At 46.7% G+C, this 71943-nt stretch overlaps 3 protein-coding genes across 5 annotated transcripts in view; 1 reads left to right on the forward strand and 2 right to left on the reverse strand.

Annotated features, from left to right (window-relative positions):
- Positions 1 to 1517, reverse strand: part of LOC123146195 (serine/threonine-protein kinase PCRK1) — a 6541-nt gene extending 5024 nt beyond the window's left edge. For 2 of the 3 annotated variants that reach the window (XM_044565806.1, XM_044565805.1), the window contains exons 1-2: positions 1028 to 1516; positions 1 to 383 (exon numbers count right to left, since the gene is read on the reverse strand). The exon at positions 1 to 383 is cut by the window's left edge and continues 33 nt beyond it. In XM_044565806.1, the coding sequence (XP_044421741.1) occupies positions 1 to 369 (369 nt within the window). In that variant the 5' untranslated portion in view covers positions 370 to 383; positions 1028 to 1516. Of the gene's footprint in view, positions 384 to 1027 lie in introns of all 3 variants that reach the window. The other variant, XM_044565807.1, reaches the window with a different exon arrangement.
- A 28695-nt stretch (positions 1518 to 30212) lies between these two features.
- LOC123146198 (ABC transporter G family member 28) lies at positions 30213 to 35906 on the forward strand. The gene is made up of 14 exons (XM_044565809.1): positions 30213 to 31053; positions 31158 to 31234; positions 31378 to 31659; positions 31893 to 31956; positions 32030 to 32176; positions 32343 to 32377; positions 32498 to 32571; positions 32678 to 33540; positions 33619 to 33915; positions 34010 to 34483; positions 34567 to 34715; positions 34821 to 35110; positions 35230 to 35351; positions 35449 to 35906. Exons 1-14 carry the CDS (start codon positions 30485 to 30487, stop codon positions 35603 to 35605), a joined length of 3600 nt encoding a protein of 1199 aa, XP_044421744.1. The 5' UTR covers positions 30213 to 30484; the 3' UTR covers positions 35606 to 35906.
- A 43-nt stretch (positions 35907 to 35949) lies between these two features.
- On the reverse strand, positions 35950 to 37664 carry LOC123146199 (DNL-type zinc finger protein). Its single transcript, XM_044565810.1, has 2 exons — positions 37461 to 37664; positions 35950 to 36760 (listed from the first exon to the last, which is right to left on the reverse strand). The coding sequence occupies exons 1-2, from the start codon at positions 37540 to 37542 to the stop codon at positions 36267 to 36269; spliced, it is 576 nt and encodes a 191-aa protein (XP_044421745.1). The 5' UTR covers positions 37543 to 37664; the 3' UTR covers positions 35950 to 36266.
- Positions 37665 to 71943: the final 34279 nt, after the last annotated feature.

The following is a 71943-nucleotide window of genomic DNA, read 5'->3' on the forward strand; positions in this document are numbered from 1 at the left end:
GATCTCGACGCGCTCGGTGGGGTCGTCGGAGCCCTTGATGACGCCCCTGTAGACGCAGCCGAAGCCGCCCTCGCCGACCATGAGGGAGCGGCTGAAGTTGCGGGTGGCGGCCTTGAGCTCGGGGAAGGTGAAGACCCGGAGGTTGGCGGGGCGGTCGGTGAAGCTGGGGTACTGCGTCCGGCGGATGGACTCGGCGCTCATGTCGGAGACGTTGATGGAGTTGAGGTCGGAGCCGGAGCGCGGGTCGCCGCGCTCCGTGGACTCCTCGGTGCTGAAGGAGCGCACCGAGGCCGACATGCCGGCGCTGGGGCCCGTGCGCCGGTCGTCGTCCTTGGCGTCCCCGCCGTGCAGGAACGGCAGGCACCTCATCGCTGCTGCTGCTGCTGCAATGGAATGCGGTGGGGATTCGGTCAGTCAGTCATGGGAACATTTGGGAGCGAGTGATGATCTGAGCTTCGTCGAAGCATGACAAAAATAAATCTGAAGATTGGACCGAGTGAAAATTCAGGTTTGGCAAGCAAAGTTGTGATGTCAGGCAAGAAGGGGTGCAGAATTCTGAACTGCAAATGCTCGTTTTTCTTCAGGCAGTGTTTCTTTCAGATTCAGTATAAGGATTCAGTAAGGATACGCGGAATTTGCACAGCAATGTCAGCGTGGCCTGTGCAGATTCAGCAAAGGAAACCATAGATGAATGCCAATTACTAGAACAAATCTGAATTCTTGGCATGGGACAAGAACTCTGTGCTGCTGTCCAGAGCGGACTCATCACGCAATCCAATCCTAGAGGCTAAAACCTTGGTTGGCTTCACATCGAATTGAACTACACACGCCAGGCAAGAAAGAAGCAGGCATGAGAATGGAATTTGCAGACGGGCGAGCAGCCATAATTACCCAACTACTCAAACGTACTTATTTATGGTAGGTACTAATCCCCACACGAGGGGCGCGAGGCCCGCGGCCGATGTCAGGCCATGGAAGGACGGCATAGCAGATGCGAGGGTAAAGAGGATGAGTTGCGGCGACGAACCTTGGGTGCGGTGCGGCGCGGTTGCCGGCGACGAGGGGAGATCCCAGCAGGAGCAGAGCAGTGGTCCTGGGAGGCGGAGGTGGGGTCCGATCCGGGCAGGGAGGGAAGGGACGGGGAAAGGGGGGGAGGAGGGCGATGATAGGCGCACGCACGCGCGCGGAAGCAGCGGAGCGGAGGGGATAGTTGGCCCGAAGTGCTGACGGCGGAAGGAAAGGGGCGGGCCGGTCCAGTCAAAGCTGGGTTGGGAGGGATGGAGGTCCCGACGGCGACGGCGACGGGACGGCTGGTCTCTGGCTCACACCTCTCTCACCTACTCATGACAGAGGAGAAGAGAAGGGGTGGTGGATGCCCCTGGCCTGGCCGCGCAAGTGGGGAGGAAGAAGAAGACGAGGAGGGACGAAGAATTCTCTCTGGAGTCTTGTGTTCTTGGTCGTCGCCGCCGTTGTCTGGCTTGTGAACGTGTGGGGCAAAAACAGCGAGGCTGGCTGGCTGACGGTGTCTCGGGTCAGGAGGAGCACGAGGGGGAGGGGATGCCGCCAGCATAATTATTCAATTTTGTGTACTATTATTACTACTTCAAGATATGGATAATTATGGAGTACTAGCGAGCAGTGATGGCCCGTATCTTCAATGTTGGCCTGCAAATTTGCTCCAGTATCCGTCCATCATGAAAGGAGACCAGTTCACCAACACTGATACCGAAGGCCGCCCTCCAATGCTAGCCGCATATGTCCGTTTACATTTCAAACAGTGTTTCAGCTAACAGGACAAAATTCATGTAAACTAAGGCGGATTTCATCAAATTCCGGATAGAAAATAGCACTAATAATTTTCATACATAGCATGCAGATAGGTTTAGTATAATAATAGCTCAAATTTAACGAGATTAACCAGATGTTCGACAAGTTTTTCATGCACGGATCCTGCCGTCCCCCACATACTGCCGCCCCCTTCAGGTTCATCCAACAATGCATGTGCATAAATGACCGTCCTCTATCCTGTGGCACATCACGACAACGCATGCAGGCTACACAGTGCGAATAGCAACATTGAATGGATGAAGAATCAATCAACAAGTTGAGCAGGAAGAAGCAAAACTTATGATCTCCTCCCCTGCCGCGCGCAATGGCCACCTTGCCTCCAACATATCAACCACGCTACAAAACTTGGTGACGGAGGTTTGGATGGCGTACCATCGATACGACGGCGACAGGGGGGCGGACTGTACTTGCCTACGGATGTGTCCTGGGTAGACGACGCCATCGTAAAAGACGAGCGGGTGCATTGGTGCTGGTTGCAGAGGTCCGGAGTGCCTGTGTGTCGGCCAAAGAGATATAACGGCGCCGTCGAAGAAGAAGGATGCGGAAGCAAAGCAAGGGGGAGAAGGGGCGGAATGAAAGAAAATGGGACTGAGAGGGGGAATTTAGTGGGCCCGGGGTGTCAGAGTCCTACGTGGTTGTTGTCCGAACTCCCGCAAAGCCCGCAACTTTGTCTCGGTTTTCTGGGAAAAAGTGCGGCCGGACCGCTCGACAGAACGATACATGCCCTCGTTGGATGACACAACACGTCCGGACAGCGCGATCCGAATTTATGCGGATGGTTGAGGGTCCGCGTCGAAGATGTTAGCCGCAGATAGTTGTTGTTCACGGCACATAGGATGGGAGATGGGAAGGCCTCGAGAGAATATACAGCCGGGCACCTCAAACAGCCCTGAAACACCCGGGCGGACGGCCTGGTGAGTGACTGGTCAAAAAAAGCTATGGACGCGTTAAACCGGTCTCAAACGCCCGGGCTGATTGACACCACCCATATGCAGCCCGGATCTGGGGTGGATATGGGGAGGCCCGGGCGCGTCCTCCACGTTGGAGTAGGCCCATGTTGGCCCAACGCAACCCCACATATAATCATCCCATCCGTTGACTGGACCAAACCCTAACCACTCCACTCCAGTCCACTCTGCCACCTAAGCTCCTGCTCGTCGATCACCGGCCTTCTCCGGCATGACGGGCAACAGACCCGAGTCCTCCGTCAGCCGATCTGCGAACTAGACCCTCATCCCTGTCGGGCCCGAGGAGAAGATGGTTGTCCGCATTGTCCGTCGTGCCCGCGAGGAGATTGTCCAACAGCGGTCGGACTCGATCCGCCGCGAATCCATCGCCTCCGCCTGAATGGCGCGAGACAGGTTGTCCCTGCCTCGTTGGAGGCGGTGCGCTCCGTCTGGCGTCCGAACGTCGTGGTGGACGCTCATCCCCTTCGTTGGCGCGCCGACGACGAGGCCATTTGTGGCCCGTCCACTGAGTGTATGGCGCGGCGTGCCCGCCGTGCGAGGCAGAAGGGGCGGGAGGCCGCGGCAGACGTCGGCGAGGTGGAGTAGCACTCTCCGGCGCCTCAACGAATGGCCTGCTACCCCAGGCACCGTAGCCGCGTCATCATTGACGTGGCCTCCGACCACGACGGACCCGTCGTCGACCTCACATCGACATGCACCGTCAAGGCTCCAGAGTCCGACAAGTAAGAGTAGGGCATGGGAGACGGCGGCGCCTCGAGCCTCGTGAGCTGGTGCGTGCCCCATGTCTTACTCTACGTCGCCGGTGATCGGAGCAACACTTTGAGGGATGCAGCCGGCCGCCGGACATGAGCACGGCGGAGCCGAGCGAGCTCTACTTATATTAGGTTTCACGCTGCATGTGATTGTATATATTTGAGGTTTTTTAAATAAGATATCCGGTATTAGAAGAGATTATCTAAGGCGTGTCTGTCATTGTCCGCAACCCCGCGGACGTTTGAGGGATTCGGATTCGGATTCGGTGTATCCTAGACGCTCCGATCACGCGATATACGTACTAGTGCAAACTTGTACCGTCAGCGTAGCATTCACACGATAAACGAAACTTTCTTGACCAAATTAACCAGTCTTGTGATGTTTAATAATATAAAACTAGTAATTATGAATCTAGTATAAGATGATTGGCAGTAAAAGTAGCACTCGCGTCCCATCGCGTCCCGTGTGTACTCGCCTCCTTTTTGTTCCTTCCGGGTTACACTTGTACTAGTACGACTGTGGTGTTGGTTGGTGGGAGGGGAGGGGAGGGGAGGGGAGGGGGAAATTCGGCTCGCCGATCAACTACCCCAACTAGTGCAGCCTTTGCTCTTTGTGCATACACACACTCCGCATTCCTCTTCTTACCTCTTCACATTCATCTTCGTTCCAGCGCTTGGATCTTCTCAGCGAAAAAGAAGACCAAGATCACAGGTTGGAGTGGTCTAGCGCCACGTACATGCACAGCTGTGTGCATGTACGTGGCGACCAGCCCAGCAGCTGGACAGCGATATCTAGTGGCCAGTAGCTCCATCGATGGATCCACTTTGCTGCCTGACACAGTGACACGGCGACACCTCATCGGCCGGCCATGAAGGTTGTCACGGGCGGGCTCCATGCATCCAGCGACTCGCTTTAATCCGTCCATACGTGTGCCTTTTTGTTCCGCGGTCTGGCGCAAAAAAAAACAGAATCTAACCCTTTTTAGTTGGGGTCAATGGCCGGTCGCATGATGAGATCCAGTCACGTGCACGATCCACGGAGATCCGTGAATCTTGGAGGCCTTGCTGACCTCGCCGGAAAAGTCGCGCCTTCATTCGCACGGACGAGACTTGCCTGCTCCCTTCCATGCTCCCATCCGTGCTCCCGCATACGTGGCTTGATTTGATTGGAAGAAAATAAGGCCCGGCCCCATCCCCTGAAAATCAGGGAAGGAGATGATTAGATTAGAAAAGAAAAAGGAAAAAGAACAGCCGTAGGATGAAGTGGGAGCACGGATGGAAGCATGGAGAGGGAGCAGGCAAGCCGGATCCCATTCGCACCAGGGAAGGGAAAGGGAGGCGATGGTGGAGTGGACTGACGGCTGATAGATATTTTCTCCTCCTCTCCTCTTGTCCCTCGTCTACTGGCCAAGGAAAGAGAGAGGAGAGCAGCCGCCACACAAGTGGGAAGAGGAGGAGGAGGAAGAAGAAATTCTCGCGAGTCTTGGTCGTCGTCGGTGCTGGTGAACAGGGCCGGTGAAACCACGGGGAGCACGAGCTGGAGTGGTTACCCAAGCCAAGTTGGGTTGGATTAGCGCTAGGTGAGCCCGTGCGTGGCAACCGCTCCAACTCAGCCGGGCAGCATACGTGCGTGCTGCCAGCCTGCCATGCCACCTCATCGCTCAGCCATGAAAGATGTGAGAGGCTCCATGGACTCACTTTTCCACTTGTCCCTCAAATCATGATCCTATCTTTCTTTTCTTTATCCATCGGCTGTTGGCAGTCACGTGCATGCACGACGGAGTAGCAAAAGTACCAACACGTACTCCTTGTTCATCCTCGTTTTCATTGGCCTTGTCTTGTGATGATGAGCTTTGGAGTACGCGGAGAGCTCGCTCGCATGCACGCTGGACCGTCCTTCTCCAGGGCATTTTCAGCTAAATAGCCCGTGACTAACAGACACGTGGGGCCTAGGTTGAAATATTAGACAAGTCCATGATTAATTCCAGTAAATAATTCATAATAAAAAACCAAAACTAGCATCCAACAATCTAGCAACACAACAACCAGCCCTTGTCGGTCTTGTGAACGCGCGGGGGCAACACAACAACCAGCGAGGCTGGCTGGTTCATGGGATCTCATGAGGGGGAGGGGATGCCGCCAGCATAATAGTTATTCAATTTTTGCGTCATTATTTTTTGAGTCTAAACATACTTTACTTTATTAAGTAATCAAGTTCCAGGGGTACAATGTACTCTCTCCGCCCCGTAATATGATATTTTTTAATACTACATTATTGCTGGAAAACGTCTTATATTATGAGACGGAGAAAGAACATCGTACTACTTCAAGATAGGGATAATCATGGAGTATCCAACGAGCAGTGATGGCACGTTATCAGCCAGATATAGGTGTTGGTCACATCACGTCCACGTCGCATGGGAGATGGGAGATGGAGGGCCTTGAGAGCATCTACAGACTGAACGCCTCAAACCATTCGCGACGGTTTGACCAATGGCCGGTCAAAAATATACGATTCAGACGAACACTTTAAACTGGTCTAAAAAATTCAGGTTGTCCGGCATTATTATATTAAGCCCAAATTTGGGGCGTATATGAGGAGGCCTGTGCGCGTCCGTCACATCGGAGCAGGCCTATATTGGCACACCTAAAATCCACATATAATCGTCATCATCCGCTCCTCGAACCAAATCCTAGCCACTCCGGTCCACTCCCCTCCACTCCACTCCACCATCTAAGATCTGGGTTGTTGATCTCCGGTCTTCTCCGGCATGGCGGACAGTGAATCCGAGTGCTCCGTCAGCCGATCCGCGAACTGGAACCTCATTCTAGTCGGGCCCGAGGAGGAGATTGATGTCCGCATTGCGCTCTGGCGCGCCCGTGAGGAGAATGCCCGACAGCGGTCGGACTCGATCCGCCGCAAATTCATCGCCTCCGCCTCAGTGGCATGTGGATCCGGCGCGAGGAAGGTCGTCCTTGTCTTGCCAGAGGTGGTGCGCTTTGTCTGGCGTTCGAACGCCATGGCGGACGCTCGTCCCCTTCTTTGGTGCGCCGACGACAAGGCCATTTGTGGTCCCCACCTAGTGAGTGCATGGTCGCGTCAGACCTGGCAACAGACGTCGGCAAGGCGGAGTCGCACTCTCCGGTGCCTCAATGGATGGCCTGCTACCCCGGGTGCCGCATCCTCGTCGTCGTGGATGTGGCCTCCGACCATGACGGATCCGTCGTCGACCTCAAACCATGTCCTACTCTATCTTGCCGACGACCGGAGGAACACTTCGAGAGGCGCAGCCGGCCGCCGGACATGGTCACGGCGGAGCCAGACGAGTTCCGCTTAGATTAGGTTTCACGTTGTAATTTGAGGATTCTTAATTGAGACATCTGACTGTGGAAGTGATTATTTGAGGCGCCCGCGGGTGTTGTATGGGTCAGATTTGGTGCGTCCGGCTATAGATGCTATGATCATGCGATATACAAACTTGGACTGTCAGCGTAGCATTCACGCGAATAAAATGAAACTTTCTTGACTTGGGATGTTTATTAATACTCCTACCAAGTACTACGTAGCATTAGTGAGATACTTGGCAGTAGTAAAAGTAGCACTCGCGTCGCGTCCCGTGTGTACTCACCTCCTTTTTGTTCCAGGTTACACCTGTACGACCGTGGTGTTGGTTGGTGGGAGGGTGGAAATTCGGCTCACCCGCCGTCAACCACCCCAACTACTAGCAGCACTAGCTGCCTGTTCTGTATAGACACACACTCCGCATTCATCGTCTACCTCTTCACATCCATCGTTCCAACGCCCGAAAGCCGCGTGCAGTAGCGTCGTACGATCTTCTCTTCGCATGGAAAAGAAGACCAAGGTCACAGGTTGGAGTATGTGTGCATACTGTACGTGGCGACCAGACCAGCAGCTGGACTCCATCGATGGATCCACTTTGCTGCCTGCCCGAGCCTGACACGGCGATCGACACCTCATGAAGGTCGTCACGGGCGGGCTCGATGCATCCACCGACTCGCTTTACCATGCGTGCGCCCTTTCTTAGTTCGGGTCATGGCAGGCCGGCAGTCACGTGCGTGCACGCACGATCCACGGAGTAGACTGAGGCAGTGTACACGTGCGCACTATCGAGTCGAGCGTCGAGCTCAACCGGGCGACGGTCCGTGAATGAAGACCTTGCTGCTGGACTCGCGCATGCAGCGGAGCGGAGCTCGCCGGAAAGGAACCGACGGGAGGCGCGATGGATGATAGGCGGGCGCACGCGCGGAGGAGGGAATGGTGGACTGGACCGACGGCGGAAGTGAAGGCAGCGCGGTCAACTCAGACCTGGAACTGGAATGGACGTAGTATGGCTGGTAGATATTTTCTCCTCTTGTCCAGTCCGCCATTCCTACTGGCGAACGAAAGAGATGGGAGAGCAGACGCAAGGGGGAAGGAAGCCCGGCTCTGTCCGCCACACAAGTGGCAAGAGGAGGGAGGAGGAGGAGGAGGAAGAGGAAGAAATTATCGCGAGTCTTTGGCAGGGCCGGTTCTGATATTTTGGGAGCCCAGGACGAAACTATAATTTGGGGGCCTTTAAAATAATCACTTTGGTGAACATGGTTTCATGTGCAACCCTTGTGAATATGGTGAATTTTGGGCCCGACAAAACATGTATTTGGTGAATATGGTTTCATGCGCACCCTTGTGAATAGTAAATTTAAAAAAATACTAGTCGTACAAAATAAAAAATAAAATCAGATTTATCTTTTGTAACATACATAGTTGACTATTATACTCGTGCATAAAGTTTCACAAGGAAATGACATTCTAAGCAAAAATGACAAAGTTGAAGTTATATTGGAAAATATTTTTTGATGAATAGTAAGCCCCCGATTGTATTTTCTTCTCTAAGAATACCGCGGGTCCCATTTCTTCACAAAGCTTCACAGGTGAGTAGAATGGTCGACCAAGTTTTATACCGCCAAATTTCAGAATGTTTTGAATTTTTCTAGTATTTTTTTTTAAATTTATTATTCATACAGGTGTAGATGGAACCATGTTTACCTTTGAATTTTCAAAAGCAGCATTCATATCAAATAATTTATACATGTTACCTTCGAAATTTCATCTAACAATCATCAATAAAATTCACTTATGATTGAGTCGATGGCTCATCACAGTAATTCTATCAAGTTAACCACACTTTGTTTTCTTTTTCCTCTTTTTATCAAATGCATATATTCTAGGAGTAGGCAACATTATGACACACATCTCAAATTAAATAAATTAATTAAATCAAAGTTTGAACACCGCAAAGCTATGCATCAAGCATGCATGCCAATATAAAATACTCAATTAGCTATATAGATATGGGAAATAGGTAATATTACCTCAGATCATTTGGATCAGTGTCCGTTATCACCTGATCGGGAGGTCTGCGATGTTGTGATATATATTGACGTGTGTTGGAAGGCGCTCGACGATCTGCATCACTGTGTGTGCGTCAGTCGCGTGAAGAGCGGAGCAGATCCAGTGGAGTTCCGAGTTGGTCGACGTTGCAACTCGTGAACTTTGTCAGCACTGCGTGCCCTACCATGGTCATCCTCCCCTTGGAGTCTAGCATGAACGCGGCTCCCGCGTCCGCCCCCACCACCAGCTTGCGGTTGTCGCCGACGCCGACATAGGAGGAGAAAGCTGCGGCGGCGAGACCAGGCTACCCATTGTTTGTTCGGCGATGACCACAAAAGATTGGGGAATAGATTTAATAAGGAAGGTCATAGCGATGAGAAGGAAACCCAATAATCTGGCTAAGCATTTTTTGTTTGAGAGAAGCATACAGGCTAACAGATCAAATCCCAACTATGAGGGGCTTCGTGGGCTGCTGCATGCATCTCTACGTGCGTAGTCTCCCTGGGCCATGGCCTACGTGGATAGTACCTGGGTGGGGGCCCCTATAGTTGGGGGGCCCCGGGGCGGCCGCCCCCTCCGCCCAGGCTAGCCATAGTGGGAGTAACATAACCGGTAACATGCACTTGGGACTAGCAAACATGCTTATGTGGCACACAATTAAATAAGAGAGAGAGGGTTATAGTAACATAGGTAGATACCGTATCATGTTAAATGCTATGCTACTTTGTGTCATGCATGGCAATAAATATGATAATCTATGATACTACTTTATGATACTGTGCACTATGAAGGTAGTATCATATGCATGATACTAGTATTTGATACTCCCCACTATGAGCAGTGGCGGATCCAGGAATTCAACTTTGGGTGTTCAAAAAAAAATTCCAGCCAAAACCGACATTTGTTCCTGTTTCAGCCTAGTCTTCAATTTTTTTACTGTTTTTATTGCTAATGAAATCAATCAAATTAGATCAGGACAGTGACTCTCTAAATTCATATCAGCGAATGCAATTTCATATTGGAACTCTGTATGGGATTCACCTTAGGCTTAGGATTGAGATTGTTGGCAGTTGGAACAAGACCGAGACGTGCCCGGCAAGTTTGACAAATTTGACCTATGGACGAAATCAAATCACAAAATGAACTGTCCGTGAAACTATTTCACGCGGCTGACCTTTTTGTGTGACGCCCGACACGAAGGCGCCACACTACACTGTGCAACGCCTCACAGATAGGCACTACACGGCCAGCGTCGCACCCGTGTGATCCGAAAATTACTAAGTCAATGTGCAGCGCCTGAAAGCTAGGCGCCACACTATACAGTGTAGCGCCTAGCTCCTAGGCGTTGCACTAGCTCCTAGGCGTTGCACTAGTGCAGCGCCTGAGAGCTAGGCGCCACGGGTCAGCCGCGTGAAATAGTTTCACGGACAGTTCATTCTGTGATTTGATTTCGTCTATAGGTCAAATTTGTCAAATTTGCCGACGTGCCCGGCGTCAACAATCTTGACGGCGGCCCTCGCGCCGCTCATCCCCACCGGATGACCCGTCACCTGTATGTCCTAGTGTACTGCAGTATTGGCACCAACGGCGGCGGACATGGCACTGCCGTACTGTACGGCTTTGAACATGGGGATCCATCCCATCCAGTGTCGGCAGCTTGGTCGAGCTCTCCATCGGTACAGCCGCACCGAGCACCGCCGTGGTCATCCGCCTCAGCCTCTCAGGCGCCGACTGGCGGCTGATTTGGACTGAACGAGTTTTTTTTAGCAATGGACTGAATGAGTTTTTGTACTGAAAGAGGCGACTAGTCTTTCGATGCGTGAGGGCACTGAGCTCTGCGCACAAGTGACTGGTTGCTGCTCCAGGGCTGCTGCCAACTAAGCTATTGGCCTGTTGGCTAGGTAGGCTGCTGCATAGTCTTTTTTTTGGGGTCATATGTATAGTTATATTTTTGTTTGCACGAGTTTTTGGGTGTACATCTGTACACCCATGACCTGTGGTGGATCCGCCCCTGACTATGAGTAGCCGGCCGGCCCTGGTCTCGTCGTCGGCGCTATTGCTGGCTCGCTTGTGAACAAGGCCGACGAAATCAAAATCAGGGTGCACCGCTGCTCCTCACATGGGCCCGGGTACACGTGACGAGATGCTTCTTTAATTCACTGTACAAGTGATAACAGCATCAACATCAGCGTCAGAAATCTGAGATGGTTCTGCTTCACGAAACGTCCAAGATCGCTCGTTTATTAGCCTTGCGATGATCGGCTTTGTAATACCATCGACGCGCTTTGCTGCTACTGCTCCCACTCCCGTCCCGTCCCGTCTCGTGTCAACTTCTTTTTGCTTCCATCCGTAATCCGTTCAGGTTTAGTGGTGCGGGACAATTAGGCTCGCCCATTAATTAACCACGCCAATTAGCTAGCTTAGCTCCGTCCCTCGTACTCGTCTATAAACGCTTTTATATTTAGTAGTTTTGGTCCACAGCCATATGTGCATGGCAGCATGGACCTAAACACGGGCTGGCTTGGGTTGGGTTGGATTAGCACTAGATGAGCATGCACGTGGCAACTCCACCTCAGCCGGACAGCTTGCCACCTCATCGGTCGGCCATGAAAGATGTCACAGGCTCCATGGACTCACTTTTGAACTTTTCCGTCAGATGATGATCCCATCTTTATCGTCCATCATGTGTTGGCAAGTCACGTGCACGACGGAGCAGCAAAGCACCAGTGTACCAACACGTACGTACGCACGTGGAGAGCTCCCATGCATGCACACTGGACCGTCCTTCTCGACCGTATTCAGCTTAATAGCCCGTGACATACACGTGGGGCATACGTCCACGTGTTACAGTGAGCCAAGCGTGTCCGTGTGTACAACTAATGATGTGATGGCTACGCACGGAGTGCACTCGTGCTGTTTGTTTCAAAAGACCGGCCGGCCGGTAATTAATTCGAGTTGCGTGAACCAAACCTAGCTTTGCCTGCCGGCCGGGAATCCAAGTGTAATCCAAGTCAATCACATGGGCCACACTGATATCGTGAGGCGTCCATCGAATGTCGCTAGCTGCTGATTTGTCTACCCCGGAAATTCCACGTATAGTCTGGTTACATTCTCTTGTTTTAACTTCTTCTAGATCTAGACGTGCCCGGCGACTCGTTTGGCGTCGTCCAGTTGTGGACGGGGATGCACTATATGATCCGCTCTTTAGGTGAGATCGACGAAAAAAATAAAATCATATTTAGGCAATTTGAAAAATTCTGAAATTATTTGACAACATAACTATGATGTATTTTTTACAACTAAAAAAAGATAGCTTCTGGACTGGGACAGTCACTATCCCCTAACTACTGTGTGTGCTCTGCCTAGAGTTGGCAGTGACCATGCCCCTATACTTCTGGACTCGCGGGTTGGGGGTGGGGGGGGGGGGGTGCAGTTTCCAGCAAACCTTTTAGGTTTGAGAAATGGTGGTTAGGCCAGCCTGATTTTAAGGCCCTAGTGGAGAAAATCTGGGCTACTCCATCCCCTTTCAGCTCTGCCATAATACTTGGCAATTTAAAGCCAAGTTATTTAGGAAGACAGTAAAGGGGTGGAGTATTAACCTGGAAGCTGCTATGAAAAAGAACAAAAAAGACCTTTTACAAGAATTTGATATTTTAGATGTCTTCTCTGAACAAAATAGAGTGGATGCTGGGGATATCCTCAGAATGAAAGAGATTAAAAGGGAGCTCCAGGGGATCTGGGAGAAAGAGGAAACTGCCATGTGGCAACGATCTAGAGATAGGAAAATCCTGGAGGGTGACAAAAACACAACATATTTTCATGCTATGGCTAACCAACGTAGACGTAAAAACCACACCTCTATGTTAGAGGGCTCGGAAGGACCTGTCTACTCTACCAGAGACATGTTGAAGGTGGCTACTGATTTTTATAAAACACTTTTTGGATTTGAACCAAGACCTAACATCCACCTGGGCAACCATTTTTGGTCCGCGAATGAACTGGTTACTGAGGCTGAAAATGAGTTATTAGAAAAACCTTTTTCGGAGGAGGAAATCAAGGAGGCCATCATGGGATCATATGCTAGTGGTGCTCCTGGCCCTGATGGGCTGTCCTTCTTATTCTACCAAGAATTCTGGGAAGTGATCAAGAAGGATTTTATGAATTTAGTGAGAGACTTTGAGCGTGTACCCTAGACATCCAAAGATTGAACTACTCTATCGTTACTCTTATTCCCAAAGAGCCCGATGCTAGACACGTGAGAAAGTTCAGGCCTATCTGCCTGAGCAATTGCTCTATAAAAATATTTAGTAAAGCAATGACCAATAGGGTCTCCCCTTGGGGCAAAGACTACTGTCTCCATGTCAGACCGCCTTTGTACGTGGTAGATTCATCCTGGAGAGCGTTGTCACGGCGCATGAAGCGATACACGAGGTCCATAAATCGAGTAAACTGGGGGTTGTCCTCAAAATAGACTATGAGAAAGCGTATGGCCGGGTTAACTCGGATTTCCTAGTTGAAATGCTAAAATCTCGAGGTTTTGGGGCTAAATGGATAGGATGGATCCTATCCTTATTACAACAGAGTTTCTTTTGTGTCAAAATAAACGACGTGCTTGGACCATATTTTGTGTGTGTGTGTGGGTGGGGGGGCTAAAACAAGGGGAGCCGATCTCTCCAATGCTTTTTAACCTTGTTGCAGATGTTTTTTCCAGGATGCTGGCCAAAGCTGTTAATGCAAAGATAATTTTAGGGGTTATCCCTCATATTATTCCTAAGAGTCTTATCAGTCTTCAATACGCGGATGATACTATTTTAGTTCTTGATTCTAACCCCGAACATGCAAAAAACCTTAAGTGGCTGCTTGCCTGCTTTGAAAGACTTTCTGGGTTAAAAATCAACTATGATAAATATGACTTGGTGGCTATCTATCTTGATCCTACTGAGGTCAAGCTACTAGCCCAGATTTTTTGTTGTAAAGTGGGGGATTTCCCTCTCAAATATCTTGGAGTTCCTCTCCATTATTTGAAACTGAGAAGAGAAGACATACAACCCATTGTCGATAAAATCATCAAATGCTTTGGTGGGTGGAAAGGGAGACTGCTTAGCTATGAAGCTAAGTTAGTTTTGCTTAAAGCTTGCATAGCTAGTATCCCTATGTACTTGATGTCTGTGATCAAGTTTCCAAAATGGGCCATCAAAGCTATCACTTCCCAGATGGGTCACTTTTTTTGGGGGAACCTTGATGAAAATCATAAATATCACCTAGCTAACTGGGGGATGATATCCCAAAAAAGGAGTTTGATGGCCTTGGTGTCCCAAACTTGAGGGAGTTTAATATGGCGCACTGTTAGCCTCATGGGCTAAGAGATATTACCAGAACAGTGATAGGGACTGGGTGAAGTTAGTTGACCACAAATACAATACTGATAAATCCAACTTGCTCTGGTCAAAACAAGGGGTGGGCTCACCTTTCTGGAAAGGTTTTACTTGGGCTTTGGCCGCTGCAAGACCTTTCTATAGGTGGACTTTAGGTAATGGCAAGCAAATTAGTTTTTGGCATGACAATTGGGTCGGAGATATCTCCCTTAAGACACAATTCTGGGATATTTTTGAGATTTGTCAGCAACAAAACTGTAAGGTCTCCCAGGTTTGGGATGGGGAAACCCTGAAACTTTCTTTCAACCGATGTGTTGATGAAGATTTCCTCGCTAGATGGGATGCTCTAACCCAAGTGATTGCCAATAGGAAACCAACTAGTGAGTTAGATCACCCTGTATGGACGCTTGAAGCGTCTGGGGTATACAGTGTGAGCTCCTTTTATGAGATGATTAACTGGGGTGGGGTTTCTACCCCTATATGGATTTTTTTTGGAAAATTCTGGTACCACATAGGTACTTGGTGTTCTTATGGTTAGCCTATCATAATAAAATCCTCACCAGAGACAATCTATGTAAGAGACATCCTGTGAATGATGTGATTTGTCTTTTCTGTTGTGAGAATGAAACTGTTAGACATCTGTTCTTCGATTGTATGGTTGCTGCTAACATTTGGAAATATGTTGCTGAGATTTTTGGATTTCAAAAACCGGGTAGTATGGAGGAGATTTCTGCCCTTTGGGATATTAATAATAAAAAAAGTGTGATTGGCATTGCTTGTGTTGCTACCATTTGGAGCATTTGGACTATGCGTAGCGATCTATGTTTTTCGGGCATGCCATGGACAAGCACTAGGGCAATTCTGGGAAGGATGTGCTCTCTGCTTCATGAGTGGAAGATCCTATGTGGGGGAGATCAGTCTGTGCTTGTACGGCGCTGTCTCCTGCTCCTGGACCGTCGAAGAGCCGAAGTGCTGCAAATAGCCTGGACAAGGGACTGAGAGGCAAACTAGAAGACAGACTGGAAGGCTTCATGCTGAAGGCGCACACTGGTTGATTCAGTTGTCAGTAGTTTTTGTGTCTTTGGTTTCCTGTTGGCCTTCTTTGAGCCTTTGCTCGCTACGTTGAGATGTAAACCTTTTAAAACGCTTCTGATTCTGCTACTCTAGGCTAGATCCGAGAACTATTAACTGTCGGCTTGGGCTGTGTGCCCCGTTTTAATAAAAATGGGGCGGGGGAAACCCCTTTTGATAAAAAAAGCTCAAAACTCAATTTACAGTGAAAGGTACAAAAAAAGAAAAACTAAACTATGAATAGTGTACATCAAGCATGCATGTGTGTCTACAAATATTTTCAGAATTTTGGAACATTTTTTGTATTTAAAAAAAACTTCACGAAAGCTAGATCCTATACTAGTTGCCCTCAAGCACACATGGCGCTGGGTGGGTGACACGCAAAGGCGCAGCCCCCGCTACCCCGCGCTCTTCTGGACCAGCCCATGTGCTGTTCAAGCGTGCCCGTGCTTTTCTACTTTCGTCATTTCTTTTTCTTCTTCCTTTTTTGCTTCTTTAGAAATGTTAGCGATTTCAAAACAATTTGTCAACTTAAAATATGTTCACGATTTTGATTTTCTTCTCAAGCTTCAAAAAACATTTACAAAGTTTAAAATTGTTCCCGCATTTCCAAAAGTATCCCAAGTAAAAAAATCAATATGAAAAACGATCCTAGATATTACAAATATTCACAAATTTGAAAATGGTGCCAAATTAAAAAATTGTTCATGAACTGAAAAAATAAAAAAAATGTTTCACGAATTCTAAAAAAATCATGAATTTAAAATATTAATCGAATTGCAAAATGTTTTACAAATTCAAGAAATGTTTACTAATTCCAAAACTTGTTCTTCGATTCACAAAATGTTCATCGGCTCAATAAAATAAAGTTTTTTCCAGAAACTCAAAACATATTTAAGAGTTCAAATGTTCAGAAGTATGATTTTTTTTTCAAAAATTATAGAAAATGCTCCCGAGTTTCTGAAAAGTTCACAAATTTTATTTATTAGGTAAATTAAGAAAATGTTCAAGAATTAATAATAAATCAAGTGTTTAAAAATTGTTCATGAATTGAAAAATGTTCAGTTATTTGAAAAAATAATGAATTTTAATCATTTCTCGGTTATCAAGAAATTTTACGAATTAAAAAATTATTCACTACTTAAAAAAAGTTCATGAATTTGGTACAAAAATGTGATTCAAAAATAGTTCACAATTTTTTAGAAATATCAGCTATTTGGGAAGGAAAAAAGAAAAAGAAAAGAAATAAAAGGAGGGGAAATTGACATAAGAAAGAAGCATTACAATACTATGTTGCCGTGCCTCTCTGGAGCACGCCCATGTCTCGGTTAGTGCGAGACATAGGGCTAGTTTAGTTGGAGTCCTCGGCTCCATGCCTTGGTAAAAGTTGAGCCTGGCTTGTGCTTGAAAAAATGACGAAAAGTGCTTGGCCAGGCTGACCTTGCTTGATGTGTTTGGATGATGTCCCCATCCAGGCCTATCAGCCAATAAAGAACCATTGACCCGTCACTTCATCAATAAGGAACCCGTGGATAGTGGATTTAGTGTCTCAGGCAAGCTTCAGGCTTCCGATTCTGAGCGCCTGGGTCAGGCTAACTAGCATGCCTGGTACTCTAGCCAAGCTAATGAACATGGGATGCTTCAGGCCAGGAATATTGAGGACACCAAGCAAACAACCTTCAGACAGATTCCAGGAAAAGTCCAGGCCAGGCAAATGTTTGCCAGGACTCCAACCAAACTAGCCCGTAGTGCAGCCTCGCTTGGGCGAGCGCGAGACTGGGTCGGCCACGTGCGCAGGAGGCCAGGACACAACCTCATTTTAATGGTTTTTTCACTTTTTTATTTTTTATTTTGTTTTTACATCCAAATATTCTAAATATAAATATTAAAAGAAGTTATGTAAAATATTTGAAAACTGTTAAACAAACATTTAAAAATATTAATTGTGTATACGAAAAATGTATACAATGTGTATGATTTTTTATCATGTACTGAAAAATGTAAACGTGTATAAAAGATTTCTTGATATCTAAAAAAATGTACAACGTACATCGAATGAAAGTAGACATAAATAACATATATTTTAAAATTTTAATTTTGTATTTAAAATTGTTAAACAAGTATATAAAAATGTTTCTGATGTATAAAAAATGTATATTTTCGTGAAAAATGTTTACCACCGTTAAAAAATGTTTGCCATGTATTTATAAAATTTTGACACTATATTAAAAAACTGTTCAAAACTTCTTTTTTAATAAAGTATAGCCTGAGTATTTGAAAAATGTTCATGGTGTGTCAACAAATTTTTTTCACGTGTACAATAAAAATGTGCATTGTGTTATGAAAAATTTGACATATGTTGAACACAATAGTAACCGATAAAAACGAACAGAGAAACAAAGAAAAATGAGGGAAGTCAATGAAAGTCGAAAAAGAAACAAAGAATACCGATGAAAACCATGCAAAAGCATAAAAATAGTGAAAAACAAAAAAGAAACAAAGAAAAGCGAAGAAAACAAAAAGGAAATAAAATGCCAATAAAACAAAGAAATAAAAGAAAAACTTAGTAAAAACCGAGAAAGAAACAAAGAAACGGAAGAAATGATAGAAAGAAAAGAAAACCAACGAAAATGAGAAAACAAAGGAAAACTAAAAAAGAAACAAAGGGAATTAAAGAAAAAGGAAAACACATAAAAAAAACCTAGAAGAAAACCACTGGAAAAGAATGAAAAAGGTGAAAAACGAGAAAGTATCAAAGAGAAACGAAGAAATCCGATGAAAACTAACAAAAAACTAAAGATTTGTGCAATGCCCACGTGTGATACAAACTGGTAATCATGCAAACTGGACATACACATGGTGTGAATGGCTCAATGGGACATGGTATAGGGTGTTATTATGCAACAGATGAGCTTGGAATACGAGTCTAAAATGAAGCATGTGCATTGTCTGAATCTGACAAATCGACGAACTCTTTATATATGAATTCATCAAGTTCCTCGTTTTGAAAGTCATTAGCAATAGAAACTAAAAGAATCAGACATTTCATCGAGCACAAAGATATAGGTGTATGTACGGGGAAGTAGGACTTGTCGAGGGGGCGTCCGGTTGCTGCGACCGTGTCCGGGGCGGCAAGGCAACTGAGGGTTTTGGGGCCGATGATGGCGGCGCTGTGGGTTGGGGACGCCGGTGGTGCTAGGGAATGGACGGCACATACAACGTGGAAGAGAGGAGAGGTTGGGCTAGGGTTGGTGACTATCTGGAGAGATTTGGGATGTGTCTGAACTATCGGATTTGACGTGGCGGACACGTCTGGCTTTTCCCATATCTGCTCCACATATGGGTTGGGTTTGAGGGGTGTCGGATCAAGCTGGCAACGGTTAATCGTTACCCGCGTTCCTGTGGGTAATTAATCTATTAAGGGACGGGGATGTGCTAACATTAATGCCCACGGGGAAGCTGATGGGTCAAATACCTTACCCGATGTGCAAGACAGGGATGAGGATGAGATAGCATTACCCCTGCCCGTTACCCGCGCTTACCCGTGAAGGCCTTATATGTGGGCTCTGAAATTAGTAGACTCTAGGTAATTACCGTCCTTACCCACCTAAATTTCCACCCATCCCGCCTTTTTGGCCCCAAAAGACCTAAGAAATGTTGGAAATATGCCCTAGAGGCAATAATAAATGGTTATTATTATATTTATTTGTTCATGATAATTGTCTATTGTTCATGCTATAATTGTGTTATCCGGAAATCGTAATACATGTGTGAATACATAGACCACAACGTGTCCCTAGTAAGCCTCTAGTTGACTAGCTCGTTGATCAACAGATAGTCATGGTTTCCTGACTATGGACATTGGATGTCATTGATAACGGGATCACATCATTAGGAGAATGATGTGATGGACAAGACCCAATCCTAAGCATAGCTCAAAGATCGTGTAGTTCGTTTGCTAGAGCTTTTCCAATGTCAAGTATCTTCTCCTTAGACCATGAGATCGTGCAACTCCCGGATACCGTAAGAGTACTTTGGGAGTGCCAAACGTCACAACATAACTGGGTGACTATAAAGGTACACTACGGGTATCTCCGAAAGTGTCTGTTGGGTTGGCACAGATCGAGACTGGGATTTGTCACTCCGTATGACGGAGAGGTATCTCTGGGCCCACTCGGTAATGCATCATCATAATGAGCTCAATGTGACTAAGGCGTTAGTCACGGGATCATGCATTACGGTACGAGTAAAGAGACTTGCCGGTAACGAGATTGAACAAGGTATTGGGATACCGACGATCGAATCTCGGGCAAGTAACATACCGATTGACAAAGGGAATTGAATACGGGATTGATTGAATCCTCGACATCGTGGTTCATCCGATGAGATCATCGTGGAACATGTGGGAGCCAACATGGGTATCCAGATCCCGCTGTTGGTTATTGACCGGAGAGGCGTCTCGGTCATGTCTGCATGTCTCCCGAACCCGTAGGGTCTACACACTTAAGGTTCGGTGACGCTAGGGTTGTAGAGATATGAGTATGCGAAAACCCAAAAGTTGTTCGGAGTCCCGGATGAGATCCCGGACGTCACGAGGAGTTCCGGAATGGTCCGGAGGTGAAGAATTATATATAGGAAGTCAAGTTTCGGCCACCGGGAAGGTTTCGGGGGTCACCGGTATTGTACCGGGACCACCGGAAGGGTCCCGGGGGTCCACCGGGTGGGGCCACCTATCCCGAAGGGCCACCTCTCCCTCTCGCAGAAGCTCGGCGAAGCCCTGCCGAGACCCCGCTACATCCACCACCACGCCGTCGTGCTGCTGGATCTCCATCAACCTCTCCTTCCCCCTTGCTGGATCAAGAAGGAGGAGAACGTCGCTGCTCCGTACGTGTGTTGAACGCGGAGGTGTCGTACGTTCGGCACTCGGTCATCGGTGATTTGGATCACGGCGAGTACGACTCCATCAACCTCGTTCATTGGAATGCTTCCGCTCGCGATCTACAAGGGTATGTAGATGCACTCCTTTCCCCTCGTTGCTAGTATACTCCATAGATGGATCTTGGTGAGCGTAGGAAAATTTTAAAATTATGCTACGATTACCAACAGTGGCATCATGAGCCAGGCCTATGCGTAGTTACTATGCACGATTTGAACACAAAGTAGTTGTGGGCGTTGATGTTGCCAATTCTTCTTGCCGCTACTAGTCTTATCTTGTTTCGGCGGCATTGTGGGATGAAGCGGCCCGGACCGACCTTACACGTACGCTTACGTGAGACAGGTTCCACCGACTGACATGCACTAGTTGCATAAGGTGGCTAGCGGGTGTGTGTCTCTCCCACTTTAGTCGGAACGGATTCGATGAAAAGGGTCCTTATGAAGGGTAAATAGAAATTGGCATATCACGTTGTGGTCATACGTAGGTAAGAAACGTTCTTGCTAGAAACCTACAAGCCACGTAAAAACTTGCAACAACAATTAGAGGACGTCTAACTTGTTTTTGCAGCATGTGCTATGTGATATGATATGGTCAGAAGATGTGATGAATGATATATGTGATGTATGAGATTGATCATATTCTTGTAATAGGAATCACGACTTGCATGTCGATGAGTATGACAACCGGCAGGAGCCATAGGAGTTGTCTTTATTATTTTGTATGACCTGCGTGTCATTGAATAACGCCATGTAAATTACTTTACTTTATTGCTAAACGCGTTAGCCATGTAAGTAGAAGTAATCGTTGGCGTGACAACTTCATGAAGACACAATGATGGAGATCATGATGATGGAGATCATGGTGTCATGCCGGTGACGAAGATGATCATGGTGCCCCGAAGATGGAGATCAAAGGAGCAAAATGATATTGGCCTTATCATGTCACTATTTGATTGCATGTGATGTTTATCATGTTTTGCATCTTATTTGCTTAGAACGACGGTAGTAAATAAGATGATCCCTTATAATAATTTCAAGAAAGTGTTCACCCTAACTGTGCACCGTTGCGAAGGTTCGTTGTTTCGAAGCACCACGTGATGATCGGGTGTGATAGATTCTAACATTCGCATACAACGAGTGTTGACGAGCCTAGCATGTACAGACATGGCCTCGGAACACACGCAATACACTTAGGTTGACTTGACGAGCCTAGCATGTACAGACATGGCCTCGGAACACGGAGGACCAAAAGGTCGAGCATGAGTCGTATAGAAGATACGATCAACATGGAGATGTTCACCGATCTTGACTAGTCCGTCTCACGTGATGATCGAACACGGCCTAGTTAACTCGGATCATGTTTCACTTAGATGACTAGAGGGATGTCCATCTGAGTGGGAGTTCATTGAATAATTTGATTATATGAACTTAATTATCATGAACTTAGTCTAAAATCTTTACAATATGTCTTGTAGATCAAATGGCCCACGTTGTCCTCAACTTCAACGCGTTCCTAGAGAAAACCAAGCTGAAAGATGATGGCAGCAACTATACGGACTGGGTCCGGAACCTGAGGATCATCCTCATAGCAGCCAAGAAAGATTATGTCTTAGAAGCACCGCTAGGTGAAGCACCAATCCCAGAGAACCAAGACGTTATGAACGCTTGGCAATCTCGTGCTGATGATTACTCCCTCGTTCAGTGCGGCATGCTTTACAGCTTAGAACTGGGGCTCCAAAAGCGTTTTGAGAAGCATGGAGCAGATGAGATGTTCGAAGAGCTGAAAATGGTTTTCCAAGCTCATGCCCGGGTCGAGAGATATGAAGTCTCCGACAAGTTCTTCAGCTGTAAAATGGAGGAGAATAGTTCTGTTAGTGAGCACATACTCAGAATGTCTGGGTTACACAACCGCTTGTCTCAGCTGGGAGTTAATCTCCCGGATGACGCGGTCATTGACAGAATCCTTCAGTCGCTTCCACCAAGCTACAAGAGCTTTGTGATGAACTTCAATATGCAGGGGATGGAAAAGACCATTCCAGAGGTATATTCGATGCTGAAATCAGCGGAGGTGGAGATCAGAAAAGAACATCAAGTGTTGATGGTGAATAAAACCACTAAGTTCAAGAAGGGCAAGGGTAAGAAGAACTTCAAGAAGGACAGCAAGGGAGTTGCCGCGCCCGGTAAGCCAGTTACTGGGAAGAAGCCAAGGAATGGACCCAAGCCTGAGACTGGGTGCTTTTATTGCAAGGGAAGTGGTCACTGGAAGCGGAACTGCCCCAAATACTTAGCGGACAAGAAGGCCGACAATACCAAAGGTATATGTGATATACATGTAATTGATGTGTACCTTACCAGTACTCATAGTAGCTCCTGGGTATTTGATACCGGTGCGGTTGCTCATATTTGTAACTCAAAACAGGAACTGCAGAATAAATGGAGATTGGCAAAGGACGAGGTGACGATGCGCGTCGGGAATGGTTCCAAGGTCGATGTGATCGCCGTCGGCACGCTACCTCTGCATCTACCTACGGGATTAGTTTTAAACCTCAATAATTGTTATTTAGTGCCAGCTTTGAGCATGAACATTGTATCTTGATCTCGTTTAATTCGAGATGGCTACTCATTTAAATCCGAGAATAATGGTTGTTCTATTTATATGAGAGATATGTTTTATGGTCATGCCCCGCTGGTCAATGGTTTATTCTTGATGAATCTCGAACGTGATGTTACACATGTTCATAGTGTGAACACCAAAAGATGTAAAGTTGATAACGATAGTCCCACATACTTGTGGCACTGCCGCCTTGGTCACATTGGTGTCAAGCGCATGAAGAAGCTCCATGCAGATGGACTTTTGGAGTCTCTTGATTACGGATCATTTGACACGTGCGAACCATGCCTCATGGGTAAGATGACCAAGACTCCGTTCTCCGGAACAATGGAGCGAGCAACCAACTTATTGGAAATCATACATACCGATGTGTGCGGTCCAATGAGTGTTGAGGCTCGTGGAGGATATCGTTATGTTCTCACTCTCACTGATGATTTAAGTAGATATGGGTATGTCTACCTAATGAAACACAAGTTTGAAACCTTTGAAAAGTTCAAGGAATTTCAGAGTGAGGTTGAGAATCAACGTGACAGAAAAATAAAATTCTTACGATCAGATCGTGGTGGAGAATATTTAAGTCATGAATTTGGTGCGCACTTAAGGAAATGTGGAATCGTTTCACAACTCACGCTGCCTGGAACACCTCAGCGAAACGGTGTGTCCGAACGTCGTAATCGCACTCTATTGGATATGGTGCGATCTATGATGTCTCTTACCGATTTACCGCTCTCATTCTGGGGCTATGCTTTAGAGACTGCCGCATTCACTTTAAATAGGGCTCCGTCGAAATCCGTTGAGACGACACCGTATGAATTATGGTTTGGGAAGAAACCTAAGCTGTCGTTTCTAAAAGTTTGGGGGTGCGATGCTTATGTCAAGAAACTTCAACCTGAAAAGCTCGAACCCAAGTCGGAGAAATGCGTCTTCATAGGATACCCTAAGAAAACTATTGGGTATACCTTCTACCTCAGATCCGAAGGCAAGATCTTTGTTGCCAAGAATGGGTCCTTTCTGGAGAAAGAGTTTCTCTCGAAAGAATTGAGTGGGAGGAAAGTGGAACTTGATGAGGTGATAGTCACCCCTTCCGTACCGGAAAGTAGCGCAGCGCGGGAAGATGTTCCTGTGGTGCCTACACCGACTGGGGAGGAAGTTAATGATGATGATCATGAAGCTTCGGATTAAGTTACTACTGAACTTCGTAGGTCCACAAGGACACGTTCCGCACCAGAGTGGTACGGCAACCCTGTCCTGGAAATCATGTTGTTAGACAACGGTGAACCTTCGAACTATGAAGAAGCGATGGCGGGCCCGGATTCCGACAAATGGCTAGAAGCCATGAAATCCGAGATAGGATCCATGTATGAAAACGAAGTATGGACTTTGACTGACTTGCTCGATGATCGGCGAGCCATAGAAAACAAATGGATCTTTAAGAAGAAGACAGACGTGGATGGTAATGTGACCATCTATAAGGCTCGACTTGTCGCTAAGGGTTATCGACAAGTTCAAGGGGTTGACTACGATGAGACTTTCTCACCCGTAGCGAAGCTGAAGTCCTTCCGAATCATGTTAGCAATTGCCGCATACTATGATTATGAGATATGGCAGATGGACGTCAAAACGGCATTCCTTAACGGCTTCCTTAAGGAAGAATTGTATATGATGCAGCCGGAAGGTTTTGTCGATCCTAAGAATGCTAACAAAGTATGCAAGCTCCAGCGCTCAATCTATGGGTTGGTGCAAGCATCTCGGAGTTGGAACATTCGCTTTGATGAGATGATCAAAGCGTTTGGGTTTACACAGACTTATGGAGAAGCCTGTGTTTACAAGAAAGTGAGTGGGAGCTCTGTAGCATTTCTCATATTATATGTGGATGACATACTATTGATGGGAAATGATATAGAATTCTTGGAAAGTGTAAAGGCCTATTTGAATAAGTGTTTTTCAATGAAGGACCTTGGAGAAGCTGCTTATATATTAGGCATCAAGATCTATAGAGATAGATCAAGACGCCTCATTGGTCTTTCACAGAGTACGTACCTTGACAAGATATTGAAGAAGTTCAATATGGATCAGTCCAAGAAGGGGTTCTTGCCTGTATTGCAAGATGAGTGTCATCCCCTATGCCTCGGCCATAGGGTCTATTATGTATGCCATGCTGTGTACCAGACCTGATGTAAACCTTGCCGTAAGTTTGGTAGGAAGGTACCAAAGTAATCCCGGCATGGAACACTGGACAGCGGTCAAGAATATCCTGAAGTACCTGAAAAGGACTAAGGATATGTTTCTCGTTTATGGAGGTGACGAAGAGCTCGTCGTAAAGGGTTACGTCGACGCTAGCTTCGACACAGATCTGGATGACTCGAAGTCACAAACCGGATACGTGTATATTTTGAATGGAGGAGCAGTAAGCTGGTGCAGTTGCAAGCAATGCGTCGTGGCGGGATCTACATGTGAAGCGGAGTACATGGCAGCCTCGGAGGCAGCACAGGAAGCAGTCTGGATGAAGGAGTTCATTACCGACCTAGGGGTGATTCCCAATGCGTCGGGCCCGATGACTCTCTTCTGTGACAACACTGGAGCTATTGCCCTTGCGAAGGAGCCCAGGTTTCACAGGAAGACCAGGCATATCAAGCGTCGCTTCAACTCCATTCGTGAAAGTGTTCAAAATGGAGACATAGATATTTGTAAAGTACATACGGACCTGAATGTAGCAGATCCGTTGACTAAACCTCTCCCTAGAGCAAAACATGATCAACACCAGGACGCAATGGGTGTTCGATTCATCACAATGTAACTAGATTATTGACTCTAGTGCAAGTGGGAGACTGTTGGAAATATGCCCTAGAGGCAATAATAAATGGTTATTATTATATTTCTTTGTTCATGATAATTGTCTATTGTTCATGCTATAATTGTGTTATCCGGAAATCGTAATACATGTGTGAATACATAGACCACAACGTGTCCCTAGTAAGCCTCTAGTTGACTAGCTCGTTGATCAACAGATAGTCATGGTTTCCTGACTATGGACATTGGATGTCACTGATAACGGGATCACATCATTAGGAGAATGATGTGATGGACAAGACCCAATCCTAAGCATAGCTCAAAGATCGTGTAGTTCGTTTGCTAGAGCTTTTCCAATGTCAAGTATCTTCTCCTTAGACCATGAGATCGTGCAACTCCCGGATACCGTAAGAGTACTTTGGGTGTGCCAAACATCACAACGTAACTGGGTGACTATAAAGGTACACTACGGGTATCTCCGAAAGTGTCTGTTGGGTTGGCACAGATCGAGACTGGGATTTGTCACTCCGTATGACGGAGAGGTATCTCTGGGCCCACTCGGTAATGCATCATCATAATGAGCTCAATGTGACTAAGGCGTTAGTCACGGGATCATGCATTACGGTACGAGTAAAGAGACTTGCCGGTAACGAGATTGAACAAGGTATTGGGATACCGACGATCGAATCTCGGGCAAGTAACATACCGATTGACAAAGGGAATTGAATACGGGATTGATTGAATCCTCGACATCGTGGTTCATCCGATGAGATCATCGTGGAACATGTGGGAGCCAACATGGGTATCCAGATCCCGCTGTTGGTTATTGACCGGAGAGGCATCTCGGTCATGTCTGCATGTCTCCCGAACCCGTAGGGTCTACACACTTAAGGTTCGGTGACGCTAGGGTTGTAGAGATATGAGTATGCGGAAACCCGAAAGTTGTTCGGAGTCCCAGATGAGATCCCGGACGTCACGAGGAGTTCCGGAATGGTCCGGAGGTGAAGAATTATATATAGGAAGTCAAGTTTCGGCCACCGGGAAGGTTTCGGGGGTCACCGGTATTGTACCGGGACCACCGGAAGGGTCCCGGGGGTCCACCGGGTGGGGCCACCTATCCCGGAGGGCCCCATGGGCTGAAGTGGGAAGGGAACCAGCCCTTAGTGGGCTGGGGCGCCCCCCATGGGCCTCCCCCCTGCGCCTAGGGTTGGAAACCCTAGGGTGGGGGGGCGCCCCACTTGCCTTGGGGGGCAAGTCTCCCCCCTGGCCGCCGCCCCCCATCCAGATGGGCTCCTGGCCGGCGCACCCCCTCCCAGGGGGCCTATATAAAGGGGGGGGGAGGGAGGGCAGCAATACAACAGCTTTGGGCGCCTCCCTCCTCCCCTGCAACACCTCTCCCTCTCGCAGAAGCTCGGCGAAGCCCTGCCGAGACCCCGCTACATCCACCACCACGCCGTCGTGCTGCTGGATCTCCATCAACCTCTCCTTCCCCCTTGCTGGATCAAGAAGGAGGAGAACGTCGCTGCTCCGTACGTGTGTTGAACGCGGAGGTGCCGTCCGTTCGGCACTCGGTCATCGGTGATTTGGATCACGGCGAGTACGACTCCATCAACCTCGTTCATTGGAACGCTTCCGCTCGCGATCTACAAGGGTATGTAGATGCACTCCTTTCCCCTCGTTGCTAGTATACTCCATAGATGGATCTTGGTGAGCGTAGGAAAATTTTAAAATTATGCTATGATTACCAACAAGAAATACTAACCTAGCCACAACATAGCGTTTATTATGCTGAAATTTACTGAAATGCTATTGAAGGTAGGTGTTGATTGCTATATGGGTTTCCTCACGGGGATGAAAAACCTGACGGGGATGGGGATGGGAAACTTTTTACCCCCGCAGGCGGGTACGGGGATGGGGATGGGCATGGAAGGAGTATGGGAGTCTAATACCCGCCTAGGTAATCCCCATTGCCAACTTGAGTGCCGGACAACCAGGATGCTTCGGTTGGCCTTGGGGGTCCGTTTGAGTGGCACTTTTTTGTCCGGGATGTCTGCCCATACATTTGGAGGGAGAAGTGGGGGGGGGGAGGGGTGGTCTTCTTATAAGAAGTGCATAGTGTACATACCAAGCCTTTATTGTTTCATCTACGACCTCTGCCCTCTAACCCCTCTCAATTGTCGCCGCTAGTGATCTCTCATCTCCCATGTAAGACTCGTCCCCTACGCATTCACCTCTTTACCCCAGTCATCAGTGCTTTGTGTTGTTCATGAAATCGGGCCGTTTTCCGCCCATGGATTGGAGGTCATTCACCGGCGGTCTTGCACCCTATGGAAATCGTGACGCTCAACCTTCTTCCCCACCAACTTCGTCCCGTGAGGGTCTATCTTTTTTTAAAACACACTACAAAATGCATGTCTCCATCCTTTCGTTCCTTGCCAAGGAGCTCGACAGTAAAACAATGAGGAAGGCTCAAAGTGCGTCAACTACAAGATGTAAGAAGATGTTGCTTTGTGCGATGCTTGCATGAACATCTCTCTTGATGCCATAGTAAGGGATGATCAAATGAAGGACCACTTGTCTTTTTCACTCATTTCCTATTTTCTGAAGCAGTCATTGCTTTTCCTTTTCTAGAACACAAGCATATGTATACACTCACATATTGATATATTTTGGGGGCTAGGAGCCAGAAGATCGAGGACGATGTCGACGGGACGTCTGTGCTGTTTTTGTTGTTTTAAAAAATATATTATGTCCCTGTATTCCTGTACAAATCAGGCAGAAACTTATTCTGCACTGTGTGTGGCTTCATTTCTGATTACAAAAGTATTAACACAAATTTTTTTTGATTATACCAAGAAGGTACAGTTGGTTCAGTTGACTCAATTCTTGACACTATCTGAACACCGACTTCCTGTTTAGAATTCAGAAACTCTCATATGCCCCGAAAGAACTGAACACTTCATAACAAAAGGGTGAAGGGCATAAACACAATACTTAGTATTGCAAATATCCAACTTAGTATTGCTACTGGAGTTGTGTGGTTTCCCAAGGCTACACGTTTTACATCACACATGACAAGCGCCAAAATGTTATGGTAGTGCATTCTCTTCCGGGTTCGATATTCTACTTCCATGCACGAGAAGACAAGTGGAATGGTTACATATAACTACAATGTTTAGTGGTTGTATCTAGTAATCTATTCAACCTTGTAACAATCCTCCTCTCCTCGAATTTTTGGCATTTTAGACCACCTGCATGAGTGAAATGCCAGAAAGTCCACCTCTCAATGCAATGACAAAACTATCGTGACGGCAAGCCTGGCAGGCGACAGGTGTCTCCTGCCGCCACAACCAGTGGTGGCACCCTTTGCATCATAGGATTTGGAGTGATGCAGAACAGAAAACAGAATGAGGTGATGACATGGCACCTGCCGCCATGGGCTATGTCAGCTACCATGTCCCTGGTGTCGCCTATCGGGCCTGCCGGCACGAATATTTGCCAATTGCACTGAGAGGGGGTCCTTTCTGGCATTACACTCGCGCAGGTGGTCTAAAATGCCAAAATTTCTATTTTCTCAAGATCAAAGGATTTTTGTGCGTGGCATTGATGTTAATTACCACCAGCTTCGGGTTCTCTAGAGAGTTCTCAACTTCCATGATTTGATTCGGTGGGGTCCTTCTGCTCGTGCTTCATGGCCTCAGGATTATTTGGGTCTAGTTCGCATGATTTTTACCGTAGGTTGAGTTTTGCATTGGTTCGCATGGTAGGTGAGATTAAAAACATGCTAAGCTACGCCTACAAAACTGGTCATGGTTTGAGCTAAACCATTGTTCAACCAACTATTTGTCTTCCATTCCCCGCAAAGAAAAACCCATCAATTTTTCATGACATCACATTCTCACACAGACACTGGGGGCATCTATGTCCCTTAGCAAGACGATGGAGCACGCATGATTACATCTTTTCAATTGTCTCTTATCTATTTTTGTTTCTTATTTATGTTATTAGGTAAAAAATAATGTATTTTAGAGGTATATGAAAAAAATAATTATGGTTGTGTGCATCGATAGATGCAGAGGCCGGGGATAATAACACGGAAACTTATTTTTAAAATATTTTTTCTATTTCTACTTATTTTCACAAACACTTTTTGTATTGTATAATTGTTCACGCAGCTTCTAAATGTGTTCATGCATGTTGAATAAAATGTTCATGACATTTAAAAAAATGTTCTTCACATTCTAAAAAATATTCGTACCATTTAACAAAAATGTTCACAGTTTTAAAAAATTGTTCATGATATTTTAAAAAACTTGAAAAAATGTAAAAAAAATATGCATATCATTTTTAGAAATGTTCATGACATATAAAAATACATTCATTGCATTTAGGAAAAAAATGTTCATAACACTTAAAAATGTTAATGCAAATGTAAAAAAACAGGTCATATAATTGTTTGAACGTTTATTACATAAAAAAATGTCAATACCATTTAGAAAAATGTTCACATGTTCAAGAAAATGTTCATAAGAACATCAAATTTGTGAGTCTATGTGTGATGCATTTGCACCCTTGGCTCTTATCCCCACACAAATAAGCGACAACTAGCCATGGCTAAGCCAACTATTTATCTCCCGTAACAGCTTTTTTTTAGGGGTCTCATAAAAGCTCGAATTCTCAAACATACACCCGTTGATGAAAAGGCCGAAAGGGCCACTGGAAGGAAGCCAGGTCCAGTTGAGATGAAGGAGGCGCGTGGCCCATGGTCCGTCTGCCCCCTTCCTGGCTTGCTCCTATTTCTGCTCTCCACCACCACCGCCCCGCGAGCTCCTCCTCCTCCCATCCCAGCCAGCCAGCCGAGAGCCCTCCCAATGCCAGCCACCACCAATGCCTACCACCTAGGCCCCAAGGCGCCGACCCTGCAGCTCCACCGAGCGTCCTCCCTCCGCCCCTCCGCCCAACCCATGGCCCGTGTGGCGGGGCAGCAGCTCGCCGCCGCGCTGCTCCTCCTCACCTCGGCCGCCGCCGCGCGCGCCATCGCCATCGGCAGCCCCGCCTACAACGTCGTCCCGCGCCTCTCCCCCTTCGAGGAGCACGCCGCCGTCGTCCCGCGGCTCTCCTTCGAGGAGCACGCCATCGACGACGACTACGGCGGGGACGGGGTCGGGGGCGGCGCCGCCTCCGCCGCCGGGGGCAAGGGCCTCGTCGGCAACCCCGTCGTCGCCGAGATCGTCAACAAGCGCCTCAAGGGCCTCACCGCCACCTTCGCCCGCTCCATCCGCAGCCAGCTCGGCTACTGCATCAAGGACACGTACGTGCATGTCCATTCTCCTTCTCCTTCTCCGTTTTTCCAGTGGGATCGATCGATCGATCCATCTCGTGTGGTGATCTCCGATTCGGATTCCGATTACGCAGGGACTCGGAGTGGGACGCGGCCTTCAACTTCACCAAGGACACCTCCTTCCTCAACAACTGCATGAAGCAGACCAATGGTAAAAAAAGCAGCCACATCCACATTCTTAGGACATTCTGCATGGTAGCATTTTGAACCATTGTGATTTCCTTGTAAATCATTTTCAATTCGATCAACGACGATGCCGCCTTTCAAGATCCAGATCATGCTTCTCTGTGGCAGGTGACCTGCACCAGCGGGTGTGCACGGCGGCGGAGATGAAGTTCTACTTCAACAGCCTGATCGAGAGCGGGGAGGAGACCAGGTGGGAGAAGAGCTACGTCAGGCCCAACAAGAACTGCAACCTCTCCTCCTGGATCGACGGCTGCGAGCCCGGCTGGGCCTGCAGCGCCGGCGAGCAGAAGGTCGACCTCCAGGACGCCAAGGACATCCCCTACCGCGCCGACGACTGCCAGGCCTGCTGCCCCGGCTTCTTCTGCCCCCATGCCCTCACCTGCATGATACGTAAGTTAGCTCTCATCAACGCATGCCAACATCACTGACAAAAAGAACACCACTGTTTTCCAGCAAACTTTTTTCCATTTCTCATTTGCTCAGAAAGAAGCCAAATTGAATATGTTTCAGGATATATGCACTTATGCTAACTCAAATGCAAGCAGAAAGGAAATTTGTATTTAATTTTTTGATTGGAGGAAACTGTTATACTGATTTCTCTCTGTTAATTCTGTCATGTGCAGCTTGCCCTCTTGGAGCATACTGCCCACTGTCCACCCTGAACAAGACTACGGGCATCTGCGACCCGTAAGTCGGCTGCCCTCGCAACTTCTAAATTTCCACAGTTTCATCATAACTTAATGCTGAAGATGCATTTCAGGTACAATTACCAACCGCCTGCTGGGAACCCAAACCACACCTGTGGCAGTGCTGACAACTGGGCAGATGTGATGAGCACCGACGACGTTTTCTGCCCGGCTGGATTCTACTGCCCGAGCACGACCCAGAAGCTCCCTTGTAGTAGTGGGTAATCCTATCTATCTGATGTTTCAAAGTTGTAGTTCCATCACAACCGTTGTTCGTAATCATATACCCTGCGCCGGTGGTATATTTAGTTGGCATGCTCTTCCCGCGGTCGATTGCTCGGGTGTTTATCTGTTCAGATGCTGAGAGAGTCAGGTGTGCTTTTGCAGGTATTACTGCAGGAAGGGGTCGACTTCGCAAACCAGTAAGCTCGACTACTTCTCATTGCAGAGGAGTTGGAATTCATACCCTCCGCAGTCTTCTTGATCCGTGCCCGTCCTGAATGTGGCCTTCTTCTTCTTCTTCTTCTTCTTCTTCCCTGCAGGATGCTACAAGAAGAGCGCATGTCCGCCCAACTCTGTTAATCAGGACATTACGATCTTTGGCATGTTGCTAGTGGTAATGCCACTAAGCGAATCGATATCCTGGTTATTATCCTTTTGGAAGCCGCAGCTGCTTTGGTCGAACTAACACTTGTCTTCTGTTCTTTTCCGCGGCTCCGCAGATTGCCTCTTGTCTAGTCCTTCTGATCATCTACAATTTCTCTGGCCAACTTCTAACCAACCGTGAGAAAAAGCAAGCAAAATCTCGAGAGGCTGCTGCAAGGTATGCCAAAGAGACGGCGCAGGCTCGTGAGAGGTGGAAAACGGCTAGAGATGTCGCCAAGAAGGCTAGCACTGGCCTTCAGTCACAACTGTCTCGCACCTTCTCGCGCAAGCAGAAGCTGGGACAGGCAGGGGGGATGTCATCGAAAGGCCTGCCTGTTGGAACGGATGGGGCTGGAAAAAAGAGCAACCTCCCGGACATGATGAGCTCCCTAGAAGAGAACCCAGACGGGCCCGAAGGATTCCAAATGGAAATAGGAGACAAGGCCGGCAAGAAGATGCCGAAAGGGAAGGAGATGCACAGCCGGAGCCAGATTTTCAAGTATGCATACGGTCAAATCGAGAAGGAAAAGGCAATTCAACAGGAGATGGAGGAGAACGATAACAACATGACTTTGTCTGGTGTGGTAAGCATGGCCAAAGAGCACGAAGTCGGTTCGAGAATGCCGATTGAGGTCGCGTTCAAGGACCTGACTCTGACGCTGACGGGGAGCAAGAAGAAGATCTTGAGGTCCGTGACAGGAAAGCTCATGCCTGGCCGCGTAGCTGCCGTCATGGGCCCATCTGGTGCTGGCAAGACCACATTTCTGAGTGCTGTCGCCGGCAAGGCAACTGGTTGTGACACATCAGGCTTGGTGCTCATCAATGGTAAAGTTGAGCCGATCCGTGCGTACAAGAGGATTATCGGCTTTGTTCCCCAAGATGACATTGTCCATGGCAACCTAACCGTTGAAGAAAATCTCTGGTTCAATGCAAGATGCAGGTATTTTGCCCAAGTAGAGTTAGCCATCTACCTTTTCAGCTAACACAAGTGAACTTACTGTATGTTGTTGAATCTCAGGCTTGCAGCAGACATGTCGAAAGCCGAAAAGGTCCTCGTCGTGGAGAGGGTCATTGAGTCTTTGGGGCTGCAGCCAGTTCGAGATTCTCTGGTCGGGACGGTGGAGCAGCGTGGCATCTCCGGTGGCCAGCGCAAGAGAGTCAACGTCGGTGTAGAAATGGTCATGGAACCTTCGGTGTTGATCTTAGATGAGCCGACTTCAGGTTTGGATAGTGCATCCTCCCTGCTTCTTCTCCGCGCCCTTCGCCGGGAAGCTCTCGAAGGCGTCAACATCTCCATGGTTGTTCATCAGCCTAGGTTTGCTTCCAACCTCAAATGCAGAACGGTATTATATGTTTGCCTCATCGCCTGCAATTCTCCCTGACTAAAACAAAGCCCTTTGCCGTCTCAGCTACACGCTGTACAGAATGTTTGATGACTTGATACTTCTCGCGAAAGGGGGGATGACCGTCTACCACGGTCCAGTAAAGAAGGTGGAAGAATACTTCTCAGGGCTGGGCATTGTCGTGCCGGATCGCGTGAACCCACCCGACTACTACATTGACATCTTGGAGGGCATTGTGAAGCCAAACATGAGCGCGGGCGTAACCGTTAAGGACCTGCCGCTCAGATGGATGCTGCACAACGGCTATGACGTTCCACGGGACATGCTGCGGAGCACCTCCGGGTCTTCGTCCAGAGGAGGCGCAGACCCTTCTTCTCCTGGCGCGGACGCAAGCCCATCCTTTCTATCAGAAATGTGGGCCAATATCAAGGACACCATCATGCAGAAGAAGGATGAGTTTGACTATAACAAGTCAACCTTAGATCTGTCAAACCGCAACACTCCCGGCATCCTTAGGCAGTACAGGTACTTCCTGGGAAGGTAAGGTCTCTCTCATCTGTGTATTGAAGATCTCATTTCCTGGGGAATTCATCTCCACTTCATCTCGGTGTTTATGTCTTCAGGGTTGGCAAGCAGAGGCTCCGGGAAGCAAGGATACTGGCTGTCGACTACCTGATACTCTGCCTTGCTGGGATATGCCTGGGGACGCTGGCCAAAGTGAGCGACGAAACGTTTGGAGCGCTTGGGTACACTTACACTGTCATCGCCGTCTGTAAGTCTGGCCTGCCTTCTCTTCCTCTTGAGCGAGCCCTGAATCTGCATATCTAGCTGACCAGTTCTCGAGGTTCACTCATGCCAAGCTGCGTTCATGACGCAGCCCTGCTTTGCAAAATCGGAGCCCTAAGATCGTTCGCCCTGGACAAGATATACTACTGGAGGGAAAGGGCCTCGGGGATGAGCTCACTGGCCTACTTCATGGCCAAGGACACCATCGACCACTTCAACACCATCGTCAAGCCCATCGTCTACCTCTCCATGTTCTACTTCTTCAACAACCCCAGGTCGTCCATCTGGGAGAACTATGTCGTCCTCGTTGCGCTTGTGTACTGCGTCACGGGCATCGGCTACACCTTCGCCATCTTCTTCCAGCCAGGCTCCGCACAACTGGTACTGAAACATGCTGTCATTCCTCAATTGTATTTTGATGACCATGAAATCAAAAGAAGCTCTTGACACTCCCTTGTAGATTGCTCATCATTGCTCATGATACATGCTTTTGATTGCAGTGGTCTGCACTGCTCCCAGTCGTTCTCACCTTGATAGCAACTCAGCAGAAGGACACTATCATAGCTGATCTTTGCTACACAAAGTGGGCTCTGGAGGCGTTCGTGATCGCCAATGCTCACAAGTGCGTATGCCTCCCATCAAATTCCTCCCTGACATAAATGAGCTCGCAAGTAAAATTGTCTCTGACCAAACACCCGATTGCTCGTTCGTGGTTGCAGCTACACCGGGGTGTGGTTGATAACACGGTGCGGCTCTCTGCAAAGTAACGGCTACGACATCAGCAACAGGAGTCTCTGTTTATGGGTCCTCGTGGCCAACGGGGTGATCTTCCGCTGCGTAGCCTTCTTCTGCATGGTAGTCTTCCAGAAGCACTGACCCCTCTGTCGATAGATCCGTTCATCGATTCTTTCTTTCTCTGCGTAACAGAAAAATGTACAATTGTTAGAGCTTTCTGTCTTTCACAGCATGCATGAGGTGTAGATAAGAACAGATTTACCTTTTTCTTGTTGTGGAGATGTAAAGAGCAGGATGTTGAGTAGCAGCAGGCAGCTGGTCAGGAATGCCCTAATTTTTATGTAGAGGCGTTATCCATTTCAGATTAGCTGATGATGATAGCACATGTCAGAGGAACTTGTCCTTCAGTCAGTGTAACATTTCAAGTGCAAATGTCTAATTATTTCTGGCTGTACTGTACTACATGGTCAGGATTTGTAGCTCTATTCAGCGGCAACCATTCATCATCATACTTGCACATAAAAAAAATGACACAATATTCCAGTTAAACTAGAGGTTCAGAAGGTCACATCTCAATATCTTTGTTCTATCGACCGGAAACATGATTGGGCAAGAAAGGATAAAGCACAAAATACTAGAGTGTGGGTAGTCCACTACAGGAAATTCACTTCACTATTGCAGCCACTTGAGAAGCCTTGAGAAGCCTTGAAACTGAGCGAATAATTCGCAAAGTTTCGTTAAGGAGGTGACAGTTTTATAGCTGCTGCTGGACTAGAAGGCCAAGATATTACAGCAGTAAGGGCTAATTTTCACCAGAAGGTTCCTTGGATTTGACCTGAGACCCGGCCAAGTCCTCCAGGGTGAAGCTGAGAGTATCCGTGTCGCCTTTCTTCACGTCCTGCCCCTGCTCCGCCAGGAAGTCCTCGATGCTCCCCGGCTGGCCAAACCAGCCGAGCCTGTCTGCCATCAGGTGCAGGTTGTTGCAGCCCCCGCAGCGGGCGACCACCACCCCGTTGTCGTACGAGTCCCGGCTGGCCATCTTCACGGACCTCGTCTCGCAGACCTTGCACGTGAAGATCATTGCCATGTCGTGCCTCGGAGAGATCTTCAGGCTCGACGCGTCTCTGACCTTGAAGCTCGACTCCGCTGCTGCAGGGACCGAAGCTGGCGGCGGCGGGGTGTCGGTCTTGTGGTCCTCCGGGTCATGGCGACGCTCAGTCGACGCGTTGCTGCTCGCTTCAATGATCGTCTGGAGGGACCTCAAGCCTGCGGTCGCGGTCGAAGGGAAGAAAATTCCTGCAATGACAAGAGTATCCGGTTGGCCGTTAGCTCACTCGCGTCGCAGAAGTAAAAACATGTGACACACACATGATAAAATGAAATTTAAGAAAGAATGCTTCAGCTTATAGCCAGTCTTTGCAGGAACTGTGAATTTCCCCATGGAGAAAACATGCTTCAGCTTCAGTTGGCTATTAGCTCAGTTGTGTTGCATAAGTGCAAACAGCTGAGATGCATACATACATATGATGAAACGATGAACGCTTGAGCTATTTATTTGCCAATCTTGCAGCAACTAAGAATTCATTCTCCACAGAGAAACATGAACTGAGTGAGACTATGAGTATGATTGTCGGCCGCCTGCGTTTACAGCATCCTGAGCCATCAATCATTCTAACACAGCGTCAAGAAAAGAAAACATGGCCTGTCCTAATTAGATTAAATTTGTACACACAGTGCTGGAATCATACACAAGGATTTCAACTCCCACCGGCGCCCACAACCCACACGACCTAGATAAATCCCAATCGAATCAAATCCCGCGACAGAAGCATTCACGGCGGGGGCTCACAGCATCAAATCAGAAAAACACCTACAGTACAATCCCAGCCACCGGGACGCCGGGAGCTGCGGTATCCTGGCCAATCGATCCGAGGACAAGCGCGCGGATTTAAGCGGCAAGGACCAAGAAGGGGGAGGGGAGGAAGCCGGGGCTCACCGCGGGAAGAGGGGGCGGACGGCTGGGACAGGGCCGCGATGATGCGGCGGCCCGCCAGCGGCAGAAACCGGCCGGCGGCCATGGCGTGTCGGCCGGCGACGGAGGGGGAGGGAGCGCGTCTTCTTCTTCTTGCTGGCGAAGAAAGAAAGAGGCGAGCGGAGCAGAGCAGACAGACAGGGGAGGCAGCCTCTCTGCTCGGCTCTTCTTACCGTGCCCCCGGGGCGCATATGGGCCTCGCGAAGCTTCTTACGTCCGGATCTCCATATGGGCCCAACGAAGCCGAAGGCGGGGACTCTCGACAGGACCTATATGGGCCTCATAATTTTTTTATAACGTTTTATTACTATTTTTCACTTTCGTTTATACTTCCAAATATTCTAAATAAATATATTAAAAAACACTTTACATAAAACATTTGAAAAACAATCTTAATCAACCATATGAAAAATGTTAAATGTGTATAGAGTTGTTTTCAAATGTACACGAAGATGCATGCAAAAGCTATACAATGTGTGTGAAAAGTTGATCATGTAAAAAAATGGTTAATCAAGCATTCAATTTTTTTAAATGTGTATATAGAGAAAATGTTTCTCATATATACGAAAAATTTATACAAAAAATATACAATATGTGTGGAAAGTTGATCATATATTTTAAATGTTAATAAAGAATTTGAAAAAAGCTAAACAACTATTTGAAAAATGTTAACCAAGCATTTGGAAATTTTTCAGTGTGTATAGAGAAATGTTGACCATGTATTTAGAAAAGTTAATCTTTTATTATATTAAAAAATTGTTATACTTGTACTTCAACAAAATAACACGCATTTTTTCAATATATATAGAAAAAAATGTTGACCACGTATTATAGAAATTTTAGTATTGAATTTAAAAAAAATATTAATCAAGCTTTAGAAAAACTGTTGACCATGTATTAAAAATGCTAACATTGTATTTGAAACATGTTAATCAAGCATTTGAAAATGTTTAAAATGTGTGTAGAAAAAATGTTGACCATGTATTTAATTTTTTGATTTTCTATTTGGAAAATGTTAATCAAGCATTTGAAAAATGTTAAGAATGCGTACTGAAAAAATGTTGGCCATGTATTAAAAAATGTTAAATTTGTATTTGAAAAGTGTTAAACGTCTATTAGAAAAAATTGCTTGATGTATACGAAAAATGTAGAATGAAAACCAAAATAAAGAGAGAGAAACGAAGAAAAAACAATGAAAACTAACAAATAAACAAAGAAAACTAAGAAAGAAAGAAAAGAAACAGGAAAAAACCTAATAAAAATGAATAAAACCATAAAAACCTGGTTAAAACCAAGAACGAAACGAAGAAAACCAAAGAACAAAAACCAAAAAGGAAAAGCAAAGAGAAAACAGTAAAATCTGAGAAAGAAAAAAGAAAACAGTGAAGAAAACAAATACAGTAACTCTACAACATACACAGACTCTATGTGGAGTGATTGGTGTGCGCAGACAGTGAGTGAGTTGGTACAGTAAGTTGTTGTGCGTTATGGATGTTGAAGATTGAGATTATTGGTGTGGACGGTGTGTGGTCGTGTGGTTTGGTTGTGTCTTCGGTTGTGTGGGTGTGTGTGTGGCATGTTGATGTGGAGTTGGAGAGGGTATTTTTGGTGTAGAGTGTGTTTGTGCTGTTATGTTGGTGGGTGACGCTTGGTGATTAGAGGAAAAAAGCGCTCGCGGAACGGTCAAGGAATAAAAATTTAATAACTAATGGAGATGGTGCAGTCACAAGTAAATACAAGGCCATCACCGCAGGTGTCAGAGGCACACTTGATAAGTTCCCAAAGATATGTTGAAATGCAGAGAAAGTTCCAAAAGGCTCTTTAGAAGAGTGTTTGGAGTATTAAGATATGAATAAATATATTTGAGAAAACGAGCTCTCCTGAAGCAAACAAGAACAATATGGACATAAATTTGAAGAAGGAACCCTAGATTATAGAAGATTCGAGACTTGGATGTTTCTAAGATTCTGGATGTAGAATAATTCATCGGGAATAGAAATATCTAGCCAAGATTAATTTACGAGAATTCCATAGTAAATTTGTCATCATCGAAGAGATTCTAGAGTTGGATGTTTCATAACTTCGTCTATGATCTTCATGGGTTGGAAGTATCTAGAAACCATTACTCTAGATAATCTAGATTAAATATGTTATTTATTGAATGTTTGTCCCTTTTTATCAATAAGGTTGAAACAATTCCCACCCATTCTCTAACATATTGAAATTATAACTATTGAATAGTTTGTATATTGTGGATTTAATAGGTTTTCAAATCAGAGCACAATTTTGTTAATTCTCAACTACATGAGAATTTCCTAGTGCGCAATAAACATCCAGAACCATTGATCCGATCTTGTGATCCATGAAAAAATTACACTTTATTGAGTTCTACGAATAAATATTACTAAGTTCTTTTTGGTACAAGAACAGAAAAATGTTACAACATGGTGAACATTTATTAGGATCAAATTTGGCTTACAAAAATGAGCTTCTGGGTCGACAAATAGTACATTTTATTTGAGCCTAATGAACAAAATTTCATAACATGCCGATCATTTTTTTTAATATTTGGTTAAATTGTTTTGTTGTAAAATTGACAGATAAATAATATTGTACCAATGATCAATGTCAGAGAAAGACAAAGATGCATACAAATAGTATATTAATCGCGATACACTCAATGGTAGCTAGATATATTTAATGCGCCAGTAGTAACACAAGTTCGACAGAGAGAATTTTTTCTTTATTTTGCTTTAAACTGGTATGTCTAGGATAATGTTAACATCTTTATTAAAAGTCTGTTGGAGTCGTTGAATATCCCATGATCCTAATACTGGGTCAATTAACACTGAAACTTTTGTGATGATGTTGTTGCCTTGCTGCGATGTTACACTCCTGGATGTTCTCCTGGGTAACCAAGGTCTGACCATATATTAATCGTGCTTTCATCCCCTATTCTTCATATAATTCTATTTTTTTTTTAGCATTTGGACTCCCTTTAGAATGCTTCTCCAGCAGTATGAGATGCCTTTTCTTGGTTATGCTTGTAACACATGTTGGTTTGGGAAGTATTTGGCTACCATAATTTATCGCACAAGTTTGATGGGTTTTGTAATATTCTTCACGCTTTCTTTCCCAACATGACCCGGTTAAAGGAGTATAGGTCTCTGAACCCCAATCATCAATTCTTTTTCGGTTTTGTTAATATGTCCTATCCAACCTAGTGAACTTTATTTACTTTGTCCATTTGGTTGCACCAAAACCTTCCAATCATTGAACTGATATCACCACAGAGGGGTTTGGTGAGGTCAAAGCATGCCATTGCATAAACGGGGATCACTTGCGCTACAACCTAATTTTTCTTTCCAACCTTGTATTTTTCTCCATATTTTCTCCTTGATATATTCAAACACTTTGGATTTTGATTTACCAATGTAACATGGTAAGCCCAAATATTTTTCCAGAGAAACCTTGAATGACAATGTTCAGTTGATCCATCAGCTCCTCCTTGCACTTCCTCTTCGTATTTTTGTTGAAAGGGATGGCTGATTTTATTTGTTAATAACTTGCCATGAACATGCTGCATAAACATTCAGAATTTGATTCAATTCCCGTGCACTGTTGGCATTTGCTTCCAGTAGGAGCAACGAGCAAAAAGAAGGTGGCTTATGCTTGGTGCCGTATTGCATATTTTAATTCCTTTCAGTTTTGTTACAACCACCCCCTTTATACAACATACAAGATTACTCTCCCAATAAAACAACCAATAGTTTTTCGGCACCCGCGGCGACCCAAAGCCTCGCCTTCACCTTGATGATGTTTAGCATGATTGGCGGTGGAGCACTTTTATGGCGAAAAACCCTAGCATTTCTCTCACTACAAATTCTCCAAGTGACAAGCATCATAAGGGAGGCCTATTTGTGGAGCTTATTGTGCCAGCCCGTTTAACCCACCATTATTATCCATGGAGTTGTCCAAGTGCCAATAGGAGATATTGATGCTCTCGAGATCTACAAACAAAGATACTTTAATAAAACAAGAAGCTACACATGCCTTGATTAAATTAACTCTTGTTGCAGATGTCTGATTTGTGAGCCAAGACTGCTGAGTATACGCCCCCAATGCAGTGCTTTGCAGGCTGAAGGATCGGATGCATCAAATTACAACTCCATGGTGTCAAAATAGGAGCATGTGCAGCAAAACCAGGGCAGGGATTTACAGATACAAGACGGTGTCTTCTGATTACAAAATTTTGTTCTTACATATAGCTCACTCATAGCAACAAACCGATGGTTCCGGGGATCGATCTTTCACTTCATGTAGCACGGCGTTGCATCCATACGATGAAGTCCAGAACCCAGTGCATGGACATGTAGCAAATGACTACCACAAACATGACGATGTTGTAGACCCCTCCCCTGGGGCTGACCCAGGTGCCGGTGATGTAGCTAGTGCCCAAGGTCACGAAGCAGAGGCCGACAAGGGCTAAGAAGAAACGGTTCTTCAGGACTACCGTCTCCTTGTTGTACACGTTCTTGGCGAGCATGCCGATGATCATCAGGGACGTGAAGAAAGCGGTGGTGTTGCTGTAGTAGAAGACCAAGTACATGCGGGGGAACTTATCGCGCATGATCGAGGTGCCGGCGATGTGCCTGTTTGCCCTGTCGTCGGCGTCCCAGAAGCCGCCGGGCGGGGCGAGCCCTGCGGTAAAGGTGACGGTAGCGACCAGTGACGTGAGGAGCAGCAGCCAGGCCCGGAAATCCTGCTGGTTCTTCTTTTCGGAAATGGAGTTGGCGGGCACCAGATTCGGATGGAGGCCGTCCACGGCTACCGCTGCAAGCCGGCCGTCGCTGGAGGGGATGAACAGCACCGGCATGCCGTTGGCTCCTTTTATTGCCTTGAGCAAATCATCAACCGACATGTGTGGGCGTTGATTGTCAATGGTGATCATCTCTTGTGGCTGAGACTGCGACGAATCTCCTGACGAGATGGCCACTGTGTTTGCTTTGTCCCCTTCTGACATGTTCCCTGTAACGACAAACAACACCCAGCTCCATCATATGGCAATTATAATTACAATTAAGTCTACAAGGTTTCGGGTGTATCTACTGATACATCCGTATGTAGACAAATATAAGACGAGAATTTTGGGATGGAGAAAGTAGTACATTGGATCAATTCTATTTTAAAGTGTCTTAATTGATTAGATCAAAGATGATTGGTGTGTTTTATATTGGTGTATAGAAAAGCTACCATAGTAAAGGCATATCGCAATAAGAGCTAAATGATTGTGGTCTTAGTTTCCTACTTATATCATACTCGTACTACACCCGAGTTTACAAAAAACAAAAAAAAAAATCAATATCAAACTTGATAAAAAAAATCTGAAATTTTGCGACATGGAACATGATAAAATGTTTTTGGTTGCTGCAAAATTGCATCCACAAATAACATTCAAGAAGCTCTCGACAAAAAAGGCAAAATCGTGTACTAAAAAATGCAGAAAACATTGACCTGTGATTTTGTTATTTTTGGTGAGAGCTCTTCGAACGTTACTTGTGGATGAAAGTTTGCATGTCTCTAAAACATTTGTTCATGTTTGATATCACAACAAATCAGAATTGGTTGATCACGTTTGATACATGTTTTGTCAGTTTTTTTTTAAAATTCGGGACACCTTTCCGTTATATCACTATGCGAACTATTTCTCTGCAAAAAGAACCTCTACAAGAGTTGGGTCTTTTGACTCCTGGGATCCATTTCTAAACGTAAAAGAAATATATTTAGATGTTCTAAATTCATTTTTAAAGCCACCACATTTACATGCAGAATGTTCTCTACAACTTGTGGGCGTCATACAAAAAAATTTGTAGATCTATAGTAGAAATAGTGCATATATTATTTATCATAGATCACATATTTGTCTTTTTATGTATCCATGAAATAAACACACGCTCCCATATTCTAACAAGCACATAATGAGCATCTGCACACGCGCCAAAATAAATTCAGAATTTTTTATAATAACTCAAAAATGCTTTTCAGATTTTTCTTTCTTCTTCTTCTAAAACAAGCTTCCATGGAGCCTGGCCGGGGCCATATGCGTATTCCGAGAACTACATGAACTATAGATTACGAGTCTTCACAACTGCTTTTTTAAACTATAGGCTATGATTATTGTGAAAAGAAAAGGGTGCTTGCTAGCAGCGACGGGCGAATCCTTATTCCTTACTTGTACAAATCAAGCCAGATCGTTAGCTCGATCATCTATTGAGAATTTGATGCCTTTTTGAGAGAACCCCCGGCCGGCTTCTATGGCTCATTGATTTAGTCTTCTGGTTGCTTACGAATAAAATATGCAACTTTGTGTAATTTCATAACAATCGACGCACTCAACCTATTTATAAGTTGGGATCCATTCCGCAAATGATGATAGAATCATTTAGAGAGAGAGAGAGAGAGAGAGAGAGAGAGAGAGAGGGAGGGAGAGAGAGAGAGATCGCCTGCGTACCTCCTGGAGTGTGAAGTTGGTGAAGAGATGAGAACGTAACTCAAAGGGGCTACCTAACTAGCTAGCAGCTCAACAGGAGAGGGGTTAGTGCAATACATGTAGGATTGTAGAAGGCAATGAACGACCCGAATACGCTATCTCGCTATAGTTTACTCCACCCATTAGCGTACGGTCTCAAACAACTATAATAAGTTAACCCAAAGTTGTTTATCCGTGCATGAGGTGGCTCTAGACAGCATTAGCAAAGCTAATTAAATCGGTGTGCGTGGCCTCTAACTATTCGCATGAGGGCCTAAAGACTTGACCATTAAGTTATCAACATATCTATCTACCATGTCACACTGATTTAAAACTCTATGCAAGAAACTTCTACGGTACCCTCGAGTGGATCCAAAGACATGTGTCAATCCATACTGGTGGTTACTAGATCCCGTTTCTTGCGTCGGGTGACTATCATGGGTTTCAAAGCTAGGTATGGCAAATGTGTTGGCACATGTCCTTTTCTCTTACTGCTGGTGACTTGTAAAAGAGGGTACAATTTTTTTTCTAGGATATATTAGGAAGAGAGCTTGCAACGAAAACTTTAAGGGGCGCGACCTCATGGAGGTATGGGCTTTGAGAAGGTGTGTGTTCGCACTTATCACCTATTAAAAGTAACTACTAAAAAACATCCATCGTGAATATTAGTTTTGGAAATTATTTGGAGATAAAGCACCCTGAGTCCCTGACCCTGCTCTACTTGCCATGATTGAATTTTGGCACGTGTAGCGAAGGATGAAACCTGCTGTCTTCTTCTCCTTGAGATTCAGCTCCGCATCTAGTGAGGAGTTGGAGGAGATAGGAATACCTACATATTTGGTTTAACGCCTTTTGATTCAAAGTATCTTTTGAGGAATTTTGAAGGATCTTGTTCATTTGGAAATTTTTCCTAACCAACTTGTGTGGTTTTGTGCTACATCATGTGTGGGCTGCTGAGGCTCCTGGTGGAGTGCCACATAGTCGTGATTGATGTCGAAACCAATGATCCCATCTTGCTCGAGAAACTCTTCAGTGCGGTGCCATAGACACATATGTTGTATCTGCCAGCGTCGCAGACGTATGTGGCTTCGGAGGTAGCCGAGTTGGTAAACATGTTCTAAGTGGCGGCCAAGCCGTTTGGGTTACACATAATAAGGGATGCTACCCGCTCATGGATATCAAGACCCCTAAAAAAATGTGTGTTTATTTACCTACACGCGTTTGGCTTCCACATAAGAAGGCTGCTCAACGTGACAAGTAAGTTGTGGCTACAAATTATACAAGCATAGCTGGACAAAAATGGCCTGGTATGTTTACTAAGAAAATAAATCGGACCATCTTTTTCCAAATGACACAACAATACAGTGAAGATATCCAGATGACATCCTGAATCTATCTTTTTTCTATGATTTATCTGTAGCTAATCATGCTAGCAGCCAGCATACATGCATGCACGCCTTTTGACTAACTCATATGCGACCACCAATGCATAGGTTCAGCTCACAAAAATAATTTGACATTGACACAAGGAATCAAATTACAACTTCATATGTATCAAAATAGGAGTTACAAGGAAATGTGTAGCAAAATGTAAAAATGTAAAAGTGCATACCATTAATTGCCAATACAACACAGTCGTCGATCATTATTTGCTAGACATGATTAAGTTTGCAGGCAGCAGTCATGCAGGTTGGTGTGAGGATATCTCCTTTCTTACCAGTATAGATATCACAAACCCGAGCTATAACCCAAATTATCGACATGTAGCAAATGACAGCTACAAACCCAGAAATGGTGTAAATCCCTAGAGTGAGGTCAACCCATGTGCCGGTGATGTAGCTACCGCACAAGCTCAAAAAAGAAATCGCTACGAGTGTTAAGAAAAAACGATTCTTGATTTTGATGTTTTTGGCAAGCAATCCAATGACCGCCAATGATGCGAAGAAGGCAATCGTGTTGCTGCACTGAAACAGCAGGTACCTTGTGGGAAATTTGTTGCGCATAACTGAGGTACCAGCGATGTATGTGTTTGCCATGTCGTCTTCAGACCAGAAACCACCAGGTGGGCTGAGGCCCGCGGTGAAGGTGATGGTGGCAGCCAATGATGAGAGAAGCAATAACCAGTTACGAAAATCCTTCTGCTCCTTTTGGGTGGACATACTGCGACTGCGATTGGCTTCTTTCATCGTCTTCACCAGCTCATCAATTGACTTCTGCAGACTATGACTGTCAGCAGTGATGATCTCTTGCAACTGTTGTTGCGATGGATCTTCAACTCCATTGTGTCCTAAGACTATCTCCAGTTCGTTTGCTCTGTCCGCTTCTTTGAAAGACATGTTCTCTGCGATAAACATCAACCTTTTATAATTTTTTGCGAGGAATACACAAACATTAGATGTATTTAAAACTCTGGTTTTCTTCTGTAAAAGCATGTTAGGGATTATGGTGACCCTTCCTATTAGCCTAATTAGCGGATGACTGAGAAGTGTATATCTCATCTTTGGCATATTATACACCGACGGATAATGGCAAGAATGTTTATAGCCCTCTATATATGGCTATAAACCACAACTCATTTCAGAAACGAGGATAGTACGTGGGTATATAACATGCATACTTCTTACCCCGCAAAAAATAAAAATGCATACCTCTTGCTTTGGAGATCACCGCGTGCCCTTAAGCGAAGGGAGCTTCCAAGGAGTATACCGGGTAGATCTGCCAGCGCTAGCTACAAGAACTGGAGAACATATTGCTCCAAGGGTAGCTAGTGCCACATATATAGGACTGGATAAGGCAGTGAACACCATATAGTATACTCTACAGCCCATTACGCCTACCCAGCTAGTACTTAAGCAACCCAAAGTTAGTTCTGAATAGTGCATTACAAAAACTAATTAGTAACATGTGAGCTCCAACAACTCAAGCATCTAAACCAAAGGGAGGAGTCATAAACTAGTCGCATACTAATATAGTTACATAACTACTCCATGCTAATTATCAAACGTGCTACACCATACTGCTAATTAAAAACTCTGGAAGCTTCCACGTTAAGAGGCCGGCCAGGTGTTAGCACCCCGGTAGCATTTCCTCCCTTTTTTTTTCTACCAAAAGGGCACCATGTAGCTTTCCTTATACGGGTATTACATTAGAAATTTACAATAAAGTACTAAAGTTGTAAAGTTAGGATCGCTCACTTTCACACTACTTGGCCATCCTTTTTCATTTCCTATTGGTTCAAGTCTGGAGGGGTGCTTTCTAATTTTCTACTGCCATGTCTACAGATCTAGATCATACATTTAATCAAGATCAGTAAAACACGCACATACACACCACATGAAAAATAGTTTTTCATAAAATTGCATGAAATGATTGATAGTGATGTTTTACGGTAGGCTGCATCCCATTATGTGTCGATCAACTTGAATCTTTTTGTTGCAACATGAAGATTCCATGGTAACAGAAATTGAATTCCATGCACTGAGGAATTAAATGGATGTGCGTGGCATCTAAACTAGCCGTACGAGAGCTTAAAGACTTGACCATTGAGTTATCAACATATCTATCTACTATGTAACACTGATTGAAAACTCTATGCAAGAAGACTTCTACGGTACCCTCGAGTGGATCCAAAGACATGTGTCAATCCATACTGGTGGTTACTAGATCCTGTTTCTAGTGTCGGGTGACTATCATGGTTTTCAAAGCTTGTTATGGCAAATGCGTTGGCACGTGTCTCTTTCCCTTACTGTTGTACTAGCTAATGTATTCCTCATGTCTTTTATCAAAAACAAAATAATCCATACTGGTGACTTGTAAAAGAGAGTACTAATGTTTTCTAGGACATATTCGGAAGAGAGCTTGCAAGAAAAACTTAAAGGGGCGCGACCCGACAAAGGTATGGGCTTTGAGAAGGTGTGTGTTCGCACTTATCACCTGTTAAAAGTTACTAATAAAACTCCCTGACCATGCTCCACTTGGCACGACTGAATTCTTGGCTAGCGAGAGGATAAAGCATGTTGTCTTCTACTCCTTGAGGTTCAGCTCCACCTCCCCCCCCTCTCTAGTGAGGAGTTGGAGATGGGAATACCTACATATTTGGTTTAACACCTTTTGATTCAAAGTATTTGTTTTGAGGAATTTTGGAGGATGTTCATTTGGAATTTTTCCTAACCAACTTGTGTGGTTTTGTGGTACATCATGTGTAGGCTGCTGAGGCTCCTGCCAGAGCGCCGTATAGTTTTGATTGATGGCGAAACTAATGATCTTGAGAAACTCTTCGATGTGGTGCCATAGACACACATGTTTATCTTCCGGCATTGTAGACGTACATGGTGTTGGAGGTACCCCGTTGGTAAACATGTATACTGGTAAGAAAAGAGATTTCCTCACGTAATAAGGGATGCTACCCCACCCATGGATATCAAAAGCCCCCAAAAAGATGTGCTTATTTACCTATATGCGTTTGGCTTCCACATAATAAGGCTACTCAACGTGACTCGATGAAAGTAAGTTGTAGCTGCAAATTATCCATGCTGTTGGATGAAATAACCTGGTCTGTTTCCTAAGAAAATAAGTAAGACCATACTTTTCTAAATGACACAACAATACGGTGAATAAATCCACATGACTTTTTGAATCTACCTTTTTTTCTATGATTTATCTGCAGCTAATCATGCTAGCAGCCAGCATACATGCACGCACTAGTAGGAAAAGGGGTTTTTACCCCGGTTCATAAGGGCCTTTAGTCCCGGTTCTGGAACCGGGACTAAAGGGTCGTTACTAATGCCCTAGACCTTTAGTCCCGGTTCTTACACGAACCGGGACTAAAGGCCGTCCACGTGGCCGGTGCGGGGAGCCCAGGCAGGAGGGCCTTTGGTCCCGGTTGGTGCCACCAACCGGGACCAATAGGCAGGGCCTTTTGTCCCGGTTGGTGTCACCAACCGGGACCGATAGGCATCCACGCGTCAGCAGCTGGCAAGAGCTGAGGTTTTTGTTTTTTGTTTTGAAAGGGGGTGGTTTAGGGGTTTTGGGGGGTTAATTTAGGTGTTTCATATATTGTGTTAGCTAGCTAATTAATAGAGAGAATTGTCCTCTCTTATCTCCGTGCTTGGTCGACGCTACGTACTATATACGTATGGAGAGGAGTAGACACGCTAGCTAGTAATCAAATGAAGGAAACAGAAGATCGTCATGAACATATGCATACAGAGAGAAGTGATATCGACCACCTCTCCTTCTCCGAGATATTGGTCGAACAACAAGTTCTCGTATATCTATCCGACACTACCGGCTACATATATACAATAATTATCTCTTACAATACAATCTCCTAATTAAATTGTAGGAACACAGGGTCCACATAGTATTCTCCGTTTTCAGCGATCACGTGGTCAAGGAAGAATGCCGCCAATTCCTCTTGAATTCCTCGCATACGATCTTCTGCTAGGAGTTCATCCCGCTTCCGAAACATCTAATTTGAAGAAGGGGGTCAATACATATATATATGAATAAATGAAACTCAACACAAATGATGGTAATAAAATAAAATTGTGAATATTATTGCTTACGCACTTCATATTGTTCTTCAGTGTAGCCCCGCTCACAGGTCGTGTAGCGGATGGACTCGCAAACATAGTATCCACAGTAATTATTCCCGGATTCCTACCACAACCACTTTACAAGAAATAGAGGTCAATCTAACTGATAAGCAAGCATGCTAAATGGTATTGATGAAACTAGCGCTTGAATCACTATTAGATGCGCGGAACATGCTACTATAGTACTTACTTTCGGGTGTTTAAATTGCAGCTTCTTCGGCAGTCCCGGAGCTTTTGTGGTGAATTTTCTCCAAACCCTGCCAGACAAAGAAAACAATTACTTAATATCAGGAAATGAACAAAGTTGCTGATATGGTGGATAATGATCGATTTAACTTACTTCTCGAGCATTTGAGTCATGTTCGCATAGTCCCGGGGATCTTTTCGTGTCGAGTCTAAGACGGTTACTACTCCCTGCTCAAGCTTAATCTCTAGGAGAATAAAGTGGAAGCTGCGCATGCATGCATAAGCCATCAATTACATTACCATAACCTGGACTAATAAGGGAAACCGAATATGCACAAGACAGTAATACTCACTTGAAGTTGTAAGGAAAGAGTATTATATCTTTGTTTTGATTTAATACCAACGATTGTAGCAAGTTGGCCTCGGCTTCTTTGGGATCATGTTTGACCGTCCATTCATCTATGAGATTTGTGTTAATGAACCCAATATCACCGATTTGTTTTTTCTTCAATTCGGCGATCTTCAATCTGCATAATATAGTGAGGATAAGTATAATGCAATGAAAGAGCTGACCTATATAGAGAGACTTAATGACAGAAGTAGTACTACTTACAGATAGTAGCAAGTGATCGTTGTTTTATCGAGGGCCTTTTGATTGTAAAACTGGAAGAAATCCTCAAATGGAACATTCAGCAGATCAATTCCAACGAGGTCATGCTCCGGTTTAACTCTCAGCGTCAAAGTAGCCATCCCATCAGACTCTCTGCACGTTTTCATGTACCAATCATGTAGTCTTTGCATCATCGTTGATAGAGATCTTTCATCTTTGACGAGAGGCTTCCCGTAATGGTATTTGTGTTCGTCCACCTCCATGATTTCATAATGTACATCGTCGGGCAGGTAATCTCCAAGATTGCTATAACCGGGCACCATACTCGGATCATTAGCGACGATGTCTTTTGACACCTTGAGCGGGGGGCACGATTGGTTCGCTTGTTCGCCGAGCTGGGCAATTTTTTTCCCAGCTCGTCGTTCTTTCATCCTTTTATCACTGACATTACTTCCCGACCGCTCCGCTTCGGCATATGTCTTTGCAAGAACGCGCTCATAGTTGCCTCTCGGCGGAGACTTTGGTGGTTTTGTCAGGGCAGCCAGAGTGCGCTTTGCTTTCACCGGATCTACCTTCTCCTCCGGAGGTGGATGTTTCTTTGCTTTCACCCCTTCAAAGAAGTTCTTCACTTCGGCTCGCACGATCTTCGCGTTCCCCTCCTCGATCCTCTCGTATGGTAACTTCTCTGGAGTCTTCAGAGAAGGACCGAATCTGTATTGCCTCCCGCCTCTGGCAGCTGTACTGCTAGACGCCGGCAGAGCAGATGGAGCGGCTGCGGCTGTCTTCTTTCCTTGCTTATGAGGCGGAGGAGAAGGACTACGACGCGCTGGAGCAGCCGCAGCGGCGGCGGGTCTCTTCCGCCCTTGCTGGCAAGGCGGAGAAGGAGGAGGCTGGCTGCTCTGGCGCGCCGGCGCTGGCGGAGAAGGAGGCGGAGTGCCGCCACGCGCCGGAGAAGGAGTCTGAGTGCCCTGATCACTCGCCGGAGGAGGAGGTGGAGGAGGAGGCGGAGTGCCCTTACTCGCCGGAGCCGTCCAGTTCGGAAGCTTGATGAGCTCCTTCCGCCATAGGCATGGAGTCTTCAGAGCAGAACCCAGCCGAGTCTCCCCTTCACCGGTAGGGTGGTCAAGCTGGAGCTCCTCAAATCCCTCCGTTATTTCATCCACCATCACCCTAGCATATCCTTCTGGAATCGGCCGGCAGTGGTAGGTTGCGCCGGGTTCAGGAGGTAAAACAGAGCCAACAGCCGCCTTGACTTTGAAGTTCTGCCATTCCGCCATAAGGTGGCAATGTTGAGACTCCGTGATAGCATCCACGGGGTAGCTAGCAAGAGCCGCATGCTCCAGCTGAAGCTGCTCGGTGGAAGCCACGCTGCTTCTCCGCTGAGATGGCGGTGTAGCTTCGGGGGCAGTTTCGGCATCTCGATTGCCGTCTCGTTCCTCTAGCGCTTGAACCCTTTCGTGCAGCTTCTGAATTTGGATCTGCTCCACTTTTTTCCTCCTCTCCTGGGTTTTGTAACCGCCCGCGTTCGGAAAACCAGCCTTCCACGGAACGGAGCCTGGCGTGCCTCGTGTCCGTCCAGGGTACTCAGGATTCCCGAGGGCCATTGTGAGCTCGTCGTTCTCTCTGTCTGGAACGAACGTCCCTTGCTGCGCTGCATCGATATAGTGCTTAAGCTTCTTGACGGGTATTGCAAGTTGCTCGTCCGTCCAACGACACCTCCCTGATACAGGGTCCAAGGTTCCGCCAGCCCCGAAGAACCAAGTCCGGCAACGGTCTGGCCAGTTCATTGTCTCTGGTTCGATCCCTTTATCAAGCAGACCCCTCTCAGAGTTGGCCCACTTAGGCCGGGCTTTGAGGTAGCCACCTGACCCCGTGCGATGGTGAAGCTTCTTCTTCGCAGCATTCTTCTTGTTTGTCGCTGACATCTTCTTACTCTTTTCCGATGTCTTGTGGGCCACAAATGCGGGCCAGTGATCTCTAATCTTCTCATACCGGCCGATGAATTCTGGTGTCTCTTCTTTGTCGACAAACGTTTTCAGCTCATTCTTCCACCTCCTGAATAGGTCTGCCATCTTGTGACGCCCCCGATTTGACCGTACACTAATCATGCACGCAAATGTGTACGATCAAGATCAGGGACTCACGGGAAGATATCACAACACAACTCTACAACATAAATAAGTCATACAAGCATCATAATACAAGCCAGGGGCCTCGAGGGCTCGAATACAAGTGCTCGATCACAGACGAGTCAGCGGAAGCAACAATATCTGAGTACAGACATAAGTTAAACAAGTTTGCCTTAAGAAGGCTAGCACAAAAGTAACAACGATCGAAAAGGCAAGGCCTCCTGCCTGGGACCTCCTAACTACTCCTCGAAGCCGAACTCCATGTAGAATCATCCTCGGGGTCTCTAGCACCTGGAACTCCAGCATCTGGTTGCGACAATCAGATATAGAAAGGGGGAAAAGAGGGAGAAAAGCAACCGTGAGTACTCATCCAAAGTACTCGCAAGCAAGGAGCTACACTATAAATGCATGTGTATATGTGTAAAGGGGCCATATCAGTGGTCTGAACTGCAGAATGCCAGAATAAGAGGGGGATAGCTAATCCTGTCGAAGACTACGCTTCTGGCCAACTCCATCTTGCAGCAAGTAGAAGAGAGTAGATTGAAGTCCTCCAAGTAGCATCGTATAGCATAATCCTACCTGGCGATCCCCTCCTCGTCGCCCTGTTAGAGAGCGATCACCGGGTTATATCTGGCACTTGGAAGGGTGTGTTTTATTAAGTATCCAGTTCTAGTTGTCATAAGGTCAAGGTACAACTCCGGGTCGTCCTTTTACCGAGGGACACGGCTATTCGAATAGATAAACTTCCCTGCAGGGGTGCACCACATAACCCAACACGCTCGATCCCATTTGGCCGGACACACCTTTCTGGGTCATGCCCGGCCTCGTAAGATCAACACGTCGCAGCCCCACCTAGGCTCAACAGAGAGGTCAGCATGCCGGTCTAACCCTATGCGCGCAGGGGTCTGGGCCCATCGCCCTATGCACACCTGCACGTTGCGTACGCGGCCGGAAGCAGACCTAGCCCCCTTAATACAAGCGCGAGCTTACGGTCCAATGCGGCGCGCGCCACTCAGTCGCTGACGTCAAAAGAGCTTCGGCTGATACCACGACGTCGGGATACCCATAACTACTCCCGCGTAGATGGTTAGTGCGTATAGACCAAATGGCCAGACTCAGATCAAATACCAAGATCTTGTTAAGCGTGTTAAGTATCCGCGAACGCCGACCAGGGCCAGGCCCACCTCTCTCCTAGGTGGTCTCAACCTGCCCTGTCGCTCCGCCATAAAGTAACAGTCGGGGGCCGTCAGGAACCCAGGCCCACCTCTACCGGGGTGGAGCCACCTGTCCTTTCAGCCCCCTCATCAGAATCACTTGCGGGTACTCCTCGAGCCGACCCGACTTTAGTCACCACATGTGTCATGTATATAATGTATATAGGATATACCCGTGATCACCTCCCGAAGTGATCACGGATCACGGCCCAGTAATATAGCATAGCAGACGGACAAGAGTGTAGGGCCACTGATGGAACACTAGCATCCTATACTAAGCAGTAGGATAGCAGGTAAGGGTAACAACTGTAGCAACAATGACAGGCTATGCATCAGTATAGGATTAACCGAAAGCAGTAACATGCTACACTACTCTAATGCAAGCAGTATAGAGAAGGAATAGGCGATATCTGGTGATCAAGGGGGGGGGCTTGCCTGGTTGCTCTGGCAAGTAGGAGGGGTCGTCAACTCCGTAGTCGACTGGGCAGCAGCAGTGTCGGTCTCGTAGTCTACCGGAGAGAAGAGGGGGAAGAAACAGTAAATTCACGGCAATAATGCAAACATAAGCATGACGATGCGTGACATGACAATGAACAGTGCGAGGTGTGTCCTAACGCGACAGTAGGTGGTACCGGCGAAGGGGGGAACATCCGGGAAAGTATTCCCGATGTTTTTGCGTTTTCGGACAGACGGACCGGAGGGGGAAAGTTGCTAGTTCGATAGGTTAGGGAGGTGTGGTGGACGAACGGACTGCGTATCCGGATTCGTCTCGTCGTTCTGAGCAACTTTCATGTTGAAAATATTTTAATCCGAGTTACGGATTAAAAGATATGATTTTCTAAAGATTTTATTAATTTTCTGGAATTTAATTAATTATTTAATTTAATTCGAAATTTGGATTTATGACATCAGCATGATGTCATGCTGACATCAGCAGTCAACAGGGGTTGACTTAGTCAAACTGACATGTGGGTCCAGTGGGACCCACCTGTCATTCTCTGTTTAGGTTAATTAGTGTTTAGCTAAATAATTACTGTTTAATTAATTTAAACAGGATTAATTAACTTAATTAGTTTAGTTAATTAATCAATTAATTAATTAAAATTATTTTTATTTTTATTTTCTTTATTTATTTATTTATTAATTTTTATTAATTAATTTATTATTATCATTAGTATTTTTATTACTTATTATTATTTTATTTGTTATTTATTTTATTATATTTTTTTAAACGTTCCAGTGGGCTGGGCCCCGTTGTCCAGTGGCCCAGGTGGGGCGAGGCCCACCTGGCAGCGACCCAGAGGGGGCGATGCGGGTGCGGTTATCGGGCACGGCCCGAACGGGCGCGAGACGAGGGGCGCTGGGCGCGCACGGCGCACGCCGGCGCCGGCGGCCAGGGCCAGGGGAGGCGGGGCTCCGACGAGCCACCGGAGCGGCGGCGGAGCAGCGCGGGCAGAGCAGAGGCGAACGGCGGGGAGCTCCGGTGGAGCAGCGGCAGGGCCATCGTGGGGGGGGGGGGAAGCGGGGCGACGGGTGCAGAGGGGCGTCGGGGGCAATCACGCACGGCGCAGGGCGCGGTCGGGCGGCCGTGTACGGCGAGGCGACGACGAGGAACGGCTCGGGCGCGATGGCCATCCAGAGGAGGCGCGACGAGCGCGGGGAGGCCGCGAGCGAGCACGGCCTCGGGCGCGCGGTGACAGGGGAAGAGGGGAGAGGAGGAGGGCGCTCACGGCGGGGCTGTAGGGACGGGGCAGCGGGGGTCGAGGGGGACGACGGGGACGGTTCGACGCCGGGGAGGAGTCCGGCGAGGAGGCGTGGTCGGGGCGGAGGACGAAGACGGGTGGCGGGGTCCAGCAGCGTCGAGGTGGGGCGTCGGGGTGGCGCCGGGGACGAGCGCCGGCGCCAGGGGGCGCGGGGCGGCACCGGGCGGCGTCAGGCTCGGCGAGGCGGCGCCGGGCGTCGGCGATGACGACGGGATCGGGGGCAGCGCGTCCAGATCGGGGAGAGGGGGGGCGCCGGCAGGGCGCAAGGCGAGGCGCGGGGCGACGTCGGGGCGAGGCGGGGAGGCGAGGTCGTCCGGTGAGGACCGGCGGCGGCGCGGGTGCAAGGCATCGGGGGCGGCGCTTGCCACCGACAGGATCCGCGCGGGGGAGGGAGAGAGAGGTGGGTGAGATCGAGGGGAGTGGGGGGTGGCTGTCGTTGGGGGAGTGACTGGGGAGTGGATAAGGGGAGAGGGGGGGGGGCGCGGGGTGGGCCGGCCCATTCGGGCGGCTGGGGGTTGGCCCAGTTGGGCCAGGTCCTGTGGGGTGGGGGGGACTCCCCTTTTTGTTTTTTTGTTTTCTTTTTGTAATTTCTTTTTCTTTTTTGTTTGTTTTAGTTTTAGTTCTTTTTCCTTTTCTGTTTTATTTTAGTTACACTTTATTCTTAGTTCAGTAAAATATGACAATAGCTCCAAATTAGTGTTCCAAAACAAACCACTACCCTAGAAAGTTTTACCTCAAGATAAAATAGTTTATGATTTTATAAAATATCAAAGGCATTTATTTAATAGTTTTACCTACTGTTTTAATCATTTAAGTGCATTTAAACTTTTTATAAAAATGTTGTTTCTTCACCATAACTACCTACGCAATATTTGTCACGTTTCCGAACATTTTAGTTTTAACATCTGAAAACTTTTGTTGTTTGCTTTTATTTAAATTTTGAATTTGTTTCGGTTCTGAACCATCGAGAGTTTATCAACAGTAACGGTGTGACGTGGCATCGTTAACGAGGGATTACTGTAGCTTAATTATCCGGGCGTCACAATTCTCCTCCACTACAAGAAATCTCGTCCCGAGATTTAGGAGGTGGGATAAGGGGGAAAGTTCTGGTTACGAAATTATAACGGATCTTCTCGAAGAAGTTAATCCCTTTCATTGATGTCTTCAATTCTTTATTCCTATGCATCATGATGATGTTGTCGTCCTTTCTTCGGGGAACTCCATCGTACTTACGAATAGGTAAGGGGCAGCTCTTCAACGATAGGATGTTATAAGGGAAAATCATCTGGGGGGTATCCCAAGAATGAACATATGAGTATCTCTCGAGTTGAACAAATGAAACACATCGAGAGCAGAGTAGGACAGTGCAATAAGAAGTTTCGAGCGGATAGGCAATCGTTCATTGCCTGAAACAGAGTGAAAAGGGGTTCAGAGCAACGGGAATAAGTATTGTGTCCGATACCAGAATTGATCACTTGGGACGGTGGCCCGTGAATTACATACGAGGCCACGCGCGATGAATAAATTTGGGAACAGGGGGTGCACAGGAGAGTCAGGTTTCGATCCTGTGGAACTGTGAACTATGGAAGCGAGTTCCGAACAAGGGTTCATAATTAAATCAAGGAGAGGTGAGGAGGTGGCTGATTGACTCAGCGACAATCCATTGAGATTTCCAAAAGATGGATTTCCACAACTATGTGAACAAGGAGATAACATTAGCTAGATCGAATGATATAATGAGGTATGCTCGAGGAGAACATACCCAATTAAACATTGGTTGAAAGGTGCACCCAAAATATGGGATGGGTTGCACGACCAACGTCGGAATGGTGATTCCATAATCAATAGTCTAAGAATGAACGGCCGAGCATTAACTTCAAAGGAATAAGGTTGCTAGAAGGGCAGAATCCAAACAACACAGTTCACCTGTTGGTATCCCGGTTAGAATCAACACGTGAACCTAGAAATGAATGGAGATGACGAGAAGTATTACTATATCAGGAATTATTAAGAGGTGGGGCAATCCTCACAACATCCTTGACATGAAGGACAGTAATACTTCAATGTAGAACATAACATAAGCTAGATAGTAAAGAGCTCCATAACATGATCAAGTCTGACTTGGAGGGGGGGGGGGCAATAACGTTGCCGATGATAACACAAATCATCGAGGGGCAAGGATGGTATTTCTCATCCTGAATTTCGACTGATATCCTGGAAGAGCTCAAAATGTTGATGGTGATCACGACATTTTGTTGTCGAGGGGATCCACGAAGAAGCAATTGATCAGCGACTGCATCAAGCAAAAGGACTGATGCAACAAAATATTATTGGAGCCACGGATACTGCACAAACTCGGGGCAAGTTTGTTGTTCGAGGTGAAACGATATGACGAGGAAAATCGACGTAAGCTTAGCTCATCGTCGAAAGTGGTGCTCCGGGAATAAGGACCAGGTAGCACAGTTAAATCATCAAGATAATGATATAGCCAAACAGGCTAGAAATGACGCGATCGGGTACAAACTCGTAAGTAAGGAACATTACTAAAAGTTGTTGAACCGTAGTGCGGACTCGATTCAATTATCGGGGTACTCGAGTGATTAACCACTCAAAACCCAGGAAAAATAGTAATCCGTGAGAATGTAGTACTTGATGAAGAACTCATAAGAAGTTATGCGGTTCCGTGATAGTCTCGAGATACCAGGGGGCAATACTCGACGACAGATCAAAGTAGAGGGTGGATTGGGGTATTGCTCTATAGAAGACAATTACTTAAACTTGCATAGGAAATGGTATTTAAAGGAGAACATGGTCGGAACCACGATCGCAAAGGATCAATTCACCGATACCAGATGATATTATACCAGGGAAATAGCTATTATTATAAGAAGCTTCCATGATAGGATCTACATCGTGTCCATGGGCATGAACACAAAGGTTCAAGGTCGACTCCCACTTCTTCAATGCATAACCTTCCATTCGCCTCTCATATTTTGATAATGACATTAGTTGTCGAAAGTTTTTTTTACCTGATGCAATACCAGATAAGTATGACCCGTGAAATCTTTCGGGTTCACACGGATTAGGGAAGGTGTAGGTTCAACCCATCAGGGCATCTTAGGAACAGATACCACAAACTTCGGAGTAAATAATACAAGCTCGAAAGTAGAGCATGGTTCACAAAGCAGAGGATACAATTTACCAAAGGCATCATGTATCCGAGGAAAAGCTCACAAGCTTATTTAATATGGAGGACATTGTCGGATAAAATCCGACAAAAGGGTCTGGTGGTCCACAAGGGATCTGATGTGAGCATCAGTACTCAACCAGAGGAAGAAAGAATGCAAGGAGATCAGATTATAGAAACAACTGACTAACTCAAAAGCTCAAATGCAAAGGAATTATGAATTCCAAGACAAGGGATCAGAAGCAATGCTCTGATTAGGGATGGATAAGTTGAATAGCCTTAGGGGTACAATCGATGACGATTTGATTGGTCGAGATCCAGCTCATGTTAAAAATGATGTCTGAGCCGGAAGGATGAATTCTAGGATCTGATTGAGGATTGCGAGCATTCGCAACATATTGAATCAATGGACTCAAAAAGATAATGACAAGGGCTGCCAATAAGATTTCGAGACTTATGGGATTAATCATAATGCTAGTAAGCAAGAATTTCAAGAGCAATAGGCTCCTGAGGATTTTCGGAAGATCGAATGTCATTCTGAACACTTTTGTGATATACTTGAATCCACTGGGGATGAGCGGATACTCGGTAAGTGCGAGAATTATCCGTAGGGGTATTCAGGTGACAAAGAACAACAAGGCAGTAAGCTCAATGATTCTCGGAACAACAGAGATAATATCGGGGTATCTTGTAATAACAAGATCAACTGGGAAACATTGTATGAATGGAGAGTATACGCGGTTATCCATAGGAGTTTATCGATGAAAGGGAATTGCAAAAGCGATGAACACAAGTTCTCGGGTTATCAGCGGAGAGTATCTTCGGATCCTTCTGGTGCAGCAGACGATCATCTGTAATAAGGGGCTCTCCGGATGAAAGTGATAACGAGATCCTAATGTTAGATTTAGCAACATTCATTTAACCCGAATAGAAGAGAGATCAGAGTCCCAGAGTATAGGCAAGGAGTAAAAGATCCTAATACCACCCAATGGCGACGTGGGCCCGTAAGCCACACAGCCATGTTAGTAAAAGTTTTTCAACGACTAGACTCGACTTCGGCCAAGGAGTTGGAAAGGGGGATTCCTACAGGCAGTCGGCTCTGATACCAACTTGTGATGCCCCCGATTTGACCGTACACTAATCATGCACGCAAATGTGTACGATCAAGATCAGGGACTCACGGGAAGATATCACAACACAACTCTACAACATAAATAAGTCATACAAGCATCATAATACAAGCCAGGGGCCTCGAGGGCTCGAATACAAGTGCTCGATCACAGACGAGTCAGCGGAAGCAACAATATCTGAGTACAGACATAAGTTAAACAAGTTTGCCTTAAGAAGGCTAGCACAAAAGTAACAACGATCGAAAAGGCAAGGCCTCCTGCCTGGGACCTCCTAACTACTACTCGAAGCCGAACTCCATGTAGAATCATCCTCGGGATCTCTAGCACCTGGAACTCCAGCATCTGGTTGCGACAATCAGATATAGAAAGGGGGAAAAGAGGGAGAAAAGCAACCATGAGTACTCATCCAAAGTACTCGCAAGCAAGGAGCTACACTATAAATGCATGTGTATATGTGTAAAGGGGCCATATCAGTGGTCTGAACTGCAGAATGCCAGAATAAGAGGGGGATAGCTAATCCTGTCGAAGACTACGCTTCTGGCCAACTCCATCTTGCAGCAAGTAGAAGAGAGTAGATTGAAGTCCTCCAAGTAGCATCGTATAGCATAATCCTACCTGGCGATCCCCTCCTCGTCGCCCTGTTAGAGAGCGATCACCGGGTTATATCTGGCACTTGGAAGGGTGTGTTTTATTAAGTATCCAGTTCTAGTTGTCATAAGGTCAAGGTACAACTCCGGGTCGTCCTTTTACCGAGGGACACGGCTATTCGAATAGATAAACTTCCCTGCAGGGGTGCACCACATAACCCAACACGCTCGATCCCATTTGGCCGGACACACCTTTCTGGGTCATGCCCGGCCTCGTAAGATCAACACGTCGCAGCCCCACCTAGGCTCAACAGAGAGGTCAGCATGCCGGTCTAACCCTATGCGCGCAGGGGTCTGGGCCCATCGCCCTATGCACACCTGCACGTTGCGTACGCGGCCGGAAGCAGACCTAGCCCCCTTAATACAAGCGCGAGCTTACGGTCCAATGCGGCGCGCGCCACTCAGTCGCTGACGTCAAAAGAGCTTCGGCTGATACCACGACGTCGGGATACCCATAACTACTCCCGCGTAGATGGTTAGTGCGTATAGACCAAATGGCCAGACTCAGATCAAATACCAAGATCTTGTTAAGCGTGTTAAGTATCCGCGAACGCCGACCAGGGCCAGGCCCACCTCTCTCCTAGGTGGTCTCAACCTGCCCTGTCGCTCCGCCATAAAGTAACAGTCGGGGGCCGTCAGGAACCCAGGCCCACCTCTACCGGGGTGGAGCCACCTGTCCTTTCAGCCCCCTCATCAGAATCACTTGCGGGTACTCCTCGAGCCGACCCGACTTTAGTCACCACATGTGTCATGTATATAATGTATATAGGATATACCCGTGATCACCTCCCGAAGTGATCACGGATCACGGCCCAGTAATATAGCATGGCAGACGGACAAGAGTGTAGGGCCACTGATGGAACACTAGCATCCTATACTAAGCAGTAGGATAGCAGGTAAGGGTAACAACTGTAGCAACAATGACAGGCTATGCATCAGTATAGGATTAACCGAAAGCAGTAACATGCTACACTACTCTAATGCAAGCAGTATAGAGAAGGAATAGGCGATATCTGGTGATCAAGGGGGGGGGCTTGCCTGGTTGCTCTGGCAAGTAGGAGGGGTCGTCAACTCCGTAGTCGACTGGGCAGCAGCAGTGTCGGTCTCGTAGTCTACCGGAGAGAAGAGGGGGAAGAAACAGTAAATTCACGGCAATAATGCAAACATAAGCATGACGATGCGTGACATGACAATGAACAGTGCGAGGTGTGTCCTAACGCGACAGTAGGTGGTACCGGCGAAGGGGGGGGACATCCGGGAAAGTATTCCCGATGTTTTTGCGTTTTCGGACAGACGGACCGGAGGGGGAAAGTTGCTAGTTCGATAGGGTAGGGAGGGGTGGTGGACGAACGGACTGCGTATCCGGATTCGTCTCGTCGTTCTGAGCAACTTTCATGTTGAAAATATTTTAATCCGAGTTACGGATTAAAAGATATGATTTTCTAAAGATTTTATTAATTTTCTGGAATTTAATTAATTATTTAATTTAATTCGAAATTTGGATTTATGACATCAGCATGATGTCATGCTGACATCAGCAGTCAACAGGGGTTGACTTAGTCAAACTGACATGTGGGTCCAGTGGGACCCACCTGTCATTCTCTGTTTAGGTTAATTAGTGTTTAGCTAAATAATTACTGTTTAATTAATTTAAACAGGATTAATTAACTTAATTAGTTTAGTTAATTAATCAATTAATTAATTAAAATTATTTTTATTTTCTTTATTTATTAATTTTTATTAATTAATTTATTATTATCATTAGTATTTTTATTACTTATTATTATTATTTTATTTATTATTTATTTTATTATATATATATTTTTTTAAACGTTCCAGTGGGCTGGGCCCCGTTGTCCAGTGGCCCAGGTGGGGCGAGGCCCACCTGGCAGCGACCCAAAGGGGGCGATGCGGGTGCGGTTATCGGGCACGGCCCGAACGGGCAACGGGGCGGGGCGCCCGAACGGGCGCGAGACGAGGGGCGCTGGGCGCGCACGGCGCACGCCGGCGCCAGCGGCCAGGGCCAGGGGAGGCGGGGCTCCGACGAGCCACCGGAGCGGCGGCGGAGCAGCGCGGGCAGAGCAGAGGCGAACGGCGGGGAGCTCCGGTGGAGCAGCGGCAGGGCCATCGTGGGGGGGGGGGGAAGCGGGGCGACGGGTGCAGAGGGGCGTCGGGGGCAATCACGCACGGCGCAGGGCGCGGTCGGGCGGCCGTGTACGGCGAGGCGACGACGGGGAACGGCTCGGGCGCGATGGCCATCCAGAGGAGGCGCGACGAGCGCGGGGAGGCCGCGAGCGAGCACGGCCTCGGGCGCGCGGTGACAGGGGAAGAGGAGAGAGGAGGAGGGCGCTCACGGCGGGGCTGTAGGGACGGGGCAGCGGGGGTCGAGGGGGACGACGGGGACGGTTCGACGCCGGGGAGGAGTCCGGCGAGGAGGCGTGGTCGGGGTGGAGGACGAAGACGGGTGGCGGGGTCCAGCAGCGTCGAGGTGGGGCGTCGGGGTGGCGTCGGGGACGAGCGCCGGCGCCAGGGGGCGCGGGGCGGCACCGGGCGGCGTCAGGCTCGGCGAGGCGGCGCCGGGCGTCGGCGATGACGACGGGATCGGGGGCGGCGCGTCCAGATCGGGGAGAGGGGGGGCGCCGGCAGGGCGCAAGGCGAGGCGCGGGGCGACGTCGGGGCGAGGCGGGGAGGCGAGGTCTTCCGGTGAGGACCGGCGGCGGCGCGGGTGCAAGGCATCGGGGGCGGCGCTTGCCACCGACGGGATCCGCGCTGGGGAGGGAGAGAGAGGTGGGTGAGATCGAGGGGAGTGGGGGGGTGGCTGTCGGTGGGGGGACTGGGGAGTGGATAAGGGGAGAGGGGGGGCGCGGGGTGGGCCGGCCCATTCGGGCGGCTGGGGGTTGGCCCAGTTGGGCCAGGTCCAGTGGGGTGGGGGGACTCCCCTTTTTGTTTTTTTTGTTTTTCTCTTTTCTTTTTGTAATTTCTTTTTCTTTTTTGTTTGTTTTAGTTTTAGTTCTTTTTCCTTTTCTGTTTTATTTTAGTTACACTTTATTCTTAGTTCAGTAAAATATGACAATAGCTCCAAATTAGTGTTCCAAAACAAACCACTATCCTAAAAAGTTTTACCTCAAGATAAAATAGTTTATGATTTTATAAAATATCAAAGGCATTTATTTAATAGTTTTACCTACTGTTTTAATCATTTAAGTGCATTTAAACTTTTTATAAAAATGTTGTTTCTTCACCATAACTACCTACGCAATATTTGTCACGTTTCCGAACATTTTAGTTTTAACATCTGAAAACTTTTGTTGTTTGCTTTTATTTAAATTTTGAATTTGTTTCGGTTCTGAACCATCGAGAGTTTATCAATAGTAACGGTGTGACGTGGCATCGTTAACGAGGGATTACTGTAGCTTAATTATCCGGGCGTCACACATCTTCTTAAGAGCATGAGACTTGATTAATTGCTCTATAACTGGCTTCTCCGGATCCTCCTCTGGCGGTAGGGTGAAATTTGCCTTCAGCTCAGTCCAAAGATCATCTTTCTGCATATCATTGACATAAGACACCTCAGGGTCTTCCTTCTTAGGCTTATACCATTGGTGGATGCTGATCGGGATCTTGTCCCTAACTAGAACCCCGCACTGAGCAGCAAAAGCATCCTTTGTCCGGAGGGGTTCAACCGGTTGGCCGTCGCGCGCGATTGCTGTGATCTCAAACCTTTCATCCGAGCGCAACTTTCTCTTCGGGCCTCGTCTCTTTACCGAAGTTGTGCTCGATCCGGAGGGCTAGAAAAAAGAAGAAAGACGAGTGTTAATTAATATGTGTACATACCAAAACAATGAATGCATCAATTAGCTAGTCAGCACAGGCTTAACTAATATATTTACCTGGCCGGACTCTGTTCGGTCACCGGAGCCGCCACCACGGGCTCCTTCTTGCACCAGCATTGGGTCACCGGAGCCATCATAATCATGTCTTTCCTCCTCCACTCTTCGATCACCGTAGCCTGCTTCTTCACCCTGTTCTTCCAGACCATCATTGTCGTTAAGATACGACAAGATATCACCTCCGGCTAAGATTATGTCCCCCAACACCTCTTCTGCTTGCTCATCTCGTCCGTGCTCCATTGTTTCTGCAAATATTACAACATGGCAATTATTACACAAACATGACAGCAGGTGGATATATTAGTGCGAACGTAGACCTAGCTTATTCCGGGTTTGGGGTGGCCTAGGCAACGCTTCAAGGGTAGGGGCGCGGCGGGAGGGGGTAGGAGACCGACATCGTTTTTTTCTAGGGTTTGGGTGTCCTCGAGAGTTTTGGTCGAGCGAGAGGGCCGGGGGGTGCTCCCGTGGTATAAGTTATCACGGTCGAGAGGGGGTATACATATCGACCGTCCATCATGTCGAAGTTATCTGGGAGGGAGTCATATATATCGACAAGGACGACATACATACACGGGAAAATAATGTTATCGGGGAGGGGGTATATCGACCCCCCCACGTGTTGAAGTTATCGGGAGGGGGTTATATCGACAACGGCGACATACATACACGGGAAAATAATGTTATCGAGGAGGGGGTATATCGACCCCCCCTCGTGTTGAAGTTATCCCCCCTCGTGTTGAAGTTATCGGGAGGGGGTAATATCGACAACGACGACATACATACACGGGAAAATAATGTTATTGGGGAGGGGGTATATCGACCCCCTCCCCACGTGTTGAAGTTATCAGGAGGGGGTTATATCGACAACGACGACATACATACACGGGAAAATAATGTTATCGAGGAGGGGGTATATCGACCCCCCTCGTGTTGAAGTTACCCCCCCTCGTGTTGAAGTTATCGGGAGGGGTATATATCGACGACGACAGACCCGATAAAACATAAGAAAACGAAGAAGAAATAAAAAGAGGAGAAGAAGAAAGGAATAGAGGAGAGGATTGAAGAAAAAAAAAGAAGAAAAAAAAGAGGAGAAGAAGAAAGGAATAGAGGAGAAGAAGAAAAAATAGAAACTATTCTATTTTTTCTTCTTCTCCTCTTCTTTTTCTTCTTTTTTCCTCTTCTTATTTATTTCTCCTCTTCTTCCTCTCCTCTTCTTCTTTCTTTCCTCTTCTTATTTTCTTCTTTCCTATCCTTCTTTTTCTTCTTCTTCCCTTCCTAGCTAGATATATAAAACTTTTCTAAAATTGTAACTTTTGCATATATAAAACTTTTCCATGGATCACCATTTCTCATATATATCGAATATATATCCATTGTCACATATAAAAACTTTCTATATATGAACAAAAAACTTTCTATGAACAAAAAAACATTTTTGACATATATATTCATACATTTTGAACATCTACATACATACAAATTTTTTTTTGTTCACATATACATTATAGCCACATACACATATACATCACATATGAACAAAAAAATTAAACTAATAAAAATAAAAAAACATATAGCCACATATGAACAAAAACATATAGCCACATACATACACATATACTCCCTCCGTTCCTAAATATAAGTCTTTTTAGAGATTACACTATGAACTACATACGGATGTATATAGACATATTTTAGAGTGTAGATTCACTTATTTTGTTCCGTATGTAGTCCCTAGTGGAATCTCTAAAAAGACTTATATTTAGGAACGGAGGGAGTACATTATATATATATGATCAAAAAACAATTAAACTAATAAAAAACAGAGCCGGGGCGGCGGCTCTCACAGCGGGGGCGGCTAGGACGATGGCGACGGCGGGGGCGGCGAGGGCGCCGGCGAGCACGCGCGGGCCGGGCAGGGGGCTCGGGGCGCCGAGGCGGCGCGCGCGAGCAGGGGAGCACGAGGCGGGGCGGCGCGTGGGGGCAGGGCGACGGCGACGAGCACCGGGCGGCGACCCGTCGAGGCAAGGGCGCGGGGCAACGGCGACGAGGAGCGGGCGGCGACGGCGAGCACGGGCAGCCTGGCGGCGTCGGGGGCAACTGGCGAGGGATCTGAAAATTTCCCAAGTGTTAGCTTATATAGGCACACCTTTGGTCCCGGTTGGTGGCACCAACCGGGACCAAAGGTCCCTTTTCAGCAGCGCAAAGGGCGGGAAGCGGCGGCCTTTGGTCCCGGTTGGTGGCACCAACCGGGACTAAAGGGGGGCATTGGTCCCGGTTGGTGCCACCAACCGGGACCAAAGGCCTTGCGCTGCCCGCGGCCAAAAATTTAGTCCCACCTCGCTAGTTGAGAGGGGCTCAGAGTGGTTTATAAGCCCCACTGCGGCTGCCCTCTCGAGCTCCTCTCAAATGCAGGCTTACGGGCCTAATGTCACACTGTGCTGTCTGTGGGCCTATTGGGCCTTCCGCGGGCCTGAATCCTGGCCCAGGTTGGGTTTCTAGTCGTATTCAGGCCGTGGTGGCCCAATAGGTGGCAGTTTTTTTAAAAAAAATCCAGTTTTTTGGTTCAGTTTTTTTGCATTATTTATTTTCTTTTGTTTTTTGCTTTATTTTTTAATTCTCTTTGCTTTTAGGTCAGCAAAATTATAAACTGTCTGTTAGTGCCATTAGTTTTAGAAAAAAATATAAACTTTCTATTAGTGCCATTAGTTCTTTATGAAAATTCTTTTTGCTGTATTTAGTTTTTTTGTTTTCTTTTTTGCTATATTTGTTTTGTTTTGTTTCTACTTACAACAAAAAACTTATTTATTTTATTTTATTTTGTTTCTAATTACTTATTTATTTTACTTTATGATAATTCTTTTTGCTATTAAAGTTTCTATCAAAAAAAGTTCTTTATGAAAATTCTTTTTGCTTTTAATGATTAAAAATAAAAAAGAGGCGCAATGCTCGTTGATTTGCTTCAAGCCTTTCGGAATAGTGTAGACTGCACTGCACATAGCTCGATGCAGTCTACCTTATTCCTCAAGGCTTGAAGCTAAGCAACGTGAGCATTGCGCCTCTTCTTCATCGTCTCTGCACTCAGGGCTTATAAACCGCTCCTAGTGCCTCTCAGCTAGCGAGGTGGGACTAAAAAACTGCTTAGTAAGAAACTCTAGTACCGGTTCATGCCACGAACAGGTACTAAAGGTGCTCGTGGGGCCACAGCCTCATTAGTACCGGTTCGTGGCACCAACAGGGACCAAAGGGTGGAATTGGTCCCGGTTCGTGCCACCAACCAGGACCAATGGCCTTGCACAGCGGCGTGGTGGTGAGTTTAGTCCCACCTCGCTAGCTAAGAGAGAGCCGCACCTGTTTATAAGGTGCGGTGCGCCTGAGCTGTCGAGCTCCTCTCTAAAGCAGGCTTACGGGCCTAACCTCTCTGTACATGCCTATGGGCCTACTGGGCCTTCTGCGGGCCTGAATCCTGGCCCATGGATGGGTTTCTAATCGTATTCAGGCCGTGGTGGCCCAGTAGGTGGCATAATTTTTAATTTTTGGCCTGTTATTTTTCATGCATTTACTAATTATTTTGAGCTATAAGACCCTAAAATTGAAAAGCATTTCAAATGAACTCTGAAAAGGTTGAAAGTTGGCATGGTATCATCATTTCATCCACATAGCATGTGCAAGAAAGTTGAGAGGGTTACGGCAAAAACTAGATGCACTTCTTGTACAAAACGGACAATGGTATCATACTCGTCTATTACAAAGTTGGCATGGTATCATCATAATAGTTGCGGGATAAAGTCTTCACTTTTTCTTCGCTTGTGTCATTTGCTTATTGCGCCGTAACCATGGATAATCTTCATCGTTTATCAGGATGCTTGGGTCAGCCTTGACTTTGAAGGGAGGAATTTCATGAAACTTTCATAATCTTCAGACATGTCTATCTTGCCCCCCACTCCCACAATGTCCCTTTTTCCTGAAAGAACTATGTGGCGCTTTGGCTCATCGTATGATGTATTCGCTTCCTTATCTTTTCTTTTTCTCGGTCTGGTAGACATGTCCTTCACATAGATAACCTGTGCCACATCATTGGCTAGGACGAACGGTTCGTCAGTGTACCCAAGATTGTTCAGATCCACTATTGTCATTCCGTACTGTGGGTCTACCTGTACCCCGCCTCCTGACAGATTGACCCATTTGCACTTAAACAAAGGGACCTTAAAATCATGTCCGTAGTCAAGTTCCCATATGTGCATTATGTAACCATAATATGTGTCCTTTCCCCTCTAGGTTGCTGCATCAAAGCGGACACCGCTGTTTTGGTTGGTGCTCTTTTGATCTTGGGCGATCGTGTAAAATGTATTCCCATTTATCTCGTATCCTTTGTAAGTCAATACAGTCGAAGATGGTCCCCTGGACAACGAGTACAACTCATCACAAACAGTGGTGTCACCTCTGAGACGTGTTTCCAACCAACTGCTGAAAGTCCTGATGTGTTCACATGTAATCCAGTCGTCACACTGCTCCGGGTGTTTGGAGCGCAGACTGTTCTTGTGTTCATCGACATACGAGGTCACCAAGGTAGAGTTCTGTAGAACTGTGTAGTGTGCTTGAGACCAAGAATATCCGTCCCTGCATATTATTGAGTTCCCCCTCCAAGCGTGCCTTTTCCAGTCAGTCTCCCCTCATGCCGCGATTTAGGGAGACCTATCTTCTTAAGGCCAGGAATGAAGTCAACACAAAACCCAATGACATCCTCTGTTTGATGGCCCATGGAGATGCTTCCATCTGGCCTAGCACGGTTACGGACATATTTCTTTAGGACTCCCATGAACCTCTCAAAGGGGAACATATTGTGTAGAAATACGGGCCCCAGAATGACAATCTCGTCGACTAGATGAACTAGGACGTGCGTCATGATATTGAAGAAGGATGGTGGGAACACCAGCTCGAAACTGACAAGACATTGAGCCACATCACTCCTTAGCCTTGGTATGATTTCTGGATCGATCACCTTCTGAGAGATTGCATTGAGGAATGCACATAGCTTCACAATGGCTAATCGGACGTCTTTCGATAGAAGCCCCCTCAATGCAACCGGAAGCAGTTGCGTCATAATCACGTGGCAGTCATGAGACTTTAGGTCCTGGAACTTTTTCTCTGGCATATTTATTATTCCCTTTATATTCGACGAGAAGCCAGTCGGGACCTTCATACTGAGCAGGCATTCAAAGAAGATTTCTTTCTCTTCTTTCGTAAGAGCGTAGCTGGCAGGACCTTCATACTGCTTCGGAGGCATGCCGTCTTTTTCGTGCAAACGTTGCAGGTCCTCCCGTGCCTCAGGTGTATCTTTTGTCTTCCCATACACGCCCAAGAAGCCTAGCAGGTTCACGCAAAGGTTCTTCGTCACGTGCATCACGTCGATTGAAGAGCGGACCTCTAGCTCTTTCCAGTAGGGTAGGTCCCAAAATATAGATTTCTTCTTCCACATGGGTGCGTGTCCCTCAGCGTCATTCGGAACAGCTAGTCTGCCGGGACCCTTTCCAAAGATTACGTGTAAATCATTGACCATAGCAAGTACGTGATCACTGGTACGCATGGCGGGCTTCTTCCGGTGATCTGCCTCGCCTTTGAAATGCTTGCCTTTCTTTCGACATTGATGGTTGGTCGGAAGAAATCGACGATGGCCCAGGTACACATTCTTCCTGCTTTTGTCCAGGTATATACTTTCAGTGTCATCTAAACAGTGCGTGCATGCATGCATTTTACTTTAATTATTTTATTTTTATTTATTTTACTGCTGCTATTTTTATTTATTATACTGCTGCTATTTTTACTTAATTTATTAAGGTTTATTTATTGTAGTTACTATAGTTTATTTTATTTTATTTTATTAAGGTTTACGAGCTGTGGGAGGGACGAGGGGTGGCGACGTGCTGTGGGACACGATGCAGGGGCCGAGGAGGGAATTTAGGGTTAAGTTTTTATACGGGAACGGTTAGACGGGCTTTAGCGGGCTTTCACCGGGCTTGTGGGGTTTTACCAGGTCATCGATGAGAGTTTCCAAAAATGTCATTAGAAATCCGTCATGGATTAACAGGTTTCTTGTAGTGATATGTCGAGCACAATGAGTGGTGATCCTCCGGCCTCCCACTCGCACGCAGCCGCCGCCACCCTCCCGCTCGCTCGCCGCCGCCGTCGTCACCAGTCCCGGCCATGGCGCCGCCGCTGCCGTCGTGCCCCTGAAGACCTATTCATCTTGCCTGAAGGTGATCATGTGTCAGATCCTCCACTTAACCCGTGTGGACCGGCTCGTGGGTCACTGACAGTGGGTCCCTTGGGCCCACTGGTCAGGTTTGACCAGTCGCCCCCGCCTCCTTCCTCCTCTGGCCCTTTAAAGGCGGGGCTCCGGCGATCAACACCGGCGAACGGCGGCTCCTCGCAGGGTCCTGAGGGCGGGGATGGATCCGCCAGGCCGGGGCGGTCCTCCCGGTGGTCGAGGAGGTGGCGGGGATGGAGGGAGTCACTGGCGGCGAGCTCCGCGGCGGACGGCAGCTTCGGGAGATTTGGGGCTTTGGCCTACGGTGGTTCCCCGACGCAGCTGAGGGTTTGGGCGGCTCCGCACGGTCGAGGGGAGGAGGATGGTGGTGCTATACGGACGGGGGGGGGGGGGGGGGCTCTGGTTGCGACTGAATGGACCGGAGGGCGGCGGCGGTGAAATTCCCTGTATAAAAAAATGAACATAGATGCGCTTATAGAGAAAATTAAACCTAAATTCACAGTAAATTTCAATTTACTGTGAATTTAGGTGAAATTCCCTCTATAAGGGCATCTATTTTCACTTTAAGAGAAGCTCAACAAGGCATAGAGGGACGGGCTTATAAACTGGTGTGAGCGCCCTTCGGTTGGCGAGGTGGGACTAAACACTGGCCGCAACTAGGACCAGCCCTTTAGTCTCGGTTTGTGGTATGAACCGGGACTAAAGGATGGTGGGCCAGGAGCGTGGACCTTTGGTCTCGGTTTGTCCCACCAACCGGGACCAAAGGGGCCGGACGAACCGGGACCAATGCCCCCACGAGGCCCGGCAGGCCCCTGGCCGCACGAACCGGGACCAATGCTCACATTAGTCCCGGTTCGTGACTGAACCGGGGCTAATGTGAAAACTGCCCTGTGACCTAAGCCCTGTTTTCTACTAGTGACGCCTCTTGACTAACTCATATGCGACCACTAATCCATAGGTTCAGCTCACAAATTTTTTTTTTGCGGGAAGCTCACAAAAATAATTTGACATTTCCATGACATAAGGAATCAAATTACAACTTCATATGTGTCAAAATAGAAGTTAGAAGGTAATGAGTAGAAAAATGAGGGTTCTCACCAACTTTGAAATTGAAAGGTAAAAATGCATAGCATTGATTGCCTCTTGGGCATATCAATACAGCACAATCATCGATCACATGATGAAGTTTGCAGAAAGCAGTCACGCAGGTTGGTGTGAGGAAATCTCTTTTCTTACCAGTATACATATCACAGACCTGAGCTGTAGCCCAAATTATCAAACTTTCTCGTAAATGACAGCT

This window comes from Triticum aestivum, chromosome 6D, assembly GCF_018294505.1.
Source record: "Triticum aestivum cultivar Chinese Spring chromosome 6D, IWGSC CS RefSeq v2.1, whole genome shotgun sequence".
In the NCBI taxonomy this organism is placed as follows: Eukaryota; Viridiplantae; Streptophyta; class Magnoliopsida; order Poales; family Poaceae; genus Triticum; species Triticum aestivum.

What these genes read in the sequence shown, in the direction of transcription:
- LOC123146198 (XM_044565809.1), top strand. Translation starts at nt 30,485, where the DNA reads ATGAAGGAGGCGCGTGGCCCATGGTCCGTCTGCCCCCTTCCTGGCTTG. An exon ending in CTGCATGAAGCAGACCAATG is followed by an intron (nt 31,235 to 31,377) that starts GTAAAAAAAGCA and finishes TCTCTGTGGCAG; the next exon opens with GTGACCTGCACCAGCGGGTG. An exon ending in TGGTTCAATGCAAGATGCAG is followed by an intron (nt 33,541 to 33,618) that starts GTATTTTGCCCA and finishes GTTGAATCTCAG; the next exon opens with GCTTGCAGCAGACATGTCGA.
- LOC123146199 (XM_044565810.1), bottom strand. Translation starts at nt 37,542, where the DNA reads ATGGCCGCCGGCCGGTTTCTGCCGCTGGCGGGCCGCCGCATCATCGCG. An exon ending in GTCCGCCCCCTCTTCCCGCG is followed by an intron (nt 36,761 to 37,460) that starts GTGAGCCCCGGC and finishes TTGTCATTGCAG; the next exon opens with GAATTTTCTTCCCTTCGACC.